The sequence below is a fragment of the Cherax quadricarinatus genome, unplaced genomic scaffold, assembly GCF_038502225.1.
Source record: "Cherax quadricarinatus isolate ZL_2023a unplaced genomic scaffold, ASM3850222v1 Contig918, whole genome shotgun sequence".
Lineage (NCBI taxonomy): Eukaryota > Metazoa > Arthropoda > Malacostraca > Decapoda > Parastacidae > Cherax > Cherax quadricarinatus.
In genome coordinates, this window is record NW_027195944.1 from 20,759 (window position 1) to 92,847 (window position 72,089).

General features: G+C 41.2%; 1 protein-coding gene across 1 annotated transcript; it reads left to right on the plus strand.

Moving 5' to 3' along the window:
* The first annotated feature begins 7,955 nt into the window (after nt 1-7,955).
* Nucleotides 7,956-57,117, plus strand: LOC128685236 (hypoxia-inducible factor 1-alpha inhibitor). The gene is made up of 6 exons (XM_070080761.1): nt 7,956-8,183; nt 12,180-12,427; nt 15,243-15,391; nt 27,058-27,203; nt 43,445-43,615; nt 51,117-57,117. Exons 1-6 carry the CDS (start codon nt 8,058-8,060, stop codon nt 51,300-51,302), a joined length of 1,026 nt encoding a protein of 341 aa, XP_069936862.1. The 5' UTR covers nt 7,956-8,057; the 3' UTR covers nt 51,303-57,117.
* The last annotated feature ends 14,972 nt before the right edge of the window (nt 57,118-72,089 follow it).

A 72,089-nucleotide genomic window follows, 5' to 3' on the forward strand; every position in this document is an offset into this window, starting at 1 on the left:
GGACGTGTACGTCGCCCACCTAACAGTTTGGGAGATTACTGTCTCTGATATTTTAGAAGGGGGAGATTGTAGTGATACTGGTCCTGTGGGGAGCAGCAGCAGGATAATACTGCACCACCTCTAGGGGCCCTTAACAACAACAACAGTTTGGTGTGTGTCATGGGCACCAACACATGGTGTGTGATTCTCTCCTACTTTATCCATTTATCAGCGATGCAGATTACATGGTGAGTTTAAATATGTGGCCTGTAGTTATAACTTTTCTCTTGACATATGCAAGACATCACCATCCCTGTAGAAGCCATTATTAGATGTACTAGTCATTATATTTTGTTGTTGCAGAAGTACTATGAAGATTCTATGTTCAATAAAGCCTAGAGATAAGGCCTGTGTTTCTATCACAACAGGCCTCTCCATGTATGTATGCATGTATGTATGTATGTATGTATGTATGTATGTATGTATGTATGTATGTATGTATGTATGTATGTATGTATGTATGTATGTATGTACTCACCTATTTGTACTCACCTATTTGTGGTTGCAGGGGTCGAGTCTTAGCTCCTGGCCCCGCCTCTTCACCGGTTGCTACTGGGCCCTCTCTCTCCCCGCCCCATGAGCTTTATCAAACCTCGTCTTAAAACTGTGTATGGTTCCTGCCTCCACTACGTCATTTTCTAGGCTATTCCACTGCCTTACAACTCTATGACTGAAGAAATACTTCCTAATATCTCTCTGACTCATTTGTGTCGTCAACTTCCAATTGTGGCCTCTTGTTTCTGTGTCCCCTCCCTGGAACATCCTGTCTTTGTCCACCTTGTCTATTCCACGCAGTATTTTATATGTCGTTATCATGTCTCCCCGGACCCTCCTGTCCTCCAGTGTTGTCAGGCCGATTTCCCTTAATCTTTCTTCACAGGACATTCCCCTTAGCTCTGGAACTAACCTTGTCGCAAACCTTTGTACTTTCTCTAGTTTCTTGACGTGCTTTATCAAGTGCGGGTTCCAAACAGGTGCTGCATACTCCAGTATGGGCCTGACATACACGGTGTACAGTGTCTTGAATGATTCATTACTAAGGTATCGGAATGCTGTTCTCAGGTTTGCCAGGCGCCCATATGCTGCAGCAGTTATCTGATTGATGTGTGCTTCCGGAGACATGCTCGGTGTTATACTCACCCCAAGATCTTTCTCCTTGAGTGAGGTTTGCAGTCTTTGGCCACCTAGCCTATACTCTGTCTGTGGTCTTCTGTGCCCTTCCCCTATCTTCATGACTTTGCATTTGGCAGGATTAAATTCGAGAAGCCATTTGCTGGACCAGGTGTCCAGTCTGTCCAGGTCTCTTTGAAGTCCTGCCTGGTCCTCATCAGATTTATTTCTCCTCATTAACTTCACATCATCTGCAAACAGGGACACTTCTGAGTCTAACCCTTCCATCATGTCGTTCACATATACCAAAAATAGCACTGGTCCTAGGACCGACCCCTGTGGGACCCCGCTCGTCACAGGTGCCCACTGTGATACATCATTACATACCATGACTCGTTGTTGCCTCCCTGTCAGGTATTCTTTTATCCATTGCAGTGCCCTTCCTGTTATATGCGCCTGATGCTCTAGCTTCTGCACTAATCTCTTGTGAGGAACTGTGTCAAAGGCCTTCTTGCAGTCCAAAAAGATGCAATCAACCCACCCCTCTCTCTCGTGTCTTACTTCTGTTATTTTATCATAAAACTCCAGAAGGTTTGTAACACAGGATTTGCCTTCCGTGAATCCGTGCTGGTTGACATTTATACTCTTGTTCCGTTCCAGGTGCTCCACCACTCTCCTCCTGATAATCTTCTCCATAATTTTGCATACTATACACGTCAATGACACAGGTCTATAGTTTAGTGCCTCTTTTCTGTCTCCTTTTTTAAAAATGGGAACTACATTTGCTGTCTTCCATACCTCAGGTAGTTGCCCAGTCATGTATGTATGTATGTATGTATGTATGTATGTATGTATGTATGTATATGTATGTATGTATATGTATCTATATATATATATATATATATATATATATATATATATATATATATATATATATATATATATATATATTTATATATATATATATATATATATATATATATATATATATATATATATATATATATATATATATATATATATATATATATATATATATATATATATATATATATATATATATACCATCATTTAAGAAAAGTCTGTAAGCCAGAACCCTTCGAACATTTTACCGCCTCAAGGGACTACACAACATACTCGTTTCGTGATTTCATTGCTATATTGACTGCTTGATACTCCTCAGGTCGCTTGTTCTCTCTAGGCTGGAATATTGCTGCACATTAACAGCACCTTTCAAGGCAGGTGAAATTGCAAACCAAGAAAATGTACAGAGAACCTTCACGACATGCATAACGGACATAAAACACCTCAATTACTGGGAGCGCTTGAAGTTCCTCGACCTGCACTCCCTGGAATGCAGGCGGGAGAGATACATGATTATATACACCTGGAAAATCCTAGAGGGACTAGTACCAAACTTCCACGCGAAAGGAAAAGACTCGGCAGACGATGCAACATCTTCCCAATGAAAAGCAGGGGTGTCACTAGCACGTTAAGAGACAACTCAATAAGTGTCAGGGGCCCAAGACTTGTTCAATTGCCTCCCAGCATACATAAGGGGGATTACCAATAGACCCCTGGCAGTCTTCAAGCAGGCACTGGACAAGCACCTAAAGTCAGTACCTGACCAGCCGGGCTGTGGTTCGTACGTTGGATTGCGTGCAGCCTGCAGTAACAGCCTGGCTGATAAGGCCCTGATCCACCATGAGGCCTGGTCACAGACCTAGCCGCAGGGGCGCTGACCCCCCGGAACTCTCTCCAGGTAAACTCCAGGTATTCAAACAGGAGGAGGCTGAAATTAATCCTTGAGATACCACTGCCACGAGTGTCCTCGGATCACAAGAAAAACGTGTAGCTCTGCTGCATTCGTGATCATTGAAGGATCGGTGGCTCAGAGGTAAAGGTGACGCGTATGTTGTGTCTCCTCTTGAGGTGGTACAACGTTCGTAGGACTCCACAATAGCAAAGAACTACAGACCGATAGTGCTAACATCCCATATCATAAAAAAGTTTGAAAGGGTTCTCAGAAGCAAGACTGCCACTTATTTAGATACCCATCAGTTACACAACCCAGGACAACATGGTTTAGAGCAGGTCACTCCTTCCTGTCCCAACTACTGGACCACTGTAACAAGGTCCTGGATGCCCTAGAAGACAAACAAAATGCAGATGTAGTATACACAGACTTTGCAAAAGCCTTTGACAAGTGTGACCATGGTGTAATAGCACACAAACTGCGTGATAACGGAATAACAGGAAAAGTTGGCTGATGGAAGTGTAATTTCCTAACAAATAGAACACAATGAGTAGTAGCAAACAAAGTCAAGTCTGAGGCGGCTACTGTGAAAAGCTCTGTTCCAAATGGCACAGTACTCGCTCCCATTCTGTTCCTCATCCTCATATCTGACATAGACAGGGATGTAAGCCACAGCACCGTGTCTTCCTTTGCAGATGACACCTGAATTTGCATGAGTGTCCTCCATTGAAGACACTGCAAGACATCAACCAAATCTTTAAGTGAGCTGCAGAAAACACTGTGAAGTTCAATTTTGAGAAATTTCAATTACTCCGATATAGAAAACATGAGGAAATTAAAACTATATCAGAGTATAAAACAAATTCCATTCACACAATAGAGCGAAACATTAATGCAAAAGACGTAGGAGTGATAGTGTCAGAGGATCTCACTTTCAAAGACCACAACATTGTATCAATCACATCTGCTAGAAAAATGACAGGATGGATAATGAGAACCTTCAAAACTAGGGACGCCAAGCCCATGATGATACTCTTCAGGTCGCTTGTTCTATCTAGGTTGGAATATTGCTGCACACTAACAGCACCTTTCAAGGCAGGTGAAATTGTTGACCTAGAAAATGTACAGTCACAACAAGAACCTTCACGACACGCATGACTGAGATAAAACACCTCAGTTACTGGGAACGCTTGAAGTTCCTTAACCTGTACTCCCTAGAACGCAGGAGGGAAGAGATACAAGATTATATATAAGTACTTGGAAAATCCTAGAGGGATTAGTACCAAACTTGTACACGAAAATCATTCCCTATGAAAGCAAAAGGCTCAGCAGACGATGCAACATCCCAACAATGAAAAGCAGAGGTGCCACTAGCACGATAAGAGACAACACATTAAGTGTCAGGGGCCTAAGACTGTTCAACTGCCTCCCAGCATACATAAGGGGGATTACCAATAGACCCCTGACTGTCTTCAAGAAGGCGTTGGACAGGCACCTGACCAGCCGGGCTGTGGTTTGTACGTCAGGTTGCGTCCGGCCAACAGCAGCAGCCTGGTTGATCAAGCCCTGATCCACCATGAGGCCTAGTCACAGACTGCGCCGCGGGGGCGTTGACCCCCGAAACCCTCTCCAGGTATACTCCCGGATACCATGTGTCATGGCAGTGTAGGTGATATCATCTGTATCACGTAGTTCTTATTGCTAGACTAAGTTTTCCTGGAAATACTGGACATTTTGATTATTGTGTAATGCAGTGAGTAGAGATAAGAATCTAACTCTTAATCTCTTTGACGCTGAGATGAACTCTCTGACCCCCAGACTACAGGACTTTTCCTTACCCCGTAGTGGTGGTGTGAGGGGTATCATACCCCACCACCCCCGTAGTGGTAGTGAAGGTGGCACCATTCCCCACCACCATAGTGGCACTGTAGTTGGCACCACCGCCGTAGTGGTAGTGTAGGTGGTGCCATCCCCCACCACCATAGTGGTAGTGTAGGTGGCACCATCCCCCACCACCATAGTGGTAGTATAGTTGTCACCACCGCCGTAGTGGTAGTGTAGGTGGCACCATCCCCCACCACCATAGTGATAGTGTTGGTGACACCATCCCCCACCACCATAGTGGTAGTGTAGGTGGTACCATCCCCCACCACAATAGTGGTAGTGTAGTTGTCACCACCGCCGTAGTGGTAGTGTAGGTGGCACCATCCCCCCACCACCATAGTGGTAGTGTAGTTGTCACCTCCACCATAGTGGTAGTGTTGGTGACACCATCCCCCACCACCATAGCGGTAGTGTAGGTGATACCATCCCCCACCACCACAGTGGTAGTGTAGGTTGCACCATCCCCCACCACAATAGTGGTAGTGTAGTTGTCACCACCGCCGTAGTGGTAGTGTAGGTGACACCATCCCCCATCACCATAGTGGTAGTGTAGGTGGTATCATCCCCCACCACCATAGTGGTAGTGTAGTTGTCACCACCGCCGTAGTGGTAGTGTAGGTGGCACCATCCCCCACCACCATGATGGTAGTGTAGGTGGCACCATCCCCCACCACCATAGTGGTAGTGTAGTTGTCACCACCGCCGTAGTGGTAGTGTAGGTGGCACCATCCCCCACCACCATAATGGTAGTGTAGGTGGCACCATCCCCCACCACCATAATGGTAGTGTAGGTGGCACCATCCCCCACCACCATAGTGGTAGTGTAGTTGTCACCACCGCCGTAGTGGTAGTGTAGGTGGCACCATCCCCACCACCATAATGGTAGTGTAGGTGGCACCATCCCCCACCACCATAGTGGTAGTGTAGTTGTCACCACCGCCGTAGTGGTAGTGTAGGTGGCACCATCCCCCACCACCATAATGGTAGTGTAGGTGGCACCATCCCCCACCACCATAATGGTAGTGTAGGTGGCACCATCCCCCACCACCATAGTGGTAGTGTAGTTGTCACCACCGCCGTAGTGGTAGTGTAGGTGGCACCATCCCCACCACCATAATGGTAGTGTAGGTGGCACCATCCCCCACCACCATAGTGGTTTACCTGGAGTTTACCTGGAGAGAGTTCCGGGGGTCAACGCCCCCGCGGCCCGGTCTGAGACCAGGCCTCCTGGTGGATCAGAGCCTGATCAACCAGGCTGTTGCTGCTGGCTGCACGCAAACCAACGTACGAGCCACAGCCCGGCTGATCCGGAACTGACTTTAGGTGCTTGTCCAGTGCCAGCTTGAAGACTGCCAGGGGTCTGTTGGTAATCCCCCTTATGTGTGCTGGGAGGCAGTTGAACAGTCTCGGGCCCCTGACACTTATTGTATGGTCTCTTAACGTGATAGTGACACCCCTGCTTTTCATTGGGGGGATGGTGCATCGTCTGCCAAGTCTTTTGCTTTCGTAGTGAGTGATTTTCGTGTGCAAGTTCGGTACTAGTCCCTCTAGGATTTTCCAGGTGTATATAATCATGTATCTTTCCCTCCTGCGTTCCAGGGAATACAGGTTTAGGAACCTCAAGCGCTCCCAATAATTGAGGTGTTTTATCTCCGTTATGCGCGCCGTGAAAGTTCTCTGTACATTTTCTAGGTCGGCAATTTCACCTGCCTTGAAAGGTGCTGTTAGTGTGCAGCAATATTCCAGCCTAGATAGAACAAGTGACCTGAAGAGTGGTAGTGTAGTTGTCACCACCGCCGTAGTGGTAGTGTAGGTGGCACCATCCCCCACCACCATAATGGTAGTGTAGGTGGCACCATCCCCCATCACCATAATGGTAGTGTAGGTGGCACCATCCCCCACCACCATAGTGGTAGTGTAGTTGTCACCACCGCCGTAGTGGTAGTGTAGGTGGCACCATCCCCACCACCATAATGGTAGTGTAGGTGGCACCATCCCCCATCACCATAATGGTAGTGTAGGTGGCACCATCCCCCATCACCATAATGGTAATGTAGGTGGCACCATCCCCCACCACCATAGTGGTAGTGTAGCTGTCACCACCGCCGTAGTGGTAGTGTAGGTGGCACCATCCCCCACCACCATAATGGTAGTGTAGGTGGTACCATCCCCCACCACCATAATGGTAGTGTAGGTGGCACCATCCCCCACCACCATAATGGTAGTGTAAGTGGCACCATCCCCCACCGCCATAATGGTAGTGTAGGTGGCACCATGCCCCACCACCATAATGGTAGTGTAGGTGGCACCATCCCCCACCACCATAATTGTAGTGTAGGTGGCACCATCCCCCACCACCATAATGGTAGTGTAGGTGGCACCATCCCCCACCACCATAATGGTAGTGTAGGTGGCACCATCCCCCACCACCATAATGGTAGTGTAGGTGGCACCATCCCCCACCACCATAATGGTAGTGTAGGTGGCACCATCCCCCACCACCATAATGGTAGTGTAAGTGGCACCATCCCCCACCACCATAATGGTAGTGTAGGTGGCACCATCCCCCACCACCATAATGGTAGTGTAGGTGGCACCATCCCCCACCACCACAATGGTAGTGTAGGTGGCACCATCCCCCACCACCATAATGGTAGTGTAGGTGGCACCATCCCCCACCACCATAATGGTAGTGTAGGTTGCACCATCCCCCACCACCATAGTGGTAGTGTAGTTGTCACCACCGTCGTAGTGGTAGTGTAGGTGGCACCATCCCCCACCACCATAGTGGTAGTGTAGCTGTCACCACCGCCGTAGTGGTAGTGTAGGTGGCACCATCCCCCACCACCATAATGGTAGTGTAGGTGGCACCATCCCCCACCACCATAATGGTAGTGTAGGTTTCACCATCCCCCACCACCATAGTGGTAGTGTAGTTGTCACCACCGCCGTAGTGGTAGTGTAGGTGGCACCATCCCCCACCACCATAATGGTAGTGTAGGTGGCACCATCCCCCACCACCATAATGGTAGTGTAGGTGGCACCATCCCCCACCACCATAATGGTAGTGTAGGTGGCACCATCCCCCACCACCATAATGGTAGTGTAGGTGGCACCATCCCCCACCACCATAATGGTAGTGTAGGTGGCACCATCTGTGGGTGGTGTAGAGTGGTGGAGGGTTGCAGGCAGCCACCAGCACCACTGCTCACCATCATCTCCCACTACATAATCACTGCAGCAGCAGCAGCAGTCAGTAGTATCAACAATGAGTAACAGCAGCAGCAGCAGGCAGTGGGATGACACTCACATTAGAAAGTATTTCTTCCCTACCCAACCCATACCCCGGCTCTCATGCCATGACCCAAGAGCACTCCAACTTATTGCCCAAGAGGTCAGTCTTACGTGATGGAGGCAACTCCAGTTATGTCTGAATTTGCTCAGGAAATACGAATTAAAACAAACCAGGCATCAAAAAAAAAAAATGTAGAAATTAATTATATACGAGGATAAACTGATAACTATTTCAATATGAAATTAGACTTTGGTGTAAATTTTAAGTTTTTGAAAGGCTGGCCAGCTAGAATTGTCTCCAGTAATATAACAGTACTATATATACATTTTTTTCCTATTGTGCAGATATTTGCCTTTGTTTTCACTATTTAAACGTGTCTCTGCACTATGATAATGCCTCATTAGTTGATCTAGCAAAATATTGAAGAAATACTAAGATTTGGTTAACATTATTATAATCATGACTCAAGAAATCGTAATGACACGATTGCAAATAAACCATACCCCCGGATTATTATAATCACAAGGGAGCGCTAAACCCATAGGATTATACAGTGCCTGTGGGGAGGGGAAGGGAGATGAAAGGTATTGAGGCTTAATTCAGGGAAACCTCACCCAAATAAATAAATACTCGGGCCATAAATAAAGGACCCCAATGCGAATACTGTACTAAGTCTCTTTGTCTTACTTTTTTAGGTTATCCTGGGTTGTCTACACATTTGCTGCTATGTATGATAATCTGTGTAACTGTATCTGTGTATACCTGAATAAACTTACCAAATGCTACCCAAAACAATCAAGTAATAAGCAGAAAAAAGGATCTTACCTTTCACTGTTTTTTTTTTAATTGTTGTAACTCAGTTTGCTTATTCTTATTTTGTCTTATTTTATTGTAAGTGACTTTCACAGAGTTGAGTTACTTAGGTCTTTTAACCATTGTTATAATCATGATTTATGTCTACTGTAATTTACTGGTAGGCTTTAAATAATAAGGCAGAACTGTAGGACCCTTATGAGTTTAGTGCTTAAAGTATGATTATAAAAATAATGATTTGAATATGATATTACAAGGACCCCAGTGGAAATAAGTCACCTTACTTTTTAGGGTTATCCTAGGTAATTTACACATATTATTATGTATGATAATTGTGTTTATGTGGACCTATACCCAAATAAATTTACATTACCTCAGTCACTGTATGAATCCTACGGGCTTAGAGATTCATCATGAAGATAATCAGTAAATATTGATTGCAGGGATTTTAGTTTATGTAAATTCTCTATTATTAAATGGGTTAAGCAGTGGAGATGGTTATACTTTGGGCCAATATGTAGAGACTATTTTTTTTCATTATTGTTAAATGGGCTGCTGAAAATATGAAGTTTGATGATGAGAAATTCCAGTTACTCCAATATGGAAAAAAGGAGGAAATTAAAACTATATCAAAGTATAAAACAAATTCCAACTACATAATAGAGCGAAAAACTAATGTAAAAGACCTGGGAGTGATAATGACAGAGGATCTCACTTTCAAAGACCGCAACATTGTATCAATCGCATCTGCTAGAAAAATGACAGGATGGATAATGAGAACCTTCAAAACTAGGGATGCCAAGCCCATAATGACGCTCTTCAGGTCACTTGTTTTATCTAGGCTGGAATATTGCTGCACGCTAACAGCACCTTTCAAGGCAGGTGAAATTGCTGACCTAGAAATTGTACAGAGAACCTTCACGGCACACATAACTGTGATGTAACACCTCAGTTACTGGGAACACTTGAAGTTCCTCAACCTGTACTCCCTAGAATGCAGGTGGGAAGATATTCATGATTATATGCACTTGAAAAATCCTAGAGGGATTAATACCAAACTTGCACACGAAAATCACTCCCTATGAAAGCAAAAGACTCGGCAGACGCTGCAACATCCCCCCAATGAAAAGCAGAGGTGCCACTAGCACGATAAGAGACAGCACAAAAAGTGTCAGGGGCCCAAGACCATTGAACTGCCTTCCAGCATACATAAGACAGCCCTGGCTGTCTTCAGGAAGGCACTGGACAGGCACCTAAAGTCAGTACCTGACCAGCAGGGCTATGGTTCGTACTTTGGGTTGCGTGCATTCAACAGTAACACCCTGGTTGATCAGGCCCTGATCCACTATAAGGCTTGGTCACAGTCTGGGCCGAAACCCTCTCCAGGTATACACCATGTAAACCCCTAAAATAAATGAAACCCAGCCTAACCTAACTTGGTATTTACCTCTTAAACTAGGTTAGGGTGATGAGGAGGTCCTTGTGCCTCCTCCCATGGGAGACTTAGGTCTCAGACACTCCCTAAAGAGGGAGCCAAGGCCGGGCCACCACTTGGAAAAGGCCCGGGCCGGGAGAATACCGGCTAATCTTTAATAATAATAATAATAATAGGTTAGGGTAAGGTAAGAGATCTTACAATAGTTATAACTGTGACCATAATTTTTAAGTCAGTGGACCAGTAAGCCAGTGGAAGGTCTTGGTCAGATGACCACAGCCGCCAACGGCGAGTTATCACCTGACTAAGACCTGCGTCAGGTAACACTTGTCCTGTTTCTTGACAAACCTTACTTAAGAGAGATAAGATAAGAGGCTATTTTTTTCCTTACCAATGGATGAGTCTTCCATATCCTGGATCTGGGTCCAAGAGACCAAGTAGGCTGCAATGAATTAAAACAACTGGATGTTGAAGACTGAGTTAAACAACTGAAGTTATATCACATTTATAAAATTGCTCACAGTGTCCAGAATAACTTGCTGCCAAGTTTGTCAGGGCAGGGAACCAAAACAATTACAGTACTAAGAGAAAGGAATACAACTTTGTAGTACCCACAGTCAGTGGTCAAGCTTCAAACAACTTTTGTTGTACAGCAATAGAGGAGTGGAATGGATTGCCTGCACATGTCAAAGCCTCTCACAGCATGAGCCATTTCAGAAAGAGAGCAAAAAGTTATTGAATGAATGAAGCTATAGACAGGAAGGAGAGTGATTTCTTGTACTTATAACTGTGATCTGATCTCTCTCTGTTGTTAATGCAAGTAATTCGATTTACCTTATTCCTAGTATATCTCCTTTCATTGTAACTGCTTTTCACATAGTTGAGTTACTTAGCTGTTTTAACCTGTAGAGTTGCAAGGATCTCAATGGAAATGAGTCACTTTGTCTGACTTTTTGGGGTTACCCTAGGTAATGTACACATATGCTGCTGTGAATGATAATTTATGTAACTTTATTTTTGTGTACCTCTACCCGAATAAACTTACAACTTGTCCATTGTATAAGCCAATTGATACCCAAGACTTTACATAAGAGGTTATGGCTAGGCTCGAAACTGAGCCAGTAAACTGTGTATAAACTGTTGTTGGATAGGTAGTAATTACAATTCTCTCACTTGACTGAAAAATTTTAACTTCACTGACACCCTTCATGACTCAGTATGAGTAAGTTTATTTAGGTACACATACAGGTACACATAAGTACAATTGTCATACTTAGTGTAAATTACCTAGGATAACCCAAAAAATTCAGTTATTAATATACAGAATAGGTTCAGAATTACATTAATGGTTGAACAAATTTACTTTGTAACATTACAATACGTGTATTAAAGAAAATCAGCTTGCTGCAACAACACAATTTGTGTTTACAGATAAACTATTCATGTCAACTTGTGATAATGTAGGTTGACAGTAAAGCTCTGGGTTTCACACAAAGATTTTAAATGCTAGTCGTACCTCGCCTCAAAGCTCCTGAAGATTTTATCGCCTTCCCACATTGCTTGAAAGGCGATAAAATTGTTGTGTTCTGAAGCTCTGGGACAAATGACTGGATGCAGTGTTCTGTTGTACTTCATCTTGTGTTTTATTTTATATATATTTTTAATTACCTATGGCGTTATTTCTGCACTACCCTACAGTTCTGAATGACTTTCAGTAGATGCAATTTTGGGAAGAATCCTCTAGTTGTTGTTATTATTGCTTTATATTATTATTATTTTAATATTATCATTTTTATTATTTAAATTTAATGCCATCTCAGGAAATTTTCACTGTTTCCTTATTTCAGAAACCAGTTGTCCTGACAGACACCAAGCTCTGCGAAACAGCCTTAAAATGGGACTTAGATTATTTAGAAGAAAACTTGGGCACTGAGCTCTATATGGTATTTCTTTCTAAAAATCATAAGTTTAAGTATTATGATGAAGCTAAGATTAAACCATGCAAAATAAGTTTTATTCCACCAATTAGAAGAGTAGACATGACATTCTCAGAATTTGTAAAAAAACTTCGAGAGTGGAAGCCTGGAGATGAAAGGTGAGAACGTTCTTATTTTGATGAGACTGTAGTGTACATAGTGACCTTGGCCTCTTGAGTTTATCTTAATTAATGAGGTTAAACATCTGCCAATCCATGAAATATTACTGTTTTATTTTTTTATTATCACACTGGCCGATTCCCACCAAGGCAGGGTGGCCCGAAAAAGAAAAACTTTCACCATCATTCACTCCATCACTGTCTTGCCAGAAGGGTGCTTTACACTACAGTTTTTAAACTGCAGCATTAACACCCCTCCTTCAGAGTGCAGGCACTGTACTTCCCATCTCCAGGACTCAAGTCCAGCCTGCCGGTTTCCCTGAACCCCTTCATAAATGTTACTTTGCTCACACTCCAACAGCACATCAAGTATTAAAAACCATTTGTCTCCATTCACTCCTATCAAACACGCTCATGCATGCCTACTGGAAGTCCAAGCCCCTCGCACACAAAACCTCCTTTACCCTGTCCCTCCAACCTTTCCTAGGCCGACCCCTACCCCGCCTTCCTTTCACTACAGACTGATACACTCTTGAAGTCACTCTGTTTCGCTCCATTCTCTCTACACGTCCGAACCACCTCAACAACCCTTCCTTAGCCCTCTGGACAACAGTTTTGGTAATCCCGCACCTCCTCCTAACTTCCAAACTACGAATTCTCTGCATTATATTCACACCACACATTGCCCTCAGACATGACATTACTGTTAGAACCATTAATTGTAATATTGTTTTTATTATGTGCAACTTCAAGATTATTATTCTTATAAACCTCCACCTTGACTAACACATTAGTATTAAGATAAAATAAAGATTTATTAAAGAGTTAACCACTCTTATCTTCTCTAGACTTCAGTTATTATGTACTAGGATTAGTCTGCCCTAAATGCCCCAGCATGATAGTGGCTTTCATTGTACTTGACAAATCAAAATTGTAATTCCATATTGTAATCTTTGCAAAGAAATAAAATTTTTATTCTTTTATTCCTGGTGTGGTTACTGTGTGCCCTCCGCCTCTCCAGCAGTTCCATGTTTAATACAGACACCATGGTTTTTTAACTATTTCTGATTTGCTACATCATCTGTGATCCACTTTTAACATTCTCTTCTGTTCTGTCAATGTTCTATACTTTTATCCTTTCTTTCTGAAAGTTTCCTTTACCCAGCATGACATTCTCTCCTATTTCACCTCTGCTGTATAGTGCTGAATGACCCTTACAGGTTTAACTTTTTCTATAAATATAATAATAATAATATTACAAATGAAATTTAGCCTGTGGTGCTTCATGAACATTCATCTTCCAGCAGTGTCATACCAGATTTCATATTGGTATCTTGTCATGTCTTGTTCCCTTGATAAAGAAACTTACCTTGAAACTGTTGCCTCACATAGAATCTTCCCAGATATATTTGTCAAGTGTAAAAAAAAAAAAAAGACACCACAGCGGGGCTTGAACTCGCAGTTAGAGAGTCGTAAAACTCCAGACCGATGTGTTAGCCACTGGGCCAACTGGCTACAATAAGATTCATCCAACTAGGTATATGGATGAATCTTATTGTAGCCAGCTGACCCAGTAGCTTATGTGTCGGTCTGTGAGTTTTACTGCTTTCTGACCACAGGTTCAAGCCCCGCCCGTGGTATGTTTGGAAATAAATGGTATGAAATACCAACACAATGGAAATATAAACATTTAACCCTTAAACTGTCCAGACGTAGATCTATGTTTTTTCAACATTTGAAAGTATGTAAAAAACGTAGATCTTCTTTTCTTTTTTTTTACATTTGAAAAACGTGTAAAAAAACTTTGATCTACTTTTTTTTTGTTATATTTGAAAATATGTAAAAAACGTAGATCTACTTTTGGATCACTACACATGTGAATGTAAATTTGTTTGGACAGTTTAAGGGTTAAGCAGTATAATGTGATCCTTTATTGACAACATTTCGCCCACACAGTGGGCTTTATCAAATCACAAACTTGATTGCTTAAGTGTTTATATTTCCGTGGTATGGTTTGTTTGCAGTCGTGTCACCTGTAAACTTACCAGTGTCTAAGGACACCAAGGATTGTGAAACATGTGCGCCAGCATGCTGGTGTGGCCATCACTTTAAAGTATGTAGGGTAATCTAAATTGTGATGTCAGCACACTTCTAGCAAGACAGCAACTGAATGAATGATGGTGAATGTGTTTCATCTTTGAGTCACCCTACCTTGCCAGATGACTGTTGAATAAAAAAAATATTATATTTTATGTATTCACATAATTATTAATTGAGGTTACCTCTAATGGAAATGTGGTTTGCATAGCTACTGTAAATAAAATGGCTTCATGAAAAAATGTTGAGATTACTTCCTGGAGGCTGTTTGAATATTCTTCCACCACCCCATATTATGTAATACAGTACAGGAGGACCCTGCATGTACAGCACCTTTTGTCACTCTTCCACATTTTCTTTGGTTTTTAATTGAACTATTGTTTCACCCACCGGCGAAAATCTCCAGTAGGTGGAACATGATGAACAATGTTTCAGTTAAAAGCCAACAAAAATATGGGCTACCGACAAGAGATGTTGTATATGTGGTGCTGTCCTGTACAGAAGTTTAAAAGACACATTGCAAGGGCATTTAAGTTGAATGTGAAGTTAATGAAAGATTTAAAAAAGTTGGTACTTTTTTTAATGTAATCTCCAAAAATTAAATAGAATATAATGTATTTTCATCAGCAGGATTTGTTCCCCAATACATATAGCATTTTATTCAAGGTCTCACTTTACAAGCCTCTTGACTTTAATTCCATAAATCTTCCACCAACAGAGCATACCTGCAACAGGGTCTCAACAATACAGTTGGGCAAGGGATCGTGATGGATTTCTTACAGTTTAATTGGCAGTGGCTTAATGTTCAACAGAAGAGACACAACTGGGGTCCCCTCACATCAAACCTTCTACTTGTTGGAATGGAAGGTAAGATTTCACAGAACTTTTTAACTTTTACTGTATTTCTCATGTGGTGTTACTTAGTTTTCTTCCTTGAAGTGTTACTGTGAAAGAAAGTCTTAGCAATTTGGTAAAATGTTTGCTCTCATAGATATAAGATGCCAAAGTTACAAATTACATGTTCTGTATGGTACAGTAATAAAAAAATAGTTATTGAATGATTTTGAGAAAAAATCTATATCAATGCTATTGAGTGTACTGTATTAAATTTACAGTGTGTTATGAAATATGAACAGTTGAGGCCGAACTAGAGATATGGGGAGTACACTGGTCTTAATTCGGTCAATGTGGTGTTAGCTGCATACCAGTCCTCTTGCTTTGCTGAGCCTGCAATGTTTTAGTCTTGCACCACAAACACATTACTCTATCCCACACTTCTTATTGTGATTTGTGTGCTATTATTAGGACAGGTGACCCTGAGATTATGGCAAAATAATTTTGCACTTATTTTGTTTGTTTACTTTTCTTCATTTACCCAGCCTGTGGGCATGACTCCTATTTGCTGATTTAGTATGATGAGCTTCCAATACCACCACCTAATTTCTGCACTCCACATTTTATGCACAGTACTCACACTACACATACCATCAATGCCTCCAGCTTCCTTGCTGCAATATTTAAAGTCTGTGCTAGATTAGATTAGGTTAAGTAAGGTTTGTCAGGAAACAGGACAACTGTTTCCTCACTTGGGTCTTAGTCATTTGATGACCCACAGCTGGAGCTTTTGGTTATCTGACTAAGGCCTTCCACTGGCTTATCAGTCCACTCCTTAAAAATTATGGCTACAATTATAACTATTAGATTTATTCACATTAAAGTCTGTTTCTCACACCCATAATATTACAGCATTATTCTAATACTTTTATATTTTTGTTCTTATTTTTTTTTTTTTATCTTTTAAGGAGTATTGTACAGTATAACCCCCATATCCATGGGGGATATGTTTCAAGCACCTGCCGTAGATACTGAAACCACAGATAGTAGCAGATCCTGTATATAACTCCTTTCTTCTTTCTTTCAACAAACCGACTATATCCCACCGAGGCAGGGTGGCCCAAAACAAGAAAAACGAAAGTTTTTCCTTTTAAATTTAGTAATGTATACAGGAGAAGGGGTTACTAGCCCCTTGTCCCTGGCATTTTAGTCGCCCCTTACAACACGCATGGCTTATGGAGGAAGACTTCTGTTCCACTTCCCCATGAAGATAGAGGAAATATACGGGAACAAGAACTAGTAAGAAAATAGAAGAAAACCCAAAGGGATGTGTGTATATATATATATGCTTGTACATGTATGTGTAGTGTGACCTAAGTGTAAGTAAAAGTAGCAAGACATACCAGAAATCTTGCATGTTTATGAGACAGTGAAAAGACACCAGCAATCCTACCATCATGTAAAATAATTACAGGCTTTCATTTTACACTCGCTTGGCAGGACAGTAGTACCTCCCTGGGCGATTGCTGTGTACCAGTCTACTACCTGCATACCTATTATAAAGTTTAACCCTTTCAGGGTCCGTCCCGTAGATCTACGGCTTTACGTTCAGGGTCCAAACCGTAGATCTACGCCATGAGCTCAGCTCACTCTGATAAACTGTGAGTGGTACATTTGGGCCTAGATATGAGAGAATACATCTATGTGGTATGTGTGCACCACATAAAACAGATCCTGCAGCACACTGTGTATAATGAGAGAAAAAAAATGAAATCATGATTTTTCGATTAAAACAGCAACTTTGCAGTGTTTTTTCGTATGTTTTTTATAGTTGTATTTGCGATTTCTTGGTCTCATTTGATAGAATGGAAGACATATTACAGAAATAGAGATGATTTTGATTGGTTTTAGCACTGGAAATGGCTTGAAACTGAGCTCAAAGTAGCAAAAATGTTAAATTTTTGCCGATATTCAAGAGTAAACAAACGACCTCACACGTCTAATACACGTCAGCTGGTGGGTCTAATATACATTCACAAATATGGTGATGATATTTGTACAGTTATTACAGTATTGCATAACAGTAAATCTTCTATTTTTTGGTGTGAATAAAAATTCATTATGTGAATAAAAAATCAAAATGGAATTTATTTGTAAAGCCTCAAAACATAACTAATGAACAGAGGAAATGTTAGTTTAGTGCCAGGAATGCCTACATTGTTCATTCTGGACCCTATTTTGAAATTGGAATATTTTGAACTTTGTGTTAAATTGGCCAAATTAACAATTTCCGATCACTTTATTTTGTAGTTGAAACAGTTGACTTGGCGATTTCTTGTGCTCAATCGATAGAATAGAAGTAATACTAGTGAAATAGCTAAGAATTTGGTTGATTGGAATAATGTAATTGGCCTAAAATGGGAGTCAAAGTCGGCAAAATCGCCGATTCGTAAATATCGCTGACATATCAAAATTCGCGAGAGCATAATTTCATCAATTTTCCACCAAATTTCGTACTTTTTGTTTTATTACCTTCACAAAAAGATTCTCTACGATTTCACAAGAAAAAATAATTTTTTTTTTTGAAAATTCTTGGACACTGGTGCGGGACTCCAGATTTGGGCCTTGGACCCTGAAAGGGTTAATTGATAAATTATGCACAATAATTTGAGAATTTTCACTTTTTCACTGATGGGAAGCACTTCATAGGCTTTGAAGAACTGCCAGCTTCTATACTTTGTGCTTTAGGGCCATTATTATGCAAAATTAAGAAGTATTTTGGGGTTACAGTAAACTGTGGATAGCCAAAACTGCAGATACCGGATCAGTGGATATGGAGGTTCTACTATAATTACATAAATTTTAATTAATGAACTATACAAGTGAGGGCAAGGAGGAATAACATCTTGTAGGGGTGAGGAAGAGCCAGTTGTGAGTGGGGGGGAAGTTTGTGAGGCAGTAGGTAAAATGAAAGGGGGTAAAGCAGCTGGGATTGATGGGATACAGATAGAAATGTTAAAAGCAGGTGGGGATATAGTTTTGGAGTGGTTGGTGCTATTATTTAATAAATGTATAGAAGAGGGTAAGGTACCTAGGGATTGGCAGAGAGCATGCATAGTTCCTTTGTATAAAGGCAAAGGGGATAAAAGAGAGTGCAAAAATTATAGGGGGATAAGTCTGTTGAGTATACCTGATAAAGTGTATGGTAGAGTTATTATTGAAAGAATTAAAAGTAAGACGGAGAATAGGATAGCTGAACAAGGAGGCTTTAGGAAAGGTAGGGGGGTGTGTGTGGACCAGGTGTTTACAGTGAAACATATAAATGAACAGTATTTAGATAAAGCTAAAGAGGTTTTTGTGGCATTTATGGATTTGGAAAAGGCATATGACAGGGTGGATAGAGGGGCAATGTGGCAGATGTTGTAGGTGTATGGTATAGGAGGTAGGTTACTAAAAGCAATGAAGAGTTTTTACGAGGATAGTGAGGCTCAAGTTAGAGTATGTAGGAAAGAGGGAGATTATTTCCCAGTTAAAGTAGGCCTTAGACAAGGATGTGTGATGTCTCCGTGGTTGTTTAATATATTTATAGATGGGGTTGTAAGAGAAGTAAATGCGAGGGTCTTGGCAAGAGGCGTGGAGTTAAAAGATATAGAATCAAACATAAAGTGAGAGTTGTCACAGTTGCTCTTTGCTGATGACACTGTGCTCTTGGGAGATTCTGAAGAGAAGTTGCAGAGATTGGTGGATGAATTTGGTAGGGCATGTAAAAGAAGAAAATTAAAAGTGAATAGAGGAAAGAGTAAGGTTATGAGGATAACAAAAAGATTAGGTGATGAAAGATTGGATATCAGATTGGAGGGAGAGAGTATGGAGGAGGTGAATGTATTTAGATATTTGGGAGTGGACATGTCAGCAGATGGGTCTATGAAAGATGAGGTGAATCATAGAATTGATTAGGGGAAAAGAGTGAGTGGTGCACTTAGGAGTCTGTGGAGACAAAGAACTTTGTCCTTGGAGGCAAAGAGGGGAATGTATGAGAGTATAGTTTTACCAACGCTCTTATATGGGTGTGAAGCATGGGTGATGAATGTTGCAGCAAGGAGAAGGCTGGAGGCAGTGGAGATGTCATGTCTGAGAGCAATCTGTGGTGTGAATATAATGCAGAGAATTTGTAGTTTGGAAGTTAGGAGGAGGTGCGGGATTACCAAAACTGTTGTCCAGAGGGCTGAGGAAGGGTTGTTGAGGTGGTTCGGACATGTGGAAAGAATGGAGCGAAACAGAATAACTTCAAGAGTGTATCAGTCTGTAGTGGAAGGAAGGCGGGGTAGGGGTCGGCCCAGGAAAGGTTGGAGGGAGGGGGTAAAGGAGGTTTTGTGTGCGAGGGGCTTGGACTTCCAGCAGGCATGCGTGAGCGTGTTTGATAGGAGCGAATGGAGACAAATGGTTTTTAATACTTGACGTGCTGTTGGAGTGTGAGCAAAGTAACATTTATGAAGGGGTTCAGGGAAGCCGGCAGGCCGGACTTGAGTCCTGGAGATGGGAAGTACAGTGCCTGCACTCTGAAGGAGGGGTGTTAATGTTGCAGTTTAAAAACTGTAGTGTAAAGCACCCTTCTGGCAAGACAGTGATGGAGTGAATGATGGTGAAAGTTTTTCTTTTTCGGGCCACCCTGCCTTGGTGGGAATCAGCCAATGTGATAATAATAATAAATAAGTTTACTGAGTATACCAGGAAAAGTGTATGGTAGGGTTATAATTGAAAGAATTAGAGGTAAGACAGAATGTAGGATTGCGGATGAGCAAGGAGGTTTCAGAGTGGGTAGGGGATGTGTAGATCAAGTGTTTACATTGAAGCATATATGTGAACAGTATTTAGATAAAGGTAGGGAAGTTTTTATTGCATTTATGGATTTAGAAAAGGCATATGATAGAGTGGATAGAGGAGCAATGTGGCAGATGTTGCAAGTATATAGAATAGGTGGTAAGTTATTAAATGCTGTAAAGAGTTTTTATGAGGATAGTGAGGCTCAGGTTAGGGTGTGTAGAAGAGAGGGAGACTACTTCCCGGTAAAAGTAGGTCTTAGACAGGGATGTGTAATGTCACCATGGTGGTTTAATATATTTATAGATGGGGTTGTAAAGGAAGTAAATGCTAGGGTGTTCGGGAGAGGGGTGGGATTAAATTTTGGGGAATCAAATTCAAAATGGGAATTGACACAGTTACTTTTTGCTGATGATACTGTGCTTATGGGAGATTCTAGAGAAAAATTGCAAAGGTTAGTGGATGAGTTTGGGAATGTGTGTAAAGGTAGAAAGTTGAAAGTGAACATAGAAAAGAGTAAGGTGATGAGGGTGTCAAATGATTTAGATAAAGAAAAATTGGATATCAAATTGGGGAGGAGGAGTATGGAAGAAGTGAATGTTTTCAGATACTTGGGAGTTGACGTGTCGGCGGATTGATTTATGAAGGATGAGGTTAATCATAGAATTGATGAGGGAAAAAAGGTGAGTGGTGCGTTGAGGTATATGTGGAGTCAAAAAACGTTATCTATGGAGGCAAGGAAGGGAATGTATGAAAGTATAGTAGTACCAACACTCTTATATGGGTGTGAAGCTTGGGTGGTAAATGCAGCAGCGAGGAGACGGTTGGAGGCAGTGGAGATGTCCTGTTTAAGGGCAATGTGTGATGTATATATTAAGCAGAAAATTCGGGTGTGGAAATTAGGAAAAGGTGTGGAGTTAATAAAAGTATTAGTCAGAGGGCAGAAGAGGGGTTGTTGAGGTGGTTTGGTCATTTAGAGAGAATGGATTAAAGTAGAATGACGTGGAAAGCATATAAATCTATTGGGGAAGGAAGGCGGGGTAGGGGTCGTCCTCAAAAGGGTTGGAGAGAGGGGGTAAAGGAGGTTTTGTGGGCAAGGGGCTTGGACTTCCAGCAAGCGTGCATGAGCGTGTTAGATAGGAGTGAATGGAGACGAATGGTACTTGGGACCTAACGATCTGTTGGAGTGTGAGCAGGGTAATATTTAGTGAAGGGATTCAGGGAAACCGGTTATTTTCATATAGTCGGACTTGAGTCCTGGAAATGGGAAGTACAATGCCTGCACTTTAAAGGAGGGGTTTGGGATATTGGCAGTTTGGAGGGATATGTTGTGTATCTTTATATGTGTATGCTTCTAAACTGTTGTATTCTGAGCACCTCTGCAAAAAGAGTGATAATGTGCGAGTGTGGTGAAAGTGTTGAATGATGAAAGTATTTTCTTTTTGGGGATTTTCTTTCTTTTTTTTGGGTCACCCTGCCTCGGTGGGAGACGGCTGACTTGTTGAAAAAAAAAAAAAAGTAAATAAATATATATATATATATATATATATATATATATATATATATATATATATATATATATATATATATATATATATATATATATATATATATATGTATATGTATGTATATATGTATGTATGTATGTATGTTCAGGCTGTCTCCCACCGAGGCAGGGTGACCCAAAAAAGAAAGAAAATCCCCAAAAAGAAAATACTTTCATCATTCAACACTTTCACCACACTCACACATTATCACTCTTTTTGCAGAGGTGCTCAGAATATAACAGTTTAGAAGCATTTACATGTACATATAAAGATACATAGCATATCCCTCCAAACTGCCAATATCCCAAACCCCTCCTTTAAAGTGCAGGCATTGTACTTCCCATTTCCAGGATATGTTGTGTATCTTTATACATATATGCTTCTAAACTGTTGTATTCTGAGCACCTCTGCAAAAACAGTGATAATGTGTGAGTGTGGTGAAAGTGTTGAATGATGAAAGTATTTTCTTTTTGGGGATTTTCTTTCTTTTTTGGGTCACCCTGCTTCGGTGGGAGACGGCCGACTTGTTGAAAAAATATATATATATATATATATATATATATATATATATATATATATATATATATATATATATATATATATATATATATATATATATATATATATATATATATATATATATAGCATATGAGAAGTTTTTACAAAGTAGAAATGATGCAAGGAGGGAAGAGTATATGGAGAAAAAGAGAGAAGTTAAGAGAGTGGTGAAGCAATGTAAAAAGAGAGCAAATGAGAGAGTGGGTGAGATGTTATCAACAAATTTTGTTGAAAATAAGAAAAAGTTTTGGAGTGAGATTAACAAGTTAAGAAAGCCTAGAGAACAAATGGATTTGTCAGTTAAAAATAGGAGAGGAGAGTTATTAAATGGAGAGTTAGAGGTATTGGGAAGATGGAAGGAATATTTTGAGGAATTGTTAAATGTTGATGAAGATAGGGAAGCTGTGATTTCGTGTATAGGGCAAGGAGGAATAACATCTTGTAGGAGTGAGGAAGAGCCAGTTGTGAGTGTGGGGGAAGTTCGTGAGGCAGTAGGTAAAATGAAAGGGGGTAAGGCAGCCGGGATTGATGGGATAAAGATAGAAATGTTAAAAGCAGGTGGGGATATAGTTTTGGAGTGGTTGGTGCAATTATTTAATAAATGTATGGAAGAGGGTAAGGTACCTAGGGATTGGCAGAGAGCATGCATAGTTCCTTTGTATAAAGGCAAAGGGGATAAAAGAGAGTGCAAAAATTATAGGGGGATAAGTCTGTTGAGTGTACCTGGTAAAGTGTATGGTAGAGTTATAATTGAAAGAATTAAGAGTAAGACGGAGAATAGGATAGCAGATGAACAAGGAGGCTTTAGGAAAGGTAGGGGGTGTGTGGACCAGGTGTTTACAGTGAAACATATAAGTGAACAGTATTTAGATAAGGCTAAAGAGGTCTTTGTGGCATTTATGGATTTGGAAAAGGCGTATGACAGGGTGGATAGGGGGGCAATGTGGCAGATGTTGCAAGTGTATGGTATAGGAGGTAGGTTACTGAAAGCAGTGAAGAGTTTTTACGAGGATAGTGAGGCTCAAGTTAGAGTATGTAGGAAAGAAGGAAATTTTTTCCCAGTAAAAGTAGGCCTTAGACAAGGATGTGTGATGTCACCGTGGTTGTTTAATATATTTATAGATGGGATTGTAAGAGAAGTAAATGCGAGGGTCTTGGCAAGAGGTGTGGAGTTAAAAGATAAAGAATCACACACAAAGTGGGAGTTGTCACAGCTGCTCTTTGCTGATGACACTGTGCTCTTGGGAGATTCTGAAGAGAAGTTGCAGAGATTGGTGGATGAATTTGGTAGGGTGTGCAAAAGAAGAAAATTAAAGGTGAATACAGGAAAGAGTAAGGTTATGAGGATAACAAAAAGATTAGGTGATGAAAGATTGAATATCAGATTGGAGGGAGAGAGTATGGAGGAGGTGAACGTATTCAGATATTTGGGAGTGGACGTGTCAGCGGATGGGTCTATGAAAGATGAGGTGAATCATAGAATTGATGAGGGAAAAAGAGTGAGTGGTGCACTTAGGAGTCTGTGGAGACAAAGAACTTTGTCCTTGGAGGCAAAGAGGGGAATGTATGAGAGTATAGTTTTACCAACGCTCTTATATGGGTGTGAAGCGTGGGTGATGAATGTTGCAGCGAGGAGAAGGCTGGAGGCAGTGGAGATGTCATGTCTGAGGGCAATGTGTGGTGTGAATATAATGCAGAGAATTCGTAGTTTGGAAGTTAGGAGGAGGTGCGGGATTACCAAAACTGTTGTCCAGAGGGCTGAGGAAGGGTTGTTGAGGTGGTTCGGACATGTAGAGAGAATGGAGCGAAACAGAATGACTTCAAGAGTGTATCAGTCTGTAGTGGAAGGAAGGCGGGGTAGGGGTCGGCCTAGGAAGGGTTGGAGGGAGGGGGTAAAGGAGGTTTTGTGTGCGAGGGGCTTGGACTTCCAGCAGGCATGCGTGAGCGTGTTTGATAGGAGTGAATGGAGACAAATGGTTTTTAATACTTGACGTGCTGTTGGAGTGTGAGCAAAGTAACATTTATGAAGGGATTCAGGGAAACCGGCAGGCCGGACTTGAGTCCTGGAGATGGGAAGTACAGTGCCTGCACTCTGAAGGAGGGGTGTTAATGTTGCAGTTTAAAAACTGTAGTGTAAAGCACCCTTCTGGCAAGACAGTGATGGAGTGAATGATGGTGAAAGTTTTTCTTTTTCGGGCCCCCCTGCCTTGGTGGGAATCGGCCGGTGTGATAATAAAAAAAAAAAATATATATATATATATATATATATATATATATATATATATATATAATATAATATAATATACACACACACACAGAAGTGTCCCTGTTTGCAGACGATGTGAAGTTAATGAGGAGAATTAAATCAGATGAGGAACAGGCAGGACTTCAAAGAGACCTGGACAGACTGGACACCTGGTCCAGCAACTGGCTTCTCGAATTTAATCCCGCCAAATGCAAAGTCATGAAGATAGGGGAAGGGCAAAGAAGACCGCAGACAGAGTATAGGCTAGGTGGCCAAAGACTGCAAACCTCGCTCAAGGAGAAAGATCTTGGAGTGGGTATAACACCAAGCATGTCTCCAGAAGCACACATCAACCAGGTAACTGCTGCAGCATATGGGCGCCTGGCAAACCTGAGAACAGAGTTCCGATACCTTAATAAGGAATCGTTCAAGACACTGTACACCGTGTACGTCAGGCCCATACTGGAGTATGCAGCACCTGTTTGGAACCCGCACTTGATAAAACACGTCAAGAAACTAGAGAAAGTGCAAAGGTTTGCGACAAGGTTAGTTCCAGAGCTAAGGGGAATGTCTTATGAAGAAAGGTTAAGGGAAATCGGCCTGACGACACTAGAGGACAGGAGGATCAGGGGAGACATGATAACGACATATAAAATACTGCGCGGAATAGACAAGGTGGACAAAGACAGGATGTTCCAGGGAGGGGACACAGAAACAAGAGGTCACAATTGGAAGTTGAAGACACAGATGAGTCAGAGAGATATTAGGAAGTATTTCTTCAGTCATAGAGTTGTCAGGCAGTGGAATAGCCTAGAAAGTGATGTAGTGGAGGCAGGAACCATACATAGTTTTAAGATGAGGTATGATAAAGCTCATGGAGCGGGGAGAGAGAGGACCCAGAAGCAACCGGTGAAGAGGCGGGGCCAGGAGCTAAGACTCGACCCCTGCAACCACAAATAGGTGAGTACAAATAGGTGAGTGAGTACCCACACCCCCTCCCCTCCCTCCCCCCTCCCCTCCCTCCCCCCCTCCCCTCCCTCCCCCCTCCCCTCCCCTCCCTCCCCCCTCACCCCCTCCCCCCTCCCCCCCTCCCCCTCCCCTCCCTCCCCCTCCCCTCCCTCCCCCCTCCCTCCCTCCCCCCTCCCCTCCCTCCCCCTCCCCTCCCTCCTCCTCCCCTCCCTTCCCCCCTCCCCCCCTCCCCCTCCCCTCCATTCCTCCTCCCCCTCCCCTCCCCCTCCTCCCCCTCCCCCCCTTCCTCCTCCCCCTCCCCTCCCCCTCCTCCCCCTCCCCTCCCTTCCTCCTCCCCCTCCCCTCCCCTCCTCCCCCTCCCCTCCCTTCCTCCTCCCCCTCCCCTCCCTTCCTCCTCCCCCTCCCCTCCCTTCCTCCTCCCCCTCCCCTCCCTTCCTCCTCCCCCTCCCCTCCCTCCCCCCTCCCCTCCCTCCCCCCCTCCCCTCCCTCCCCCCTCCCCTCCCTTCCTCCCCTCCCCTCCCTTCCTCCCCTCCCCTCCCTTCCTCCCCTCCCCCAGTCCTTGATGACGCACTGACTTTCTTGGGTTATCCTGGGTGGCTAACCCTCCGGGGTTAAAAATCCGAACGAAATCTTATCTTATCTTAGGAGCCCTTGTTTGAGATTGAGTTGTTGGAGTAATGACCCCAGAACTAAAAACAGATATGCTGAAGGGACATTAAAAATTTTTCACCACAAATACAGTGGGATGCTGCCAGAATAGGGTAAATGAGGAAGTAGCAAATACTGCCACCACTGGAATATATAAAATACATACACGTAAGATATGCTACTCAGCAAATACAGAACACCAACTGTGGCTCAGTTGGCAACACATTAGCCTCATGTACTGAGTGTGCGTGGTTCGATTCCCAGCACAGGTGGAAACGTTGGACATGTTTCCTTACACTTTCTGTCCCTGTTCATCTAGTAGTAAGTAGGTACCCAAGTATTAGTTGACTGTTGCATCGCATCATGAGGGACAAGAGTAAAGGACCCAGTGGCAAAAGACAGACGGTCCCCTACGATGTACTGATTGTATTAGGTTATCTTGGGTGGTTAATCCTCTGGGTTAAAAATCAAAACAAATCTTATCTTGGTATAGTTTTAAGTGTGTGCAGTACATACAAATAGGTACAGTAATTACAAATAAGTCAATACAGTACACACACTTCTGACCCCCCCTTCCCTTTTCCCTAACTTTTTAAAATTAAGGCCTTTTAAATTTTAAGTGGTCTTTAAAGGTCAAAAATCACAAAAAAGACTGTAAATATTGTTGCAAAATCTGCTATGTAATTTTAATCAGATTTTTTCATACAATGAGCCAATTCTATTCCTTAGTTTTAAGTCTTATAAAGTCGTGAAAATTTATGACATATCAAATGTAGTATTCATCTGAAAGCAAAAGCATTAACTAATGACTGTTTTCCTAGTTTTTTTATATACTGTACTTTTAATAATTTAATTGAAAAAGGTAGACAGAAAATTTACTGACAAATAACAGGTATTGTTCATAATTTTAGGTAATGTGACTCCAGTGCATTATGATGAACAACAGAACTTCTTCTGTCAGTTGGTTGGTTACAAACGGTGCATACTCTTTGCGCCCGAGCATTACGAGCACCTCTACCCTTATCCAGTATATCATCCACATGATCGACAGTCTCAGGTAAACTGGCCAACATAACAGGTTCTCATTGCTAATTGTAATGATGCACATTCTTGTCGAATGGTTTTACCAGCTGGTACATTAACTAGCATGAGTTGTCTTCTTTTGATTGACCTTAATGTATATTGAAGAACTCTTATTAATGATAGGAAACCACTGTTTAACAAAGGCAAGAAATGGGTGTTATTATGGAACAGTGTATCACTTGGGCTCTTCAGCTAGAATGAGCCTGTGTTGTATGTTGCAATGTTAGGGGTTTCTTTATTTTTCTTTTCTGTTTTTTAACACATTGCCCATCTCTCACCGAGGCAGGGTGACTCGAAAAAAGAAACAAAAGTTTTTCTTTTTACATTTAGTAATACAGTGGTCCCTCAATAATCGTCTGGCCTGAAAGTCGTCCATTTCGGAAATAGTCCTGTTTTTTCGTCAAAATATTGGCTCGCAAATGGTCCGGTAACTCGCTAATAGTCCTAATAGTCCTTCGTCTTGGACGTGTACTCACGCTCTGAGCCGCCTCGGCCTTTCCTTCCCAGCCAGTGTGCCAATGTTTACCAGTGAGTGACGGTCCCCTCACATGCTCCTATGAAATATTTCATAATATTCCATTGATTTTGGGACTTGCAAATGAGTGGATAGAGTTATCAGAGCTTATTTCTTGGGTAGCATTGAGGACTGGCTTGGGAAAATGTTTCGTTAGTGGGATGAATTGTAAAGGACCTGCCGAGCATGGGCCAACAGGCCTGCTGCAGTGATCCTCCTTTCTTATGTTCGTATATTCTTATGTTCATCAACCACTATCACAACTGCTTCCACTCTACCACCACCATCTTTGTATTTTTCTACAAACTTTTTCATAAATTATGTGTTTCTCACATTCTTTACCAAAAGGCTGGCACTAGAAGCTTTGTTAGGTAAGACACATATGCAACAGTTAGATATCTTTATTATGAAACGTTTCGCCTACACAGTAGTCTTCTTCAGTCGAGTACAGAAAAGTTGATAGAAGCAGAAGAGACTTGAAGACGATGTAATCAGTCCATCACCCTTAAAGTTTTGAGGTGGTCAGTCCCTCAGTCTGGAGAAGAGCATTGTTCCAAAGTTTGAAACAATATGGAGATGAAGTGACAGGATGGAGCCTTATATATTGCCAAGAGGTGAGACGTAGGTCACTAGAAGAGGTAAGAACTCAGATGTTGAGAGGTCAGGTCCCTCTCAAATCCAGCCGCTCTCACTAGTGGAAGTAGTCGAAGTTGATTGCAGGTCTGTACCAAGATACCCTTGTGTTGCAGTGTCTGACAGATTGAACATTAAAATGGTATAAAATACCGACAGGTTGATAGGTAAGACACATATGCAACAGTTAGATATCTTTATTATGAAACGTTTCGCCTACACAGTAGGCTTCTTCAGTCGAGTACAGAAAAGTTGATAGAAGCAGAAGAGACTTGAAGTCGATGTAATCAGTCCATCACCCTTAAAGTTTTGAGGTGGTCAGTCCCTCAGTCTGGAGAAGAGCATTGTTCCAAAGTTTGAAACAATATGGTGGTAGAAGGTAGTAGTGATGGTGGTAGAAGGTAGTAGTGATGGTGGTAACAGTTGTAATAGTGGTAGAAGGTCGTAGTGATGGTGGTAGAGGGTTCCTTCTTTAGTGATTCAGTAATTCTACCAACTCCTCCAATGTTGTTGGAGTTATATAGTTTTTATCTTACAAAAACCACCGCCGCCTCACCACCATTATGGACGGCTTACACTCAGTGGCCCTTATATGCCCAACAACAACACAACACAAAACCTCTCGTGACATACGTAATGACTTATTTTATTCATTCTAGAATATATTCCATGTTTCTATGTTATTAATATTGTTTATTATGTCATATTAGTTGAATTGTGATAGATAAATAAGCCATAGAGTTGATATTAGTGTCATATTCTCCAACAATACACTTGCCATCCCTCCCTCACAAACAAATAGCCAATAAGAACATAACAATGGAAGAACACTGCAGGTCTACTGGCCCATACAAGGCAGGTCCTTATCAAAATGACCTCCACCCAAAGCTACCCTAGAATTTACTCCCGTACCCAATGACACAAATCAAACTCAGCTCCTCCAACTCGTATATTTGTCCAATCTCTTCTTAAAGCTACCCAAGGTCCTAGCCTCGATCACCCTACTGGTAACTGTGATGTTAAATAAGAACTTAAGAAAGTAGGAACACTGCAACAGGCCTGCTGGCCCATACTAGGCCGGTCCTTCACAAATCCAACCCACTAACAGAACAAATGCTACCCAAGCAATAAACTCAGGTGCAAGTCCGACTCAAATCCAACCTCTTTCACTCGTGTATTTACCCAATCTAAATTTGAAACTACCCAAGCCATAGCTTTTAGAACATTGGAAAGGAGGAACACTGCAATAGGCCTGTTGGCCCATACTATGCCGGTCCTTCACAAATCCAACCAACTAACAGAACAAATCCTACCCAAGCAATAAACTCAGGTGCAAGTCCGACTCAAATCCAACCTCTTTCACTCGTGTATTTATCCAACCTAAATTTGAAACTACCCAAGCCATAGCTTTTAGAACATTGGAAAGGAGGAACACTGCAATAGGCTTGTTGGCCCATACTAGGCTGGTCCTTCACAAATCCAACCCACTAACAGAACAAATGCTACCCAAGCAATAAGCTCAGGTGCAAGTCCGACTCAAATCCAACCCCTCTATCTCGTGTATTTATCCAACCTAAATTTGAAACTACCCAATGTTTTAGCTTCGATCACCCTACTAGGCAGACTGTTCCACTCATCAACTACCCCTATTACCAATGTTCATTTATACATTTTATTAGTGCCCTAGAGTCCTTATGGAGGGGGATTCCCCTTCCAAATAAGCTCTCTTCCCTCTCTCCTCCTCCCTGTCTTCTATTCATCAACAACATACTTCAATAAAGGTAACTGTCATGTTGAATGTTCATTCTTTTGTGCATGTAAATCTATATTTTAGGTAAAAAAAAAAAATTGTTGTTGATACTTCTGGGTGTCTGGAACGAATTAATTGGATTTACATTATTTCTTATGGGGAAAATTGATTCGAAAATCGTCCATTTCGATAATAGTCCCACTTCCAGGAACGGATTATGGACGATTATTGAGGGACCACTGTATATACAGAAGAAGGGGTTACTAGCCACTTGCTCCCGGCATTTTAGTTGCCTCTTACTACACACATGCCTTACAGAGGAAGGATTCTTCTCCACTTCCCCATGGAGATTACTGGTGTCATGTCTGTTAGTGCCTTAGTATCATTTATTTTCACTTCATCATAGAGAAAATATTAGAATTCTCATTAATCAAATCAAATCCTTTATTTCTTTGTACAGTACAATGTGTAGTTTACATTCAAGAAAATATTGTCAAGCACAAAGAAGGCCACTAGCATGCATGAGAATTATGGATAGACTAGTTCTAATGCTTACCGGCTACTTAAAACTAAATACACACGTATAGGTTAATTATGTATTATTACAAGAGTGGGAGGTTGCAAATTTTTTTTTTATCTTTATTTATTTATTTACAAATTAATTTTTATTACCTGCAATATATTCCATCAATTTACATACAAAATACACTGTATTTTTGGAAAATATGCAGTATTTTCCACAGGAGCTATGATTGTAGTTAAATTTGGGAGATGTGATTTTTTATTATAGCCCTAAATTGAATGATAGACAGCAGACCTTTTGCTGATTCAGGCAATGAATTTCAGTTCTTGGGGCCTTTTTTATAGATTGTATTTTTGCATTGGGTGAGATGGACATGAGGGATGTCAAAAAAAGTTTTATTCCTTGTCTTGTGCCTGTGTGTTCTGTTATAGGTATCAAGAAGTTTGAGAGGAGGGTATATAATGAAGTTTAATGTTATATATTTGTAGTAGGCACAGTAATATGGGTGCATATTTTGTACACAGAGTAAGTTCAAGCTCTTGAAGATTGCCCATTCCTGGCGCAGGAATGGGTGATCATCCGCACTGCAACTTTTTGTTGGGTTATTAATGGTTTAAGGTGATTAGCCATAGTAGATCCCCATGCACAAATACCACAGGTGAGATAAGGGTTGATTAGAGAGTGGTATAGTATAAGTAGTGCTGTTTGGGGTACATAGCACCCTATCTTTGAAAGAATGCCTAATCTTTTGGAGACCTTAACTATATGTTGGATATGGGTCTGAAATTTAAGGTTGCAGTCAAGATGAATACCTAAAAATTTACCCTCAGTGTGTCTTGTAAAGGGGGAACCATTAATCAGTATGTTAAGTTGGATATTAGAAGTTTTTTTCCCAAACATGTAGTAAGTTAGTTAAACTGTGAAAGCTTTCTTCAAAATATCAATGGATTTTTTTTTAACACATCGGCTGTCTCCCACTGAGGCAGGGTGACCCGAAACAGAAGTGTTACTTCTTTTTACATGTAGTAATTTATACAGAAGAAGGGGTTACTAGCCCCTTGATAATTGGAAATCCTGTGCAATAATATATTAAGTACAGTTCACACTACAAAACTCTACTAATTCTCCTGATTTCAAAATTCTAGAGCCATCTCTACAAGAGATACTGTACACTATATCATAATTTACATATATGTAAAATATACCCTACAGGTCAAGAATGTAATTGCACTAAAACAGCAGCATAATCAAATGATAGATAAAGGAGGAATGTCAAAAAACACAAGGTAAAGAATGAGTTTGATAAGCAGAGTACAGTCAGCAAAGAGTGTCATCATCCTTGTCTGACCTCTCTTCAACCTACTAGCGGCAGATTTAGTAAATATTGCAGAACAAAGGCAACACCTAGGTACCTAATTTCTGCCTGATGAACAAGGGCACTAGGTGCAGAGAGAATCCAGAACATCCCACAACAGGTGACTAACACCCAGGTACCTATTTACTGCTAGGCAAACATGGAAATCAGGCTTAAAGCATTGAAAGAGAATACAGTACAGCATGAGGCCTGCACCCATTTGCACAACAATGGATATGTTTTGAATCTGATTCTGTGATGAAACAAACCAGGATCATCCTTTGGTAGGTGAATTAAAAACATAGTAAATGACATGGCTCACTCCCATCGGTTGAAGGTTAAGATGCAAGACCAAGATATCTAGTTTAACCTTAACAAAAGGTAGTAATTATTCAGACGCAGCTACAGCCAAGAAATGTGCAAGTCGGCAGTGTAATACAACACACCAATAAATTATGAAACCTTGATGGAAATACAGTATGTTACATTGTTTGACATTATTGGGTTTACCTATGCTAAAACCATTGTTGTGTGTGTAAAACATTTCTGCTCTCAGAACCACTGAATAAATTTAATTTACTGTCTGTAAAATATTTGTAAATTTTTCTGGATAAAGCTTATCTTATCTCAGAATTGTACGTTGGTACCAGAGGTACGCAGATAAAATTTGTGGTGTACAGTTGCAAACCAGGGTGTGAATAATTGTAAACTAGGGGGTAAGCAGTGGTGAAAGCAATATGAATAAACAGAAAAGGTGGAACCTATAAGACAAGTTTGTTAGGAAGAAATAATTGAAATAGAAAATGGTGAAGAAGAAAAGTGGTCGAGATTGCCAGTACTCAGCTGTAAGTTCGTCGTGTGCATTATCTTAACTGGAGTTGACAGGAAGTCTCAGACAAGGAATGTTCAGGGTTGGGCATTTTTAAGTGTGATAGTGCACCAAATTCTTTGGTTATTTTTTATAACAAATTCTTGGGCTATTTTTATACATTTGATAAAAAAAAAATGAGAAATGTGTATAAGCTAATAGCACTTTTCTCTCTTAAGAAGAAACACCCTCTCATGGGAAGTTCTTGATGCTGATGAGGGACTCTTGATACAAGAATTAAACCTGTGCTCCAGTTCCTTGAATCAAGCCTGAATGCCTTCCATTTCTCCTGGCACTTCCCCCATGATTGTTTTTTTTTAATACACTGGCCATCTCCCACCGAGGCAGGGTGACCTAAAAAGAAAAATGAAAGCTTTTCTTGCTTTACATTTTTTGTTTTTCAATAAGTCGGCCATCTCCCACCGAGGCAGGGTGACCCAAAAATAAAGAAAATCCCCAAAAAGAAAATTCTTTCATCACTATTCAACACTTTCACCTCACTCATACATAATCACTGTCTTTGCAGAGGTGCTCTGATATTACAGTTTAGAAGTCGCTCCAAACTGTCAGTATCCCAAACCCCTCCTTTAAAGTGCAGGCATTGTACTTCCCATTTCAAGGACTCGAGTCCAGCTAACCGGTTTCCCTAAATCCCCTCGCTAAATATTACCCTGCTCACACTCCAACAGCTCGTCAGGTCCTAAAAACCATTCATCTCCATTCACTCCTGTCTAACATGCTCACACACGCTTGTTGGAAGTTCAAGCCCCCTCACCCACAAAACCTCCTTTACCCCCTCCCTCCAATCTTTTTGAGGATGGCCCCCTACCCCTCTTTCCTTCTCCAACAGATATATACAGTACTCTCTCCAACTCATTCTGCTTTGATCCATTCTCTCTAAATGACCAAACCACCTCAACAGCCCCTCTTCAACCCTCTGACTAATACTTTTAGTAACTCCACACCTCCTAATTTCCACACTCCGAATTCTCTGCATAATATTTACACCACACATTGCCCTTAGACAGGACATCTCCACTGCCTCCAACCGTCTCCTCGCTGCTGCATTTACCACCCAAGCTTCACATCCATATAAGAGTGTTGGTACCACTATACTTTCATACATTCCTTTCTTTGCCTTCATAGATAGTGTAATTTATTCAGGAGAAGGGGTTACTAGCCCCTTGCTCCCAGCGTTTTAGGCACCTCTTACGGCACACTTGGCTTACGGAGGAAGAATTTTTTCATTTTCCCAGGAGGAGTTTGGGATATTTGCTATTTGGAAGGACATCTGAACTGTTGTATATGTGTGCCTCTGGCAAAACAGTGATAATGTGAATGATGGAGAGTATTTGTTTTTTGGGTCACCCTGCCTCAGTAGGAGACAACTAGCATACTAGTGGGAGACAACATGCTGTACTAAGTACAATCATTGTGCAAGTCTCTCTGAGCTATGGTGTGCACTGTAGTCATTTGGTTTCTGGTAGGGGAAAGAAAAGGTTTTAAATTGCTTGTGTGTTTGGAAACAAGGAGTAGATAACTCTTCAAAGTTAGTTAAAACATGCAGGCACTTACATTTGGCAACTCCAAATGTTACTGATGTTGAGTAAGTACAGTGCTTATGTGCCTCACGGCCTCTAACCAGAATGTCATAGCCATTTTCAGTATGTCATTTTTATGAAGCAGTTTTCATCTTGTGGATAATTCATAACTAGTATACTGTGTAGTTAGTTACATAAAGGGTTATAGCAATACCAGCAGTAGGATAGTAGGTTTTTTTTTTTTTTTTTTTTTTTAACACACCGGCCATATCCCACTGAGGCGGGGTGGCCCAAAAGGAAAAACGAAAGTTTCTTCTTTTACATTTAGTAATATACAGTGGACCCCCGCATAACGATCACCTCCGAATGCGACCAATTATGTAAGTGCGTTTGTACGTGTATGTTTGGGGGTCTGAAATGGACTAATCTACTTCACAATATTCCTTATGGGAATAAATTCGGTCAGTACTGGCACCTGAACATACTTCTGGAGTGAAAAAATATCGTTAACCGGGGGTCCACTGTATACAGGAGAAGGGGTTACTAGCCCCTTGCTCCCGGCATTTTAGTCGCCTCTTACAGCACGCATGGCTTACGGAGGAAGAATTCCATTCCACTTCCCCATGGAGGTAAGAGGAAATAAACAAGAACAGGAGGTGCGGGATTACCAAAACTGTTGTCCAGAGGGCTGAGGAAGGGTTGTTGAGGTGGTTCGGACATGTAGAGAGAATGGAGCGAAACAGAATGACTTCAAGAGTGTATCAGTCTGTAGTGGAAGGAAGGCGGGGTAGGGGTCGGCCTAGGAAAGGTTGGAGAGAGGGGGTAAAGGAGGTTTTGTGTGCGAGGGGCTTGGACTTCCAGCAGGCATGCGTGAGCGTGTTTGATAGGAGTGAATGGAGACAAATGGTTTTTAATACTTGACGTGCTGTTGGAGTGTGAGCAAAGTAACATTTATGAAGGGGTTCAGGGAAACCGGCAGGCCAGACTTGAGTCCTGGAGATGGGAAGTACAGTGTCTGCACTCTGAAGGAGGGGTGTTAATGTTGCAGTTTAAAAACTGTAGTGTAAAGCACCCTTCTGGCAAGACAGTGATGGAGTGAATGATGGTGAAAGTTTTTCTTTTTTGGGCCACCCTGCCTTGGTGAGAATCGGCCAGTGTGATAATAAAAAAAAAAGAACTAGAAAGAAAATAGAAGAAAACCCAGAGGGGTGTGTATATATATGCTTGTACATGTATGTGTAGTGTGACCTAAGTGTAAGTAGAAGTAACAAGATGTACCTGAAATCTTACATGTTTATGAGACAGAAAAAAAAAAGACACCAGCAATCCTACCATCATGTAAAACAATTACAGGCTTCCGTTTTACACTCACTTGGCAGGACGGTAGTACCACCCTGGGTGGTTGCTGTCTACCAACCTACTACCTAGGTTAATACTAAACATATATATCATAATTGGTTTGAGTTAAACATTGATTTTGTATATATGTATCAGCAGCGGTAGTTACAGTATTGTAATTTAGTACATTTTTTTTTTTTATTATCACACCGGCCGATTCCCACCAAGGCAGGGTGGCCCGAAAAAGAAAAACTTTCACCATCATTCACTCCATCACTGTCTTGCCAGAAGGGTGCTTTACACTACAGTTTTTAAACTGCAACATTAACACCCCTCCTTCAGAGTGCAGGCACTGTACTTCCCATCTCCAGGACTCAAGTCCGGCCTGCCGGTTTCCCTGAATCCCTTCATAAATGTTACTTTGCTCACACTCCAACAGCACGTCAAGTATTAAAAACCATTTGTCTCCATTCACTCCTATCAAACACGCTCACACATGCCTGCTGGAAGTCCAAGCCCCTCGCACACAAAACCTCCTTTACCCCCTCCCTCCAACCCTTCCTAGGCCGACCCCTACCCCGCCTTCCTTCCACTACAGACTGATACACTCTTGAAGTCATTCTGTTTCGCTCCATTCTCTCTACATGTCCGAACCACCTTACATGGCAAACTTAATATTAAGATTAGTAAGGCAATAACAGATAATTATATGGACATTTGATGAGTTATAATGAGTACAGTAATTACAGATTTAAAGTTAGTTTATAAAAAATACATTATTACAAACAATGGTACAATTTGAATTATTTTACAGTGTGGAAATATTACAATGGAACAATTTAAAAACAACTTAAAATATGAAATTATTACATTGTGGTACAATTTAGAAAATTTAAAACAATTTAGAGTATGAAATTATTAAAATTTAGTATTATTTAATACAATGAAATTTAAGCATCTAATTTTGAAGTAACGAGTTTTTGGCTGAGTAATCCTTAGCACAATACAGCCATAAAATTAGAAATTCGAACTGAACTCCCTATGGTGGATAGAGTAACTCAATACAAGGTCAATGAGCCCATATAAATGGATTTCTGATGGTTAGTTTTCAAGCAATTGCTAATCTTCGAAGTCCGAAAATTTTCCCACTTGCCTGACAAAGGGAGTAAAAATCAGAATGTTGCAAACTTGCAATTGTTAATAAAACACCCAATAACTATTTTTTAAATTTATTATACAAACAGACAATATCAAAAACATAAATGGAACTTGTATCAAAACAGTTTGTAAGTATTAGAAAATTACAAAAATGAAACAAATAGCAGCAAGGACACATTGCAAAGGGATAAAACTTTCAAAGTCCCATATTCCCGAGATTCATGAGGAAGACCAATTATTCTATATTGCTAATTGATGGTATGGTAGTCGCTGAAGCAATTTCTATTACTCTTTATGCACAGATTTACTTTGCATACAGAACATTGGAATGAGGATGTTACCAATTTCTTCAAGTTGCTGCAATACTTGCAAGTAAGCGGCTTTTTCCCTGCCACTGGCAAGTGGTTTAGAGTTCTGTCAAGCCTAACACTGTCATCAGGCCTTTCTGCACATTGTCTCTTCACAGCTTTCACTATGCTGACACCATTGGAAGTACATGGTGAATTACTTGGTGAAGGTCTTGTAGATGTTCTTAGGATGCTGCCTCTAACGTTTTGTCCTTTAGACCTTGCAGTGACAGAGACATTATTCCTGAAATACTTCAGTGGCATACACTTGGTACTTAGTGCTCGAGAATCACAGCAGTAAAGCAGCCATGCATTCACAACAGCAAGATCAAGAACATAGGCAAATATCCTCATGTACCAACGTTTTGATTTCATTGGTGTTCTGTACAGATGCACCAACATGTTACTTTTGTCAATACCTCCCATGTTTGCATTATAGTTCTTGATGACTGCAGGGCACTGTAAGTGGTCTTTGTTCTTTGTAGCCTTGTTATATCTTTCAACAAGACTCACAGGATTGACCCCAACATCACTTGTCACTAAAGTCACAACTTTGTTGTCCTTCCATCTTAAACAAGGACACCATCATTGTTTTTGAAGCTAAAAGTGCCCCTGTCCACATTGTTCCTTTCCATTTGTTTGACAGGCATCAGATCTGGCTTACCACATCTATTTTCACGTACTGTTCCAGTGTATCTGCAGTTATACTTATCTCTTAGTAGCTTGACCAAAGGTAGACTTAAAAAGAAATTGTCAGCATTGATTGCTGATGTGTTGGTCTTGTTCATAGTTGCTGCAAGTACCAGAACAATCTTTGTACTTATTGGAAGTTTAGTTTCTTCCTGTGGAAGCTTTATGGGATGGCTGTCAAAAGTTGGTGTGCCTGGATACATGAGTATATCATGTATGATTCCATCTTCACTTGCACGACAAAAAAGTTTGAAACCCCACTTATCTTGTTTGGTTTTGATGTACTGCCTTAGGTTTCCAGCAGTTTTACCCTTGAAACCAACCATGACTTCATCAATAGATTGCTTGGGTGTAGCTGGAACTTTCAAGCAAGCATTAGTTAGTGCAGTGTAAAGAAGCCTTACTATGTAGAATCTGTCATTATCCTTTTTTGTGTTGTCATTGAAGTGAATAGTACGTCTAAGTAACATAAACCTCTTAGACCCCATGGCTTCTGCAACCTGGGTGATCCTAAATGCACTTTTCCAATAGTCTTCGAGTGATGGTAATGGAACAATACCCATGAACAATAAAATACCTATGAACCTCATGATCTCTTCAGAATCTGTTGCAAAATTATTATTTATGTTTTTTTGCTTGGAATACAAATTTGTTTGATATGCTATGTTATCTACCATGTCTGGAGTAAAGAAAATACAAAAATACTCATATGGAGACCTAATTACAAGAGGCTTTTCATGTTCATATGCCGGCAAAGGATCATTTTTGATGTCAACCTGGGACCACTGAGATGGAGCTTGAAGAGCAATATCCTCATGAATATCTTCCTCGTCAGGGTACTCCTCAATCATAATACCTTTCTTTTTCTTCACTAATTTCTGCTTTTTGGCTGGCCTTTCTTCCTCCTCATCATCACTTGACACCTCTGCATCCGGTGGCAAGTAGTCATCACCACTATCCAGCAATTCTGGGTCATCTACCTCTGGTTCTGAGTCACTGTCGTCCAAAATGCAGACATATTTCGACCTTGTGCTGGAGGGCTCCCCATAAAACAATTTCTCATTGATCTGGAAGGACAATAAAAGCCTTCTGTATAGATCCAGACCACTACAGAATTCATATATGCAATAGAAATTTTTTTATAAATATTTATTTTACTGAAATTGTACTATGTCGCTTCTCGGGCAGGTACGAAAATTTTCGTACTTCCTTTGTTGTACTTTTTTCAACTGTGTGCTACACTCACATTATGCTTCACACGGACTTTATGTATATATCAAAATATGCTTAAACTATTCATGTACGCACTAAACACGACAATCAGTACTTACCGACATTGTAGAAGGTAAAATCCAAGAGTATATTAGTGGCACTGGATGGAAAAAACCCACTCTGGGCGACGCCAAGCCACGAGTGTTTATGTTTTGATCTCTCAACCAATGGGAAGGCAGCAAACGCCATCATCACTTAGCTGAAGCGACTCGGGGAAGGCTTGTGATTGGTTAGAATTAAAGAACGGGAATCCAGATGCGCGGCGCGTGTAGGATGACACGTGTAAAGGTGCACGTGTTTAAGTTGGAAAATTTTCGGACCTGCCCGACAAAGGGTTAACAACGGAGTTCTGTTCCTAAGACCACGTTGGTAAACGAATTTGTCGCTAAGTGAGGAGCATACAGTACTATAATGGTAGTGGGTTTGTGTCAGCTATCTTTGATATTGTTTTAATGTCACCTTTGCACCATTTATAATATTTCTGGTTTATTTGTAAATGTTCATACAGTAGTGTACTGTGTATTGTAATAAACAGAATAGAGAAAATCTGCTCTAGTATACGTTATTTAGGCATGCATACTGGTCAGCGAGCCCATCGTAAGTTCGAGGCATTGGTAAACTAGTACGTTGCTAAATGAGGAGATGCTGTATACAGTAATGAAGTAAAATTAAGGTTAAGTTGAGCATTCTTAAATTATTTAGAAGTTTTTTGAATAACTTTTGAGTAACTTGTAGGTATTGAGTATGGTTTGACTGAATTTTGGGTGATGAGGTGATTTCTAAGTAGAGCCTTAAAATGATTTGCAGACAGGGGTCCTTTAGTGTGTTCTGGCAATGAATTCCAGATCTTAGGGCCCTTTATGTGCATAGCATTTTTGCATAGGGAGAGATGGACATAAGGGATATTGAAGAGTGATTTGTGCCTTGTATTATTTAGGAGGAGTTTGAGAGGAGGGTTTATATTTGAGTGTAGTGTTCTGTGTATGTAGTAGGCACAATAATAAGTGTGGATGTTTTGTATATTAAGCAAGTTAAGACTCTTGAAAAGTGGCAGAGTATATTGTCTAGTGCTGGAGTTAGTTATCAATCGGACTGCAGCTTTATGTTGGGTTATTAAAAGTTTGAGGGGATTTGCTGTGGTAGAGCCCCCTGCACAAATACCATAGGTATGGTAAGGGTAAATGAGAGAGTGGTACAGAGCAAGAAGAGCTGATTGGGGTATGTAGTACTGTATCTCTGAAAGGATGCCTGCTGTTTTGGAGACTTGAATATTTGCTGTATGTGTGTCTAGAATTTGAGACCACTGTCTAGGTGGAGACCTAGAAATTTGCCTTTTGTGTGTCTAGAAATGGGTGAACCATTTATCATTATGTTTAGCTGTACATTTGAAGCTCTGTTTCCAAATATGTATCATGAAGTAAGTTTTATCTGTATTGAGAGTAAGTTTGTTGGTAGTCATCCAAGTAGATATTTTTAGCAATTTGGCATTTACATTATTATTATTATAATCAAAGGGGAAGTGCTAAACCCGGAGGATTATACAGCGCCTGGACATTTACAGTGTCTGTTAGTATGGTTGGATTTGGGTGAGAGAAGACATAAGTAGTGTCATCTGAAAATGATATGGTTTAAGGAGTTTGGATGTGTTTGGTAGATCATTGATGTAAATGAGAAAGAAGTGGGCCAAGGACACTCCCTTGTTGGACCCCAACGAGAACAGGTCGAGTAGTAGAATGAGCTCCATTTGTGTATACATACTGGTTTCTATTGCTAAGATAGGATTTTAGGTATTTGAGTGAGTGTCCTCTGATTCTGTAATGGGCTAACTTTTGGTGCAATAGGTCATGGTCAACTGTATCAAAAGCTTTATGTAAGTCTATGAAAATTCTTTTTTTCCGAGTGCCATATATATTAGTTCTAGCATATGTATAATTGCATCATTAGTGCTTTTTTTTTTTTTTTGGTCTGAATCCAAACTGCCTAGGGTTGAGTATGGTGTGGGATACTAAGTAAGAGTAGACTTGTTGGTAAATTAATTTTTCAAAGATTTTAGATAGAAGGGGCATGTTCAATATAAGCCTATAGTTGTTCAGTTCAGTTGGATCACCTCCTTTGAGGATTGGGCTGAGCCTTGCTGTCTTGAGTATGGATGGGAAGGTGGAAGATTCAATGGATTTGTTAAAGAGAGTTGCAATAATTGTTGACTATACATGAGAAGCTTTTTTTATACATCAGTGGTGGTAAGTTATTTAGGTCTCCTGCCTTGTTCTTTAATGTTTTGATGATGAGTGAGATATCAGTATAGTTAGTTGCTGCTAAAAAAAGAGTATTTGGGTAGTTGCCAGTGAGGTAGTCTTTTGGTTGAATGTTTGAGCTTGGGATTCTGCTTGCTAGCTTTTTTCCTACGGTCGAGAAGAAGACATTAAGTTTGTTGGCAGTATCACTTGGTTGGAGGGGAGGTTCTTCTAGTTTCATTAGGTTGATCATTCTGTTTTGTGACATCGTTTTAAATCCTAGAATTTCAGATAAGGTTTTCCAGGTCTATCACCTTTTATGCTATGTAATTTGTTTTTGTAATACTTCTTTTGACCTCCTTATTAGGGTGGTAAGTATTGACGAGTAACGTTTAGCCAGATCTCTGGTTATTAGACCCATTGTATACTGTTTTTCATATAGTGTAGATGTTTTTTATCGTTAGATTTGAGGATGCTGCTTGTAAGCCAGGGGCTGTTAAGTCTCTTTGCTGTGATCTGCTTAGTTTTTATAGGGCAATGCATGTTATAGGGGGTTTTGGGTTTTTTGTAAGAAAATATTAAAACATTCATCTGTGTCAAGATCAACTGCTAGCTCATTTTGCCAGTCAATGTTACTAATTGCTGTAATAAAGCTATTAACAGATGAATCATCATGCAGTCGGAAGGTGATCTAGTTGTGTCCTGAGGCCATTTACTTAAGTTGATTATGAGAAAGGTGGGATAGTGGTCAGTGGTGTTATCTATGATTATGCCTGATGTTAATGGGGATATAGTGTTTGTCCAGATGTGGTTTGGTAAAGAGGCATTAATCTCTGAGATTCTTTTAGGTTTTGTTATTGTTGGCAGAAGTAAGCAGCTGCTCATAGTGTTTGAGAATTCAGTTACATGAAGGTCATGGTCATGGAGGAGGTTTGTTAAAGTCCCCTGATAATATCAGGTGGTGGTTGTTCATTTGTGTATCAGTTACCATGTTTCTTAGTTTTCACTAAATGAGTAAATATTGGAGTGAGGTACTCTGTAGATAGCTCCAACTGTTAAAGGTTTTTTGAGGTCTTGGGATTTAAATTTAGCAAATATATATATTCACCATGTTTGTCCCTTGTGCAAGTAGAATTTATACATTCAGGCTCATCAGAGTAGTATATAGTTGTGCCACCTCCTAGTTGGTCTGGCCTACAGTTGTGTATGGCTGTGTACCCAGGTATGGTATAGATGTTTGGCTGACAAATATTTGATAAATATTTTCCAACTATTTTATTTTTGGCATGCACACTGTCACATTTTTCTGTTTATTAATACAAATTTTAATTGCTGTTGACCAGAATTTTTCATGTCACTTAGATAAAATAAAAATAGTGATTTGTAAAGTAATTTAATAACTGGAAATTATAAATAGTTTTTTATAAACACAGTTGTGAATTTTATCAAGGGCTTAAATTAAGGTTAACTGACCAGTGGCAGTGCCAAGGAATGCATAGGAGAGTGAAACCCCCAAAGCCCTTTCAAACAAAAATAATAATAATGCTGCTTGAAGATAAGTTTCCCTATCCCAATTCCCCTAATCCCCTACCTATGATGAACTTCCAGTACCATCCCTGCTAGTGACCACAAATAAAAACTTAAAAAACAATAACTTCTGTTGTCTTGATAATGTATTTTCTTTCATTATTTAATAAAATTATTATCAGAGCTAAGTGCTTGTCTAGAAACCCTTTATACATATAATACATAATTATTTGGTTTAGCGCTTCTTTTTGATTATAATAATAATACATAATTATTCTTGAAGAGCCAGATTATCACCAAGACCTATACTATAATTTAACTGAAATTTCTAAGTATCAAAATTTTATATGTTTGAAGATGCAAGATTAATTTGTAGGGCTTCACTATATACTACTTCCATATACTGGAAGGCAAACAAGAATGATGAATTGCTCTTTTCAAACTTAACTAAATCATTTGTCCTTAGGTTGACTTTGACGAGCCTGATGCTGAAAAGTTTCCTGGTGTGAAGCAGCTTGAAGGAGTGGAGGCTGTAGTAGGACCTGGTGATGTTCTCTATATACCCATGTACTGGTGGCATCACATAGAGAGTTTACCCAACCTTAGTCACACTGTGTCAGTCAACTTCTGGTACAAGGTAAGCAGTAAACTCACCACGTTCCAGGTGGAGGTAGAACCGTGGCCAGTGAGTCATAAAGTTCCAGGGCAATGCACAAGTCACTCGGCCAGCTGGATGAATCTTATTATAGCCAGCTGGCTCAGTGGCTTATGCACTGGCCTGGAGTTTTACGACTCGCTCGCCATGAATTGAAACCCAACCCACTCCGTGGTTTGTTTACAATCATGTCATGATTTCACGAGTTAAGCAATAAACTCACTTGGCAATACTCTACTTTCTGTTTACAGTATTTACAGTATTATGGTATAAAGTATTCATATAAAAAATAATATCTGATAATGTCTCAGACTTTTTTTACAATTGACTTTATTATCCTGTTATTCACAGGTTATTTATTATCCTGTTATTCACAGGTTGTTTATTATCCTGTTACTCACAGGTTGTTTATTATCCTGTTATTCACAGGTTGTTTATTATCCTGTTATTCACAGGTTATTTATTATCCTGTTATTCACAGGTTATTTATTATCCTGTTATTCACAGGTTGTTTATTATCCTGTTATTCACAGGTTGTTTATTATCCTGTTATTCACAGGTTGTTTATTATCCTGTTATTCACAGGCTGTTTATTATCCTGTTATTTACAGGCTGTTTATTATCCTGTTATTTACAGGCTGTTTATTATCCTATTATTTACAGGCTATTTATTGTCCTGTTATTTACAGGCTGTTTATTATCCTGTTATTTACAGGCTGTTTATTATCCTGTTATTTACAGGCTATTATCCTGCTATTTACAGGCTATTATCATGTTATTTACAGGCTGTTACCCTGTTATTTACAGGCTGTTTATTATCCTGTTATTCACAGGCTATTATCCTGTTATTTACAGGCTATTATCCTGTAATTTACAGGCTGCTGTCCTGTTATTTACAGGCTGCTAGCCTATGTTGCTCAATTCAACTACCAGCCCTATCTAAGGTCTGCTACTGCCCTTTCCCCTCCCCCACTCACTTTTCCTAGGGTGTAATCCACAACGGTTGACTAATACATAGACACCTATTTACAGCTAGGTGAACAGTGGTATAAGGAGATTTGCCTATATGTCTTGCCCTGCCTGGGAATTTAACCCCATGTTCTTTTGCTTGTGAGCAAAGTGCAGATCTACCATTGAGCTACTGGTCATGTATCAGTGTAGAACCTTCTACTGAGTTGTGCCAGAGTGAAGTATTTATTTTAGATTTAGTCTCAGTATTTAACCCTTTGACTGTTTTTGACGTATAAATACGTCTTACGAGCCAATGTTTCTGACGTATATATACTCAATAATTTTAGCGGCTTCAAATCAAGCGGGAGAAAGCTGGTAGGCCCACATGTGAGAGAATGGGTCTGTGTGGTCAGTGTGCACCACATAAAAAAAATCCTGCAGCACACATTGCGTAATGAGAAAAAAAAAACTGATCGTTTTTTTTAATAAAACACCGACTTTGAGGTGTATTTTCGTATAGTATTTATCGTTGTATTCGCGTTTTCATGGTCTTAGGTGATAAAATGGAAAACATATTACAGAAATAGAGATGATTTTCATTACTTTGATGATGAAAACAACCTTGAAACTGAGCTCAAATTAGCGGAAATGTTCGATTTTTACCAATGTTCAGGAGTAAACAAATCACACCACACGTCCAATACACGTCAACTGGGGAGTCTAATATTCCTTCACTAGTGCACTGATATTATTTATACCATTTTTACAATAATGCAGTAGTCTGCATAACAGTAAATTTTGTATTTTTTTGCATGAATAAAAAATCCAAATAGAAAGCAATAATAATATAAGAGGGGCCTAGAGATGTGACTAATGAACAGAGGATATGCTATTTTAGTGCCAAGAATGTCTACCTTGTTTATTCTGGACCCTATTTTGAAATTGGCATCTTTTTTAATTTGCGTGAAATTGGCCAAATTGCCAATTTCTGACCACTATATTGGGTAGTTCAAATTGGTAAATGGGCGGTTTCTTGTACTCGGCTGATAGATAAAATGGAGTTCTAAAGAAATAGTTATGAGTTTGGTCAACTGGAACAACAAAATTGGCTGAAAACAGGGCTCAAAGTCGGCGAAATCGCTTATACACGTATATCGCCGATTCCGCTAACTTCACGGGAGCGTAATTCCGTGAGTTTTCGACCAAATTTCGAACTTTTGGTGTCATTACCATCAGGAAAAGATTCTCTTATCATTTCATAAGAAAAAATAATTTTGTTTTTTTCGAATATTTGGCGACATAGAATGACAGTTTCAGAAAGGGGCCTGAAACAGTCAAAGGGTTAAGAGTTCGTTATTTTTTCACTACCGGTCATTCCCTACTAAGGTAGTGACTCAAAGAAGGAAACATTCACATTCAGTAGACATTTTTTCATAAGTGAATGGTCATTACAATTCCAACGGCCCTCTGAATCACATTCTAATTGTGTGTGCTGAGTACGTCTGTATTTATTCAGTGCACACAAGACTAACCACATTCCTGTAGTCATGGTAACCAAAGCCACTTAGTGGTGGTATACAACCCAAGATAATCTGGTAACCATTAGATGTGTTGGTGCATACTGATTTTTCAGTGGAGGGTAAATTGGGGAATGATTCAGTTGCTTAATTTGTTGTAACCATTTCATCCAACTAGATTCTCAGGTAAGGAGTGAAACTTTTTTTTTTTTTTTTTCAACGAACTGGCCATATCCTACTAAGGCAGTGTGACCTAAAAAGAAAAACAAAAATTGTTCTTATTAAATTTAGTAATTTATACAGGAGAAGGGGTTACTAGCCCCTTGCTCCTGGTGTTTTAGTCATCTCTTATGACATGCATGGCTTATGGAGGAAGAATTCTTTAGCTGCAATTAATTCCATTGTAATCCCTGGTTCTTTGTGATATTTTATGTTAGCTGTTTATTCTTAACCCTTTCAGGGTCAGTGTTGTAGATCTACGGCTTTACGTTGAGGGTCCAAACCGTAGATCTACGCCATGAGCTCAGCTCACTCTGATAAGCTGTGAGCAGTAGATTTGGACCTAGATATGAGAGAATACATCTATGTGGTATGTGTGCACCACACAAAACAAATCCTGCAGCAGAGTGCATAATGAGAGAAAAAACTGAGACCGTAATTTTCGATTAAAACAGCGACTTTGCAGTGTTTTTTCGTATGTTTTTTATAGTTGTATTTGCGATTTCTTGGTCTCATATTGATAGAATGGAAGATATTTTACAGAAATAGAGGTGATTTTGATTGGTTTTAGTACTGAAAATGGCTTGAAACTGAGCTCAAAGTAATGGAAATGTTAAATTTTTGCCGACGTTCAAGAGTAAACAAATGACCTCACACATCTAATACATGCCATCTGGTGGGTCTAATATATGTTCACAATTGTGGTGATATTATTTATACAATTATTATAATATTGCATAACAGTAAATCTTCTATTTTTTGGTTTGAATAAAAATTCATTAGGTGAATAAAAAATCAAACCGGAATTCATTTGTAAAACCTGAAAACATAACTAATGAACAGAGGAAATGTTAGTTTAGTTACAGGAATGCTTGCATTGTTTATTCTGGACTCTGTTTTGAAATTGGAATATTTTGAACTTTGCATTAACCCTTTCAGGGTCCGTCCCGTAGATCTACGGCTTTACGGTGAGTGTCCAAACCGTAGATCTACGCCATGAGCTCAGCTCACTCTGATAAACTGTGAGTGGTACATTTGGGCCTAGATATGAGAGAATACATCTATGTGGTATGTGTGCACCACATAAAACAGATCCTGCAGCAGACTGTGTATAATGAGAGAAAAAAACTGAAATCATGATTTTTCGATTAAAACAGCAACTTTGCAGTGTTTTTTCGTATGTTTTTTATAGTTGTATTTGCGATTTCTTGGTCTCATTTGATAGAATGGAAGACATATTACAGAAATAGAGATGATTGTGATTGGTTTTAGCACTGGAAATGGCTTGAAACTGAGCTCAAAGTAGCAGAAATGTTAAATTTTTGCCGATATTCAAGAGTAAACAAACGACCTCACACATCTAATACACGTCAGCTGGTGGGTCTAATATACATTCACAAATATGGTGATGATATTTATACAATTATTACAGTATTGCATAACAGTAAATCTTCTATTTTTTGGTGTGAATAAAAATTCATTATGTGAATAAAAAATCAAAATGGAATTTATTTGTAAAGCCTCAAAACATAACTAACGAACAGAGGAAATGTTAGTTTAGTGCCAGGAATGCCTACATTGTTTATTCTGGACCCTATTTTGAAATTGAAATATTTTGAACTTTGTGTTAAGTTGGCCAAATTGACAATTTCCGATCACTTTATTTTGTAGTTGAAACAGTTGACTTGGCGATTTCTTGTGCTCAATCGATAGAATAGAAGTAATACTAGTGAAATAGCTAAGAATTTGGTTGATTGGAATAATGTAATTGGCCTAAAATGGGAGTCAAAGTCGGCAAAATTGCCGATTCGTAAATATCGCTGACACGTCAAAATTCGCGAGAGCATAATTTCGTCAATTTTCCACCAAATTTCGTACTTTTTGTTTTATTACCTTCACAAAAAGATTCTCTACGATTTCATAAGAAAAAATAACAATTTTTTTTTTTTGAAAATTCTTGGACACTGGTGCGTGACTCCAGATTTGGGCCTTGGACCCTGAAAGGGTTAAATTGGCTAAATTACCAATTTCCGATCACTTTACAGTGGACCCCCACATAACGATCACCTCCGAATGCGACCAATTATGTAAGTGTATTTATGTAAGTGCGTTTGTACGTGTATGTTTGGGGGTCTGAAATGGACTAATCTACTTCACAATATTCCTTATGGGAACAAATTCGGTCACTACTGGCACCTGAACATACTTCTGGAGTGAAAAAATATCGTTAACCGGGGGTCCACTGTATTTTGTAGTTGAAACAGTTGAAACAGTCAAAGTCGGCAAAATCGCAGATGCGTAAATATCGCTGACACATCAAAATTTGCGAGACCGTAATTTTGTCAATTTTCCATCAAATTTCATACTTTTTGTTTTATTACCTCCAGAAAAAGATTCTCTACCATTTCATAACAAAAAATAACAAAAATCTTTTTTGAAAACTCTTGGACACTGGTGCACCCTTTGAAATTTGGCCTCTGGACCCTGAAAGGGTTAAGTTGCTTGTGTTGAAATCCTTGTACATTCATAAATATTGAACAGAATGATTTGATGAAGGAAGAATGTATACGAAAGCAAAATACTTGGCAGACGATGCAACATCCCCCCAATGAAAAGCAGGGGTGTCACTAGCATGTTAAGAGACCATACAATAAGTGTCAGGGGCCCGAGACTGTTCAACTGCCTCCCAGCATACATAAGGGGGATTACCAACAGACCCCTGGCAGTCTTCAAGCTGGCACTGGACAAGCACCTAAAGTCGGTTCCTGACCAGCCGGGCTGTGGCTCGTACGTTGGTTTGCGTGCAGCCAGCAGTAACAGCCTGGTTGATCAGGCTCTGATCCACCAGGAGGCCTGGTCACAGACTGGGCCACGAGGGCATTGACCCCCGAAACTCTCTCCAGGTAAACTCCAGGTAAACATGAATCACCCAAGTTATTTCTGAGTAAAGTGGAACCTTGGTTGTCAAACTTAATTCGTTCCAGGTGTCGATTCGACAACCAAAATGGTCAACAATCAATCCAGTTTTTCCCATAAAAAATAATGTAAATAGAATTAATCCATTCCAGACCAAAAATGACAATATAATTATAATTTTTTAATAATAATATCTTTATTTCTACTACCATATAGAAAGCCACTTGTTATGCTGAGCATTTCAGGCAAATTAGGTCAGTTTTGTCCTAGGATGTGACCCACACCTGTCGACTAACACCCAGGTACCCATTTTATACTGTTGGGTGAACAGGGGCAGCAGGTGTCTTATGGAAACGTGTCCCTAATGTTTTCCAGCCGTACCGGAGATTCAAACTCTGGACCTCAGTGTGTGAGCTGAGTGCGCTGGCCACTACATAAAACAATGTATAAAATTATACAGCACATGGAAACTGTAAAAATGAATACTAAATGAAAATTTAACTGAAATATTGTACAGTAAATGAAAATTTAATTGCCTCTTACCTGTCAGAGGAGAGTTAATGGCTAAATTCTAGAGCTTCAAATCTTGCAGGAGAAATCTGGTAGGCCTGCATGTGAGAGAATGGATCTACATGGTCAGTGTGCGTGGTATAAAAAAAATCCTGCAGCACGCAGTGCATAGTTAGAAAAAAAACAGCGACTGTGTTTTTGGCTTAAAACGCCAACTTTACGGTTTATTTTCTTATGGTATTTATGGTTGTATTCTCATTTTCATTCTCATTGGATAGAATGGAACATATATTACAGAAATAGAGATGATTTTCAATGGTTTAAAGAATAAAAGTAATTTGAAATTGAGCTCAAAATAGTGGAAATGTTCGATTTTTGCCATCCAATACATTTTGCATCCAATACATATCAACTTGTGGGTCTGATATGCATTCACGAATGCGCTGATATTATTTATACAGTTGTTACAATTATGCATTAGTCTGAATAACAGTAAATCATCTGTTTTTGCGTGAATAAAAATTCAAAAGGAAAAGCAAGAGTAATATAAGAGTGGCCTGGAGACATGACAAATGAACAGATAAAATGATATTTTAGTGCCAGGAATGTTTGCATTGTTTATGCTAGACCCTGTTTTGAATTTGGCCTTTCTTGAATTTTGTGTGAAATTGGCCAAATTAGTAATTTCTGATCACTTTATTGGGTAGCTGAAATAAGTAAATAGGCAATTTCTTGTACTTAATCGATAGAATAAAAGGAGTTCTAGCGAAATAGCTATGAGTTTAGTTGACTGGAACAATGGAATTGACCCAAAATTAGAGCTCAAAGTGGGTAAAATGCCAGTGCATAAATATCACTGAGACCGCTAACTTTGCGATAGCGTAATTCCGTAAATTTTCCATCAAATTTTGTACTTTTGGTTTCATTACCTTCACGAGATGCACAGCAAGAGCTCAAGAGATGTTTACAGCACGCGCATTAATTGCCATACTGACTGAGACTCACACTGTGGACTCTGGTGATCACGTGATCCAAGCATTGTCAATCGACAACCAAGACCATGTATAAAAACCAAATCAAAATCTATTCAAAAACCAATTTGTTCGACAACTAATCCGTTCGACAATTAAGGTTCCACTGTACAGTAATTACTTTTCTTGTAATTTTTTTGACTTATTGGTCATTGCATATAGCATGGCCCAGTAATGCAGACTTGCGACACAAGTACTGGAGTTGTAAATAATCCCCACCTGTCCTTCAGAATGTAATCACTGTACCTCGCAACTCCAGAACTTAAATCCTGCTAGTGTAAGCTTCACTGTTCCTTTGATCACACCCTTGTATGCATTGTAATAGAATTTGTATTTCAGGGTGGTCCAACAGAGAAGATAGAGTATCCCCTCAAACCACGACAAAAATTAGCAGTCATGCGCAACGTTGAAAAGATGCTACTAGAAGCCCTGAAGGAGCCAGCAGAAGTGGGGCCTCTTCTGCGGGCATTAGTGATTGGCAGATACACTGGTGAAGAAGCTGAGCTGCAAGAAGGAAAACTGTAATTTGGTGCTACAAAGGCTAGTGATTTATTGTGTAATTTTACATGGTACCTGTAATAAGCCAGTGGAGTTGTATGTCATACAGGATTTTATATTTTTTTTGGTTATGTAGTTTGGTCCTGTCTGAGGGCAATGTGTGTTGTGAATATAATGCAGAGAATCCATAGTTTGGAAATTAGGAGGAGGTGCAGGATTACCAAAACTGTTATCCAGAGGGCTGAGGAGGGGTTATTGAGATGGTTTGGACATGTAGAGAGGATGGAATGAAATAGAATGGCTTTGAGAGTGTATAAATCTGTAGTAGAGGGAAGGCGGGGTAGGGGTCGGCCTAGGAAAGGTTGGATGGAGGGGGTTAAGGAGGATTTGTGTGCAAGGGGCTTGGACTTCCAGCAAGCGTGTGTGAGCGTGTTAGATAGGACCAAATGGAGACAAGTGGTTTTTAGGACTTTACGTACTGTTGGAGTGTAAGCAAGGTAACATTTATGAAGGGATTCAGGGAAACCGGCAGGCCGAACTTGATTCCTGGAGATGGGAAGTACAGTGCCTGCACTGTGAAGGGTGTTAATGTTGCAGTTTTATAACTGTAATTTAAGCACCCCTCTAGCAGAACAGTGATGGAGTGAATGGAGTGAATAATAGTGGGAAATGACCGATGTGTTAATAAAAACAAAATAGTTTGTGGATTACTGATTTGTATTATTTACTTTTTTATTGGAGAAAGATTCGGAGGCTTTATAAATGGAACCAGATACTTCAGGATCTTGCAGTATGATTTGATTACAGTCTGTCCTTATTATCCTAAAGGAGTTTTTATAGCAATTCCTTTCAAAATTTGCCTGTTGATACATGTAGCTTTTGAAAATCTTGTTAGTAATAATTCTGCTTTTGGTCACACTTGAAGCCTCATTGATGGGCTTTGTATACTAGGCTTATACATACATATACACTTTAGGGTTGAAAATCTGATAATCTGTCTTTACCAGTAGCAGCTGTGGCAATCAATAGTGCAGTTGTCAACCTTGACAACTAGGATGCTGGTTAAAGCTTTGATCATCAATGGTGCAGTTGTCAACCTTGACAATGAGGTTGCTGGTTAAAACTTTGATCAAGAGTGAGTGATGGTAAATGTTTTCTCTCCTGGGTCACACTTCCTAAATGGGACTAACAGATGATTTTATAAAGCCTAAATAAATGCAGTCTGCTCATACATCCCCTGTGTATGAGTTCTGTGGCTGTCATAAGGGTTAATAGCTTTACTAAAGCAAGATCTTGCTGATCTGAGGTCAACTCTGTGGTGCTGTTTTTCCATTTATCACTAGCTTCTAATACTGTCATGAGTATTGTCCAGAGGAAATGAATATCCACTCTGTGGGTATTCATTTCTTTGGCACATTTCTGTTCAAACTCAGGGATATCTCCCTGTTTGGGTTAGTTCATGTGGCTCAAATGGAAGACTTGTTCTGAGCTTATATTTTATTAAAGGTTTCTTGTGTACATACTGAAATTTTCTTTTAGGTATCTCATTTTAATTCCTCTTAGGCTGTAATTTGGTATCTTTAAATGAGTCATGGGAATATTATGAAGGATTTTTTCTCAGGGCATTTTAAGGCAGTGGAAGTAGTGAATGCACAGTTTTAAGAATAGATAATAGGACTGAAGAGGCCAGAAACTAGAAGCATTGTTCAGTGAAGATCAGGAGGTGAGGCCAAGAGCCAAGACTCAACTCTGCTAACAGTAGTCTGTGATTCAGCAAGTGTGCACACATTCATGCAGGCATGCACCTTATATCCCTGTGAGCTGTCAAAAATAGGCTGTTGTTTTTTAAAACTCCATTAGCTTGATAAGGGTAATGAGACCCTTTGTTGCACTTCTCTCTCTTATTCTTGTTTTGATCAGAAATTTTCCATAAAATAATTATCCCCAAAGTCTTTATCGCATCATTATTATATTAACAAATTATTGTACAGCCAAACCATCAAATTTGTTTATATTCCTGAATGCAGAATTGTCCCCACATTAAAAAAATGTTCAGAGTTGAGCTAACGTTGTGATTGAAAGGCCATATCTCGCTAAGATATTTTTGCTGATCTCAGTAACATTGCCATTTCTCACCAGAGTGAGAAATATGGAGGAAAATGTAAAATAAACCCAGGGAAAATCGGGGAAAGTGGGTTTAGTGCTTTTTCTTTTTTTTTAACTTCGGCCATCTCCCACTGAGGCGGGGTGGCCCAAAAGAGAAAAAAAACTTTCACCATCATTCAACACTTTCATCATCATTCACACCTGACAGCTGTCTTTGCAGAGATGCTCAGATAAGACAATTCAGATGTCACTCCAAACAGCCAATATCCCAAACCCCTCCTTTAAAGTGCAGGACTCAAGTCCGGCTAACCGGTTTCCCTGAATCTCTCCTCAAAATATTACTCTCCTCACACTCCAACAGTTAGTCAGGACCCAAAAAACTATTTGTTTCCATTCACTATTATCTAACACACTCACACATGCCTGCTGCATGTCTAAGCCCCTTGCACACAAAATAATGAAAATCAAGGGTGTCATGGGCACAATAAGAGAACGTTGTATTAACATCCACAGGCCCTAGCTATTCAACATCCTATGATACCAGAAACACTGCAGGAACATGTGTGGAAGTCTTCAAAAGGAATCCTGACTAGTACCTAGACCAAATTCCAGATCAGCCAGGCTGTGATGAATGTGCAGCCCAGCAGGCAACCAGCAGCAACAGCCTGGTTGACCAAGCAAGTACCAGACGAGCCTGACCCAAAGCCATGCTCCATGAGTAGGAAAACTATCAATACCCATGAAGGATATTTCATTAGAATGACATGAAAGAAGAGAGAGATTTGAGAGTGGGACAGAGATTGATCACATTTTGAATAAAATCCATTGGTTTCCAAAAGAAAAGCATAAACATGCACAAATAAAGCAAAATCATCAGAGCAATTGTAAGTAAGAAGTTGAATAATTGAATCCTGCAGATTATAAAGGCTGCTAATTAGGGTGTTTGTATACAAAATATTGAGCAACATAAATATAAAATAAGTATATACACAAATCTTCAATGAAATGTGTCTGCAATTTCTAGGTACAGTAATAGTACAGACCCAGAATTATAGATAATTTAGTACAGAAAAATATATAAGCAAAGAGACTCAGCTACCTTAATCTGCTGTATTTTTCTCTTGTGCATATGCTATATTTATTGGCGGTAGCCCTTTCAGGGGTAAAAAAAAAGAAATGGCAGTATAGGGGTATCTAAGGACATGTGAAGACAGAGTAGGCAGTGGCTCTGTTAGACCATGGCAGTAGTGATCCCTGGCTTACTGTTGCTTGGCTTGGTCTGTCTGTCCTTTTTTATATTAAAATTTATACAGTCTTGAGTTCATCTCCACTTCTTCCTTTCCCAGGACATCATGCTTGTGCATCATCCTCATAATGGAGTTCTTTCTTACGTCTTGGTTTGACGTTCGGTTCATACATTATTTATAGTTTCTTTACTGTGGTCCCACTTTCAAAAAGTGACTTGATCCACTTTGCCAGTAACATTATTTTCAACAGTGTGACCGTGTTCCTGCGGCTTCTCCATCTGTGTGCATTTGTGAATGAGCATCAGTAAACAGATGAAAGAGGCATTCGTTTGTGCACATGAATAGATAGGCATTCACCAAAATGCATTTGTGTATGCAAGCTCTGTCTTTACTTGCAGGTTATACTGTTATATATATACATACTGTATACTTTAGTATGTATATGTAAGGCATTGTGGACAGTACAGTGGCAGTGATGTTTTGGTCATCAGGAAACAAGCATACCTTCCCTAACATGAGTCTTTGTGGAATTATGACTCAGTGGCTTAGCATCTGCTGCCCTGCTCCAGCTAGATCTCACAATCCATTTAAAAAGCAAAGGATAATAAGGATATGTTTGACATCTTAAAAATGGCCTTTAAACAAAGAATTATAATATATTATTACTGTTTGTTTATTAGCATAAATGTTATTTTAAGGCATTGTTTGCTGAAGTTCAAACATCACAATGTTAATGGTATATAATGCCAACAAGATGATGAATTATACAAGTGTGCAACACCTGGCTATCTGTTTTGAAGACATTCCACCAACCAGTGGCTTTTTCAATTCAATACAGAGTCTGTTAACCAGAGACCATGGAAGATAAGGTAATCAGTTCATCAGCCTTAAAGGTGTTTATTACCTTAGCTTGTATTATTATTATATTCATGAGGGAGCACTAAACCCATAGGGGTCATACAGTTCCTAGGTGACTGGGAGGCATTCAGGTTAAGTCCAAAGAAGAACACAGGCCCAATTCCTTCAACCAAGAGTCCCTCACCAGCATCAGGGAACCTCCCTTGAGAGGTCTTAGTCTCAAGTTTTTCCTTACCTCATACAATGCCCCATATGGGGGCAACAGCAGTTCTATCCTAAACATGCATAAACATTTTTTTGGGCTTGTATGTACAGTAATTCTTATTCGTTTCAGAAAATGTATCCGTCTTCTGTTTGCTCTTCAAAAAACAGTCTTACCTTGATGCATTAATGAATTTATTGTTATTTTAGGTTATTATTGGTTAGATTTGGTTAATATTAACCCACCCTAACCAGTGAAGAATGTATAAAGGCTTAGTCATACATGTATAATGTATAAAACCTTTGTTGGTATTAAGAGGACTGGTTGGAAATGCACACAGTCAGTTGGATCATGCTGGAGGTTTCCTTTACTGCTGCTCTTTTTTCTTGAATGACTTCAAATAACTTTTCTGTTGTAATTTCCTACATGAACAAAGATTTTTGAGAATGAGATAAATTCTTAATATTATTTTTTTTTAATTATGCCAATTTGTTCATTAATTATACATAGTTGTAAACTACACTGTTTCATATATTGTGCCCTCTATGATAATTTTTTTGGGGTATAAGATGTGACAACCATTTTATCTGTCAATTATGATAGTGTTTTATGAAAGGTAACATGGTAATACATTGCTAAAAATCAACTAGATTATTAAACTTTCATTGATTCAATAACAAAACCCATTTCCTATATACTGTAAAATACAGTACTATAATTTATATTTAAGGTCATTGCAGTATCATTACCTTTGATAAACTATGAGTTGTAGAAGTTGTATGATGGCAGAGGAAGGTGATTCAAGTGGCCAGTGTTTAACACAGCCATGGTATTTATCTAAGGGATTTTACTATAATACAGACACACAATACCTGTGCTCAGCAAGTATCATTGTTAATACAGAAGCTTGTGTACTGTTTATATACCTGTGCTATATATAAACTGTTTATATTAGAATGTATGCTGTATACTGATATAGATGTGTGTGTGTGTGTGTATATATTTGAATGTGCATACATATGAATACATACACATATTGTATATGTATATAGATTGTTTTCTCATGAACAGTTATTGTATTTTCATGTACTTGTGCATATACAAGCTCTAGTTCCAATCTTAAATGTGCATGAAAGAATTACAACTTTATAAATGTAATTTTCTGTATTTCTCCAGTCAGGATAGTCAAAAAAGAGCTGGTAAGCTTCAATATGGTTATCTTTGATGCTTTCAGATGTAAGTTTAAATAGAATTGTTTACTGATATAAGTTTAAATGTTTGGCATGGCTTATAAAATACTTAATTTCTGTGATTTTATTTAAACTTCCATTGATTTACTGAACTATGATATGTATTGGTGGCTCAAATGGATTATTATGAGATCATGCTTATATAATTGTGTTACAGTTTTAATGAACTTTAAAAACTGGTTTTCGTTTTTTTCAGTTTGCCCTCTTGATGCTCTGAGAAATACAATAAATGTACTCTAGACATATAGTACTGTATGTCTACAGTAGACTTGGGTTCAAAACTCTGCAAATTTGAACCCAAGTCTAGGAGTTCTTTATGACTTGGATATGAAGACAACATGCAAAAATTAGCTTTTATTGTGACTTTTGTGCACAGGGTTGAGCCTAATTGGAGGATACTTTTTTCACATAAAGTAAACGCTCTTATAAATCTCAGTACAGGAAGGCCCCACTTTACAGCACTTTGTTTTACTGATTTCACTAGTACAGTGGTTTTCAATTATACCCATTCTTCATTTATTCAGACTTCCTGTAATAAATATATTCACTCACTAAAAGCTAAGGGCAAAATATTTTAAGGTAAGTAATGTGTGTACTATGGGCAGTTTTCCTCTTCAAGGGGGGCTCCTTGGCATGGTGAAGAGGCTCTTGGTCTGAGGAATTAGACCTGTCGGTCTACTTCCTCAGACCGAACCTAATTACCCCCCAATCTCCAGTTCCCTATCCCATCCTCCCCTTTTTCCTTTCCTCCTCCTCCTCCTCCCCACCCCTCCCTTTTGCCCTTCCTTTTTGGCCTTTTTTTTTTTTTTTTTTACCACAGGCACACTAGTTCCTAGGTAGGGGAAAGGGTACCGGGGTCCATCCCATTCCATTGAGGTGCTTGGCGGTGGCGTAGTTTGCCGTGGAATCTGGATTGCCTGGGGATGTCCTGATCCCTCTCCGGTATCCCGGAGGGTGGCTTTAGGTGTCTCTCGGGCGACGGGTGTATCTCTGGAAGCCACCTTTCGGATTCCGGGGGTGGTGGCCGAAGGAGATATGCTTTGTGGCAGATTTCCGGCCGCCCTCTCTTTTGTCCACCGAAGTAGCTCGGCAGATGTGAGGTTGCTATCCCGGATTGCCGGTTTACTGGCATGATGGGTAGGGTATGGCACGGGTTCCATGCTGCATCTGCGCTACTTGCGGTGCTGAGGTCCTCTTGGGCGCGGAGGGAGATTTCTGGCCCTTTCATTCCTCCTAGGAACTATCCCTCCCCGGTCCCCCCTTTTTTTATTCTTTTTTTTTATTTTTATTTTCTTTCTTTTTTTTTCTTAAAAACAAAAAGAAAGAAGTAACCTAACCATGGCAGCCCTACTCCATGAACCTGCTACCCCCGGGCCCCTTCTTGATACCACACCCCGTTCTGACCCCGCCTCGTCTTTGGACCACCCTTCGGACACTCCTCATGCCTCTGTACCTCTTGCCGGTGCTGTTTCCTCACCTGCTTCAGGTACTGAGGCCTCGACTGACTCCTTCGATTTATCTGACCTTCGCTCTCCTCTGACTATGCTTCTGGCCTCTCCCTCTACGGTGCGGCAATTTTCGAATCGCCGGCCCGTTCCACGTCGGACCAACTCTGGTCCCACGCCTAAACGCCAACGACAATTACCTGCTGATGATACTTCTCCACCTTCTCGTTCTTCTCAGAAAAGATCGACACGTCCTTCACTACCTTTCCACGCTCAGTTTCAGACTGCACAATGGACTAAATTCTTCACTTTACGACCGACTTCCTCTACTGCCTATCTTTCTGACCACAGTATTGGCAAGGCACTCCTACGCCATGTTGGTAAAGATATTTCTTTTTATGCTCTTAAGAGCGGTACGCGCATCATCACTGTACAGAATGCTACCTAGGCTCATGAGCTTTCTCGTCTTTCCCATATCAATACTGTTCCTGTCACTATTGAAAAGCATCATTCCCTCAATTCTTGTAGTGGTACCGTCATTCTGCCCCATACCATAGTTCAACAAAATTTCCAGACATGTGGCACTGACATTCTTGAACAGCTGGAACTCCAAGATCTCCCAATCCTCAAGGTAGACACTTACGTTCTTCCTGCCCGCGGGCGGAGACGATACCCTAGCAATGTGGCTTGTTTAACTTTTGACAGCCGTGAACTCCCATCCTCAGTTTATGTAGCAGGACATCGGTTACAAGTTCGAAAGGTGATCCCTACACCGCAACAGTGTAGAAATTGCTGGCTATTTGGCCATCCAGCGAAATATTGCAGATCTATCGCCGAATGCCCAGTCTGTGGTGCCGATGACCATTCTAATACGTCTTGCAATCGACCTCCCTCTTGCCTTAATTGTCATGAGGCTCACCCTTCGTACTCTCGTCGTTGTCAAGTCTACTTAAACGAGCGAGAAATCCGTTACCTCAAAGAGGCAGAAGGTCTCCCTTATGCCATGGCAGTTTCTCATCTCCGCCTCCAAGGGAGACTACCTCGTGTTTCTTATTCCCGTGTTTCAAAACGTCCCCCCACTTCTGGTATCCCATCTTCTGCACCCACCTCTGTGGTTACCTCTCCCATAGTCACTCCTGTAGCTAATTCTTTTGCTGTCCTCGGCTCAGACGTCCCTACTTCAACGTCTCAGTCTGATCTCGCTTCTTCGTGTTCTCTCTCACAAGCCTCAGTAGCGACGAGATCTAGTATGACACCTCCTCCCAATCGTCCCTCTACTTCTCAAAAGTCAAAAAAAGGTCCGTTAACACCTCCTACCCATCTTCCACCTCCTCATTTTTCCTTCCCTGTCTCTGTACCTGGTTCTCCCCCTCTCACTGGCTCTGTTACAAGTGTAGAGGTTCACCCTCCTCCTCGTACTGTACCTTCCTCCCCTGCTCCCTCCCAAGTTTCTTCCTCTTCTGCCACCTCCCAGGTTTCTGCCTCTTCTGTCCCCTTCCACGCTTCTCCAGTTCCCTCCACCCTTTCGCCCCCCCCCCTACCTTGGTACAGTCCATTACAGTTCCAATCTTTACTCATCCTCCCCCTACCATTTCCAATATTGTCTCCCATACAACATCTCTGAATTCTGAAACACTTGAAGCAATCTCTGAATATATTGCAGAGACCAAACCATCAATGGACACTGATCCACCCTCCGCTCCTTCTCTCTCCTCTACTCCATCTGCGCAACTCCTTTCCTCACAGCGCACCGTTCCTTCGCTGCTTGAACGTTTTCCACTGCCTCCGCATGTGGACTTTTCTAACCCCTCTAGTCTGTAGGAACCCTTACCTGCGGATTTCAGGTATCTTTATCATTGCCAATCATGGCCTATTTACAGTGGAATATACGCGGCCTCAGGGATAATCAGGATGAGCTTCAGATGTTACTCTCCCAGTTTTCCCCTGTTGGTGTTTGCTTATAGGAACCAAAATTACACTCTGCTGTTATCTCTCCCATCTCAGGCTATAATTTATTGTATTCTTCAGATCCTTTTCCTGATGGGACCTTTAATGAAAGTGCCCTTCTTCTACGCACTGATATTCCGTACCATCAGCTATTTGTTCATACTTCGCTGCATTACACAGCAGCCCGTATCCACTTGCATAGGTGGTATACGCTCTGTTCTTTATATCTCTCTCCTTCTCGGGCATTATCTATTCCGGATATAGCCTTTCTTGTTTCGTCATTACCACCATCGATTCTGTTACTTGGTGATTTTAATGCCCACCATTTCCTCTGGGGGGTCTCACTGTGATTCCCGTGGCATTCAGTTAGAGGCTTTTCTTGCCACCCACCCCCTCCATGTTTTAAATACAGGTACTCACACCCATTTTGATCCTCGGACTCGCACTCTCTCTTGCATCGATCTCTCAGTCTGCTCTTCCTCCGCCGCATTAGACTTCACTTGGTCTGTTCTTCCGGACTTACATGACAGCGATCATTTCCCAATCATTCTTACTTCCCCTTCATATTCACCACCTCTTCGCATCCCACGCTGGCAATTTGATCAGGCAAATTGGAACCTTTACTCACACCTAACTGTTTTTAGAGAGGTTCCTTCTTCGTCCTCCATCGATGAGCTTTTACACCTCTTCTCATCCTCTGTTTTAACCGCAGCTTCTCATTCTGTACCCCAAACTTCGGGCAGGCATTCTCAGAAATGCGTGCCTTGGTGGTCTCCTGCTTGTGCTTGTGCAGTACGTTTGAAACGCGCTGCATGGGGCAGGTACCGGTACAATAGAACCACAGAGAGACTTCTTGATTTTAAGCAGAAGCGTGCGATCGCTCGCCGTGTCATCCGTGATGCTAAACGCACTTGCTGGCGAGATTGTCTCCACCATCACTTCTGCTTCCTCTATGAGTGCAGTCTGGAAAAAAGTACGAAAACTGAGTGGTAAATATTCTCCTGACCCGGCTCCTGTTCTGCGGGTTGCCGGTGTTAATATAGCAAACCCACTAGATGTTGCCAATGAAATTGGCAATCATCTGGTCCGTATTTCTCAGGGACTCCATCTATGCCCCTCATTTCTTTCCTCAAAGTCTGCCAGAGAGTTAGCACCCTTGGACTTTTCTTCTCTCAGAGAAGAACAGTATAATGTGCCTTTTACACTTCAAGAACTGGAGGCAACACTCTCAGCTTGCCGATCATCGGCAGCTGGGCCCGACAACATTCATATTCGTATGCTACAACATTTACATCAGTCAGCCCTTGCAGTCCTATTACGCCTTTACAATCTTATTTGGTCACAAGGAGTTCTTCCACAGCTGTGGAAATCCGCCATTGTTCTCCCTTTCCGCAAACCAGGCACTATGGGACATGGAACCTCCCACTATCGTCCCATTGCTCTTACCAGTGCAGTTTGCAAAGTGATGGAACGCCTAGCAAATAGACGTTTAGTGTGGTATTTAGAGACACACAACAGTCTCTCCACTCGTCAATATGGCTTTCATAAGGGACGTTCTACCATAGACCCCTTACTATGCTTGGATACGTATGTTCGTAATGCCTTTGCGAATAACCACTCAGTTATTGCCATACTTTTTGACCTTGAGAAGGCATATGACACAATTTGGAGGTATAATATTTTAGCCCAAGCCCACTCCTTAGGCCTTCGGGGCAATCTACCATCCTTCCTTAAGAACTTTTTAACTGACAGGCATTTCCGTGTTCGGGTTAATAATGTGCTCTCCCTGGACTTTATCCAAGCTGAAGGTGTCCCCCAGGGATGTGTTCTGAGCACAACACTTTTTCTCCTTGCTATTAATGATTTGGCCTATAGTCTTCCATCAAATATTTGGTCATCACTCTATGTTGATGACTTCGCTATTGCCTGTGCAGGCGCTGACTGTCACCTTATTACAGTTTCTCTCCAGCATGCAGTCGACCGTGTTTCCAATTGGGCCACCACACGTGGGTTTAAATTTTCCAGCACTAAAACCCACCAAATTACTTTCACTAGACGCTCTGTCATCTCCGATCATCCTTTGTACCTCTATGGCTCCCGTATCCCTGAACGTGATACAGTCAAGTTTCTGGGCCTCCTCTTTGATCGTAGGTTATCCTGGAAACCTCACATTACCTCTCTGAAGGCAACTTGTCACAGCCGGCTGAACCTTCTTAAAACCCTTGCTCATCTTTCATGGGGAGCTGATCGTCGAACCCTCCTTCACCTACATTCCACCCTTATTTTATCGAAACTTGATTATGGTGACCAGATCTATTCAGCGGCATCTCCTGCTACTCTCTCTAGCCTTAACCCCATTCATCACCAAGGATTACGTTTATGCCTTGGTGCTTTTCGCTCTTCCCCTGTCGAGAGCCTCTATGCAGAAGCGAACGTTCCATCCTTATCCGATCGCCGTGATGCCCATTGCCTTCGCTACTATGTACGCTCTCATGATCTCCGCAATCCTTCCATTTATAGAATGGTCACTGATATTAGTAGACATTCTTTATTTGTTCGCCGCCCCTGTTTACTCCGTCCCTTCTCTCTTCGCCTTCATTCGCTCTTGTCTTCTCTTCAATTACCACCTTTCTATGTACATGTAGCATCTCACTTTTCCCTACCCCCCTGGGAAGTTCCAGCTGTTCGAGTCTGTTCTTTCTCTCTCCCTTGCTCGAAAGCCCAACTGTCTACGGTCGCTTCCCGCTCTCTTTTTCTTGACCACTTTCACTCTCATTCTCATGCCATTGCTGTGTACACAGATGGCTCTAAGTCTTCTGACGGCGTAGGATTCGCAGCAGTGTTTCCGGACAGCGTCGTACAAGGGCATTTACTATCTTCGGCTAGTATTTTTACTGCTGAATTGTATGCCATCCTTACAGCACTTATCCGTATTGCATCTATGCCTGTGTCATCATTTGTGGTTGTCTCAGACTCCCTTAGTGCTTTACAGGCTATACAGAAATTTGATACACCTCACCCCTTAGTCCTCCGTATCCAACTTTGGCTACGCCGCATCTTTACCAAGCATAAAGATATTGTTTTTTGTTGGGTCCCTGGTCATGTTGACGTACAGGGCAATGAACAGGCAGACACTGCTGCGCGGTCAGCAGTACATGACCTACCAGTTTCATATAGAGGTATTCCATTTACGGACTATTTTGCTGCAATATCTTCCCACCTTCACACCCGTTGGCAACAACGTTGGTCTACTATGCTCGGCAACAAACTTCAATCTATTAAACCGAGTATAGGTTACTGGCCGTCTTCTTATCACCAGTGTCGAGGTTGGGAGACTACTCTCTCCCGTCTTCGCATTGGCCATACTCGTCTTACTCATGGATATCTCATGGAGAGGCGCCCTGCTCCTCTCTGTGAGAATTGCCAAGCTCCATTATCAGTCAGCCACATTCTGTTGGACTGCCCACTTTATCAACGAGCACGCAGAATTTACCTCTGTCGTCGTCTTCGCTCCGCTGCTCTCTCTTTACCTTCCCTTCTCGCTGATGGACCCACCTTTCATCCGGACTCTCTCATTGACTTTTTGACAACAACTGACTTACTTCACAAATTCTGATACCTTCAGCCCTTTCTACTTCAATCTCTTGCTACCCTCTACCCCCGTACTATCCCCTGCCCCGCTGTTTTCTGTAACCTACTGATCATCCCTCCTCCCTTCTGCCATCCAATACCCTCGCTTCCTTCCCTACCCTGCAGCGCTGTATAGCCCTTGTGGCTTAGCGCTTCTTTTTGATTATAATAATAATAATACAGAAAACAGCGGGGCAGGGGATAGTACGGGGGTAGAGGGTAGCAAGAGATACAAGTAGAAAGGGCTGAAAGTATCAGAATTTGTGAAGTAAGTCAGTCGTTGTCAAAAAGTCAATGAGAGAGTCCGGATGAAAGGTGGGTCCATCAGCGAGAAGGGAAGGTAAAGAGAGAGCAGCGGGGCGAAGACGACGACAGAGGTAAATTCTGCGTGCTCGTTGATAAAGTGGGCAGTCCAACAGAATGTGGCTGACTGATAATGGAGCTTGGCAATTCTCACAGAGAGGAGCAAGACACCTCTCCATGAGATATCCATGAGTAAGACGAGTATGGCCAATGCGAAGACGGGAGAGAGTAGTCTCCCAACCTCGACACTGGTGATAAGAAGACGGCCAGTAACCTATACTCGGTTTAATAGACTGAAGTTTGTTGCCGAGCATAGTAGACCAACGTTGTTGCCAACGGGTGTGAAGGTGGGAAGATATTACAGCAAAATAGTCCGTACATGGAATACCTCTATAAGAAACTGGTAGGTCATGTACTGCTGACCGCGCAGCAGTGTCTGCCTGTTCATTGCCCTGTACGTCAACATGACCAGGGACCCAACAAAAAACAATATCTTTATGCTTAGTAAAGATGCGGCGTAGCCAAAGTTGGATACGGAGGACTAAGGGGTGAGGTGTATCAAATTTTTGTATAGCCTGTAAAGCACTAAGGGAGTCTGAGACAACCACAAATGATGACACAGGCATAGATGCAATACGGATAAGTGCTGTAAGGATGGCATATAATTCAGCAGTAAAAATACTAGCTGAAGATAGTAAATGCCCTTGTACGACGCTGTCCGGAAACACTGCTGCGAATCCTACGCCGTCAGAAGACTTAGAGCCATCTGTGTACACAGCAATGGCATGAGAATGAGAGTGAAAGTGGTCAAGAAAAAGAGAGCGGGAAGCGACCGTAGACAGTTGGGCTTTCGAGCAGGGGAGGGAGAAAGAACAGACTCGAACAGCTGGAACTTCCCAGGGGGGTAGGGAAAAGTGAGATGCTACATGTACATAGAAAGGTGGTAGTTGAAGAGAAGACAAGAGCGAATGAAGGCGAAGAGAGAAGGGACGGAGTAAGCAGGGGCGGCGAACAAATAAAGAATGTCTACTAATATCAGTGACCATTCTATAAATGGAAGGATTGCGGAGATCATGAGAGCGTACATAGTAGCGCAGGCAATGGGCATCACGGCGATCGGATAAGGATGGAACGTTCGCTTCTGCATAGAGGCTTTCGACAGGGGAAGAGCGAAAAGCACCAAGGCATAAACGTAATCCTTGGTGATGAATGGGGTTAAGGCTAGAGAGAGTAGCAGGAGATGCCGCTGAATAGATCTGGTCACCATAATCAAGTTTCGATAAAATAAGGGTGGAATGTAGGTGAAGGAGGGTTCGACGATCAGCTCCCCACGAAAGATGAGCAAGGGTTTTAAGAAGGTTCAGCCGGCTGTGACAAGTTGCCTTCAGAGAGGTAATGTGAGGTTTCCAGGATAACCTACGATCAAAGAGGAGGCCCAGAAACTTGACTGTATCACGTTCAGGGATACGTGAGCCATAGAGGTACAAAGGATGATTAGAGATGACAGAGCGTCTAGTGAAAGTGATTTGGTGGGTTTTAGTGCTGGAAAATTTAAACCCATGTGTGGTGGCCCAATTGGACACACGGTCGACTGCATGCTGGAGAGAAACTGTAAGGAGGTGACAGTCAGCGCCTGCACAGGCAATAGCGAAGTCATCAACATAGAGTGATGACCAAATATTTGATGGAAGACTAGAGGCCAAATCATTAATAGCAAGGAGAAAAAGTGTTGTGCTCAGAACACATCCCTGGGGGACACCTTCAGTTTGGATAAAGTCCGGGGGAGAGCACATTAACCCGAACATGGAAATGCCTGTCAGTTAAAAAGTTCTTAAGGAAGGATGGTAGATTGCCTCGAAGGCCTAAGGAGTGGGCTTGGGCTAAAATATTATACCTCCAAGTTGTGTCATATGCCTTCTCAAGGTCAAAAAATATGGCAATAACTGAGTGGTTATTCGGCAAAGCGCATTACGCAACATGTTTATCCGCCGCAGGCGGGGGTCTGGTGGTAGAACGCCCCTATTTAAAAGTTTTCATATTGACGAAAAGTGAGACTACAAAGTTCCAATACTACACTAAACGGGTCCATTTACTAGATTTGTGGCCCATTACTTTGTAAACTGCATCTGGTAAGTGATAATGGGACGATAGGAGGTTTCCCATGTCCCGTGAGGCTTGGTCGGCGGAAAGGAGAACACTGGCACTTCACAGCTGTGGAAGAACTCCTTGTGACCAAATAAGATTGTAAAGGCGTGCAATAGGACTGCAAGGGCTGACTGATGTAAATGCTGTAGCATACTTAACATGAATGTCAAGCTGGCCCAGCTTTCGCCATGATCTATTGGGTTGAGAGCGTTGCCCAGTTCTGGATAAAAGGGCACACATACTGTTCTTCCTGGGAGAGGAAGAAAAGTCCATGGTGCTAACTTCACTTTGAGGAAAGAAATGAGGGCATAGATGTGAGTCCCTGGAGAAATACGATCTAGATGATTGCCAATTTCCATTGCAACATCTAGTGGGTTTATTATATCAACACCGTGTAACCCGGCAGAACAGGAGCCACTGTGGAGGACATGCACTACACTCAGTTTCTCGATTTTTTCCAGACTGCACCACAGATGTAGCTAGAGATGGTGGAGACATAATCCGCCAGCAAGTGCGCGAAGGTCACGGATGACACTGGCGAAGACGACGCTTCTGCTTAAAAATCGCGATCGCTTCAGGTTCAGACATCATCGCCCCATGGAAGCGTTTCAAACGCATCATACTTGTTACACAAGCAGATTACTCAAGCGCACGATTTCTGAGAATGTCAGTTCAGTTTGGGGTATAGAATATAGCTTGCGGAAAATGGAGGACGAGAAGAGGTAAAAGTCATCGATGGAGGACGATACAAACCCTTTAAAACAGCTGTGGTGTGAGTAGCGTTCCACTTGCCCGATTAAATTGCCAGCGTAAAAGCAGAGTGTGGCGAATAGAAGTGGCACGATTGGGAAATGATCACTGCTCGCAAGTCCGAGAACAGACCATGCAAAGCCCAATGCGGTGTGGAGGAAGAGCAAACTGAGATCGATGCAAGAGGAGAGTATGGAGTCCGAGACCAAATGGGTGTAAGAGTAATTTGTGAGTTTAAAATATGAGTGGTAGCAATAGTGCTTCTAATCTGAATTCTGGAATCACAGTGAGACCTCCCCAGAGGAAATGGTGGGCATTAAAACTACCAAGTAACAGATCCTGTATGTAATGGACGTAAACAAGGAAGGCAAACTGGAATAGATAATGCCCAGAAGGAGAGAGAGAGAAGAGGCTCAGAGCGTGATACCACCTATGGTGATACGGCTGCTGTGTAATGCAGCTAAGAGAATAACAGCTGATGGTGTCGGAATATCATGCTGAGAAGAAGGGCACTTTACGAAGGTCCTAATTGGTGAAAAGGATCTGAAGAATACAATAAACAGGCCTGAGATGTGAGAAATAACAGCAGAGTGTAATTCTTGGTTCTGTAAGCAAACACCAACAGGGGCAAACTGGGGAGTAACATCTGAAGCTCACCCCGACACTCCCTGGAGGCTAATGTGGATATTCCACTGTAAAAGCGCCATGATTGGAAATGATAAAGATACTCTGAAATCCGTATGGGCGTTGTTCCCACGGATCAGGAGGGTTAGAAAAGTCCACATGCGGAGGCAGTGGAAAATGTTCAAGCAGCTGGAAGGAACGGTGCGTCAGAAGAAAGGAGTTATAGATGGAGCAGAGAGGAGAGAGAAGAGCGAAGGTGGATCAGTGTCTATTGATGGTTTGGTCTCTGGGTACATATTCAGAGATTGCTTCAAGTGTTTCTGAATTCAGAGATGTCGAGTGAGACAATATTGGGAATGGTGTAGGGAGTGATGAGTAAAGATTGAACTATTGGACTGTACCAAGGTAGGGCTAAAGTGGGTGGAGGGAACTGGAGAAGCGTGCAGGGACAGAAGAGACAGAACCCGGGAGGTGGTATGAAGAGTAAGAAACTTCTGGAGGGAAACAGGAGGAAGGTACACACGAGGAGGAGGGGGTGGTAAACTCCTGCACCCCAACTGAGCCAGGAGAGGAAGAAACTAGACAGAGACAGGAGTGGTAAAATGAGGAGGTGTGGGAAGACAGAGAGTGTTACCGACCTTTTTTTTTTTGACTTTTTGAGAAGTAGAGGGACGATTGGGAAGAGGTGTCGACGAGGTCTCACGAGCACTGAGGTGTTTGTAAGAGAACTCAAGAAGCGTAGATTAGACTGAGCAGGCTTAGCAGGGACGCCTGAGCCGAGGACAGCTGGAAAAGGATTAGGATACTAAGGGAGTGATTATGTGGGGAGAGGTAAACTACAGAGGTGGGTGAAGATGGGATACCAGAAGTGGGGACGCTTTTGAAACACGGAATAAGAAACACGGGAGTCTCCTTGAGGCGGAGATGAGAAACTGCCAGGCATAAGGAGACTCTTCTGTCTCTTTGAGGGGTATCTGATTTCCGCCGCTTAAAGAGACCTGACACCCATGAGAGTATCGGGCGGTGAGCCTCATGACAGTTAAGGCAAAAGAGGAATTAATAAAAGACGTATTAGAATGGTCAATGGCACCACAGACTGGGCACTGCCATGGTCTGCAATAATATTTCGCTGGATGGCCAACCGCCAGCGCTTTGCTACACTGTTGTGGTGTAGGGATCACCTTTCAACTTGGTGTAACTGGCGTCCCGTTGCTATATAAACTGAGGATGGGGAGTTCTCGCACAAAAGTTAACGAGCCGCATTGTTGGTATCGCCTCACTTCCCACGGGCAGAAGAACGAAGTGTCTACTTTGAGGACTGGGATCTTGGGAGTTCCAGCTGTTCTTAGAATCGTCTGGTGCCATGTCTGAAATGGTTGATCATGGTATGGGGCAGCAGAATAACTAGCACTACTACAAGAATTGAGGAATGATTTAAGGTGGTGACAGAACAGCATCTATATGGGAAAGACGAGAGAGCTCACGGTGCCTGGCAGCATCACGTAATGATGCGTTGCATCATTTTAAGAGCATGAAAGAATATCTGACTAACATGCATGGTGAGGAGCGCCTGCAGCACAATACTATGGTCAGAAAGATAGGCAGTAGAGGAGGAAGGGTCGTGAAGAAGTTAATTTATCCCACTGTCTAGTCTGAAACTGAGCGTGAAAGGTAGTGTGAAGGACGCGGTCATCTTTTCTGAGAAGAACGAAGGCATGTGGCGAAGTATCATCAGTGTAATTGTCGCGATTGCCAGGCGCGGGACTGTGAGTTGGTCCGACGTGAAACGTGGTCGTGTGGCGACGGAAAATTGCCCACCGAGAGGGAGAGGCCGCAGCAGGAACAGAGAGAGCGGAGTCTGATAAATCGGCGAGTCAGTCGAGGCCCCAGTACCTGAAGCAGGTGAGAAACAGCACCGGCAATAGGTAACAGAGGCATGAGGAATGGGTTCAGCAGCGGGTCCAAAGACGCAGGCGCCTGAACTGGTATAACAAGAAGGCCTGGGGTACCAGGAACATGGACTAGGGGCTGCCCAGAGCATTTTCTTGCTTTTAAGAAAAAAAGAAGAAGAAAAGAAAATAAAACAAAAGAAAAAAGGGGGACCGGGAGGGATAGTTCCCAGAGGAATGAGCGCCAGAAATCTCCCTCCCGCCTAAGAGGACTCTGGACACCGCTAGTAGCGTGAGATGCAGCATGAACCGTACACACCTTGCCCTTCATGCCAGTGTGTAAACCAGCACCCTGGGAGAGAACCTCAATACTCAAGCCAGCTACCGGTGGATTAAAAGAGAGGTACGGATATCCGCCATAAAGCATACTCTCCTTCAGCCATCACCCCGAACTGGAAAGGTGGCTTCAGAGATACACCTGTCGCCCAAAGACACCCAAAGTTACCCGGATACCGAGAGGATCGCGACATCCTGTGGGCAACCCGGACTCCACGGCAACCACGCTACCGCCAAGAAACTTTCAACGGAATGGGACGACTTCGTGTCCTTCTCTACTAGAACTAGCGCAGTTTTGGGAGAAACCTGTGCGACAAAAGAGGAAGGGCAAAGGGAGAGTGGGGGAGGGGAGTGAGGAGGAAAGAAAAGGGAGGATAGAGGATGGGATAGGGAGGGAGATTGGGGGGTAATTGTTCGGCCTGAGGAAGGTAGACCGATGGCCCAATTCCTCAGACCAAGAGCCTTCTTCACTCACAAGGAGCCCCTTGAAGAGGCAAGCTGGAAGGAAAAGGCTACATTCACTTTGTATCAACTTTTAGCTTTACAGCACTATTAGAAATGTGCGTCCAAAATTGAATAACACTATCAGAAGCATTCCATGAACTTGTATATTACCTCTTATCACCCTCCTACAATTCATAATCATTTAACTATTTATCAGTTAACCTAGATGCTGAATGCTGACATCAACCCTGGACTAAATGTATGTAATCTAAATCCCAGTCAACATTTAACTGAAAGCAACTGCCTTTACTACACAGCAACAGAAGTCAGTACTGTTCTCAGCAATGCCAGAAATATTACTTTTTTGAATTACAATATTACATCCCAAAGTAAACACTGTGATGACCTCCTGGCACTCCTAGATTAATTAAAAACAACATTTTCCTGTATTCTTACTGAAACCTGGCTTAAGACACACTAGACATCTACACACTACCAGGATACACAGCAATTCACAACTGCAGGCCAGAACAAATTGGGGGAGGTATTGTCATCTATTATTGAAATGAACTATCATGTAGCAACACCATATCCTTCAATGATGAATATGGTGAATATATATTCTCAAATTTCTCTGTAAAAAAACCTAAAAAACCTATGACAATTGGGGCCATATACAGGATCCCTCGTACTGATATCCCAGCTTTTAGTGATAAACTGAAAACACTGATTATAGATACACAAATGCATCGGCACCACCTACTATTAGCAGGAGACTTCAACATTAACCTTGGCCTAACAGATGACCAACCTGTAACTGATTTCATTAACAGTATGAATAATACACTATCATACCAAAAATTACAAAACCAACAAGACTGAGATGAGTGCAACCATAACTGATCATGTATGGGCAAACATACTAGGCCCCTCCCCTTAAAGCGGGGATAATCACGGATTACACTACTACTACCCGACATTCCTCCTAACAAACATTTGTAAGCAGCCAATGGAATATAAGTTCTCTTTTCGACTCCATGATGAGGCATCAATAAGTAACTACACTACAGAACTAAGCTCAGTTGACTACCTTACAGAATTTTCTAATGCTGTTGGTATCAATGAATGGGTGGACATATTTCTAAACAAAATGCATATATAGACTGTATAACAAACATTGTCCCATAAAAACTAAACAGATCACATAAAAGACAAAGTTTCCCTTGGCTTACTAACAGCATCCTAAGATCCATCGATATGAAACATCAATATGAAAAACACTGTAAAAGGGGCTTAATAACTAAAGAATTTATTAAACACTATATGTCAATCCTCGCCAAATTAATCAGTCTAAACAACATTATTATTCTAATAGATTCACTGAGACAAGAGGAGATATAAAAAAGACCTGGAAGACACGCACTCGGATCCTGGGTACCCACAAACTGAAAAACACTAGTAATATTGTACTAACCAACCCAAACCAACTGCAACTCCAGCCTATTGATACAGCTAGCAAGATACATGATGACTTCTCAACCATAGGATCAAATCTTGCCAGTAAAATTCCAAATATGAATGCCCAAGCTAATGATTATCTAGATGGAAATTACCCAACATCCCTCTATCTTGTACCAA

Excerpts from the sequence above, each read along its gene's own strand:
- LOC128685236 (XM_070080761.1), top strand. The coding sequence starts at position 8,058 with ATGAGTAACAGCAGCAGCAGCAGGCAGTGGGATGACACTCACATTAGA. Across the intron at positions 8,184-12,179 it reads TCCAACTTATTGCCCAAGAG|AAACCAGTTGTCCTGACAGA; the intron begins GTCAGTCTTACG and ends TCCTTATTTCAG. Across the intron at positions 43,616-51,116 it reads CAGTCAACTTCTGGTACAAG|GGTGGTCCAACAGAGAAGAT; the intron begins GTAAGCAGTAAA and ends TTTGTATTTCAG.